Source organism: Panulirus ornatus, chromosome 68 (assembly GCF_036320965.1).
Source record: "Panulirus ornatus isolate Po-2019 chromosome 68, ASM3632096v1, whole genome shotgun sequence".
Taxonomy (NCBI): Eukaryota; Metazoa; Arthropoda; class Malacostraca; order Decapoda; family Palinuridae; genus Panulirus; species Panulirus ornatus.
This window is the reverse complement of record NC_092291.1, coordinates 23,964,271-24,036,359: the sequence shown is the minus strand read 5'-3', so window position 1 is coordinate 24,036,359 and position 72,089 is coordinate 23,964,271. Positions and strand designations below refer to the sequence as shown.

At 42.8% G+C, this 72,089-nt stretch overlaps 1 protein-coding gene across 2 annotated transcripts; it reads right to left on the bottom strand.

Moving 5' to 3' along the window:
• Positions 1 to 15,031: 15,031 nt before the first annotated feature.
• LOC139747237 (uncharacterized) lies at positions 15,032 to 52,444 on the bottom strand. 2 transcript variants are annotated; one of them, XM_071659282.1, is made up of 4 exons: positions 52,376 to 52,444; positions 26,286 to 26,954; positions 20,789 to 20,884; positions 15,032 to 20,173 (listed from the first exon to the last, which is right to left on the bottom strand). In XM_071659282.1, the coding sequence occupies exons 2-4, from the start codon at positions 26,544 to 26,546 to the stop codon at positions 19,061 to 19,063; spliced, it is 1,470 nt and encodes a 489-aa protein (XP_071515383.1). In that variant the 5' UTR covers positions 26,547 to 26,954; positions 52,376 to 52,444; the 3' UTR covers positions 15,032 to 19,060. The 2 variants fall into 2 exon arrangements, with proteins under 2 accessions (XP_071515383.1, XP_071515384.1); XM_071659283.1 differs by lacking the exon at positions 52,376 to 52,444 and adding an exon at positions 52,000 to 52,287.
• Positions 52,445 to 72,089: the final 19,645 nt, after the last annotated feature.

The following is a 72,089-nucleotide window of genomic DNA, read 5'->3' as shown; positions in this document are numbered from 1 at the left end:
TCATGTCCTTAATCCCTTTCCAATGCTAAGATAGAACAGCATTTTGCGTTACATGGACATAAAAGGTATAGTATCAGCACTATATGAAATGAAATAAATAAAACAGCAAGTCTAGATAAGTTTTAACCGAGGACAATGAAAAAGGCGAATAATGATAGCTAAACCCTTGACTACTGTTTTCAGAGTCACTTACTAGTTGGAACCTTCCAGAGGAATGGAAGCTTGCTAATGTACAACCCATTTTCAAGAAACGTAATAATGATAATTCATTGCCTGGAAGTAATCGTCCAATCAGCTTAACGCAAGTAGCAGGTAAATTTATGGAAACCATAATTCGGGACAAGATTGTAAGCTATTTAGAGGACCAACGAGTAGTACAGGACTCTGCAATCGTTCCTGTCTGACAAACTTTATTAAACATTTCAGCGAGTATGATAAAAGTAAAGCAGTTGTCATTCATCCAGATTTTCAAAAAGCATTCGATAAAGTTCCACATCAAATGTTAGTAATTAAAGTTGTCACATGGTATAAATGTGGTTGTACTTCAGTGATTAGGAAACTGATTAACTGACCGTAAACAAAGATTGGAGTTAATGTTCAAGCCTCAGTATGTTTAAACAAACAGTGTTACACAAGGATCAGTCTTGGAACCGGCTATGCTTCTTATATACATTGATGATATTGATAATGAGATACATTTTAAGATATCGAAATTTGCAGACGCTATTAAGGAAATAATATACAACAGAAATTGAGTGTCTCCAACTTTAAACGGACATAAACAGACTGATGATGGACTGGACTCACAGGTGGCAAATGAATTTTGATATCAGTAAGCGCAAAGTTTTACATGTCGGTGTAAAAATGAAAAGGCAAGCTGTCGTACAAATTTTACTTAACTGGAAAAAAAGGTGACATGAAAAAGACTTAGTTGTAACGATCTCTGTTGATCTAAAGTAAACAGTACACACAAGCGGTTAAAAAAGGCGAACTAGATTCTTGAATTTACAGGTAGGGTTAACGAATCTAAAGTTCAGGGAAATAATCCTTACTCTTTAAAAGTCACTCATACAGAATCCTCATCTTGAATATTGTGGTCCGTAGTGGTCACCCACTTTAGGAAAGACGGAGAGAGTTCAGAAACGAGACGAGCTACCAAGACAATTCCCGAACTGAGAAACAAATCATATGAAATCTGACTGAACGACTTCAATCAATTCTATTTAGGAAAGAGAATGTTAAGAGGTGATCTGATACAGATATTCAAAATTATAAAAGGCTTCAGTAGTCTCGCTCTAACGACTTGTATAAGGATATTTTCGTGTGATTTCACTCTTAGTAATGATTGAAAAACTCGTGGGCAAACGTTTAACCTCGAAGAAGCAAAGTACTTTTTGTTCATCCTTAGCAAGAGGAAAGTTTATAAAAATATTTTTCCAGTTTTTGATATGTACGTATTTCTACTCTTCCCACACTAATCTATGATTTTCATGTTTCTTATACTATCACAAACAGCCTCGAAGGGACCCAGTGGTCTGTTGCTTTTTGAATTCCTCTGTATTCTTTTTGTATTATGGCAAGTGCAAAGAGCGCGCGTGGTAGTATGCCCTCGTGGTTGGTGTTCTTTGTGGCTTTCTGTAAGTTGTTTCCAATCATTTATTTCGCTTCTATACTTCTTCCTTTTCTCTTCGTTTCTCTTGACCTGTTACTCTAGTCTTAGTTGAATATTCTCTTCTTGATTTTCCTGTATAAGGTTTGGTGGCATGTTCTTAAAGTGCGAGATGTGGCTCTCGACTTCATGTCAAGTTGTACTGGTCACCAGTATTGTCTTCTGCAAGTCTCAATTTGAGCTTGGTGTATGTAGCTCGTGTTCTAGATAGCGTTCATTCCTAGATGCCTCACCCGTGAATTCGTGTTAATGATACTAGAAAGTATGATTTTCTCTTATGGAGTTTGGATATTTTCACGAGTGTGTGGTCACTGATTTCCTGGGCTTTGTTTTAAGAGTAGTTTTTGCGCTGATACTGTTAACTGACAAGGGGATTGCTATAGGTGAGTGTGCAAGACTTCGTCAGGCCAGCCTTTTTGTACAATTTTGTTTATTCTCTTCATGGAATGGAGTGTTTTAATTGTACAAGTGACTTGTTTGCTGCATCCCGTCTTTGATACTGAAATTATCAAAATTTCTCAGTTAAGCGTTGTCACAACTGCAAAGATTATGCCATAGTTTATCATAAGTCAGCCTTTCCCACTGTAACCGCAAGTTAATTATAAAAAGATTAATTCTTTTCCTAAAGTGATAAGACAAATTGCCGGAATTGTTAATTCAGTGACTAGTCAGATTATCCAAATGTGATGATATATAAATGATTTTCAAAATATATTACATAAACAGTCGAAACAATCAGCCTCATAAGGCACCCTCCCAAACCATTGCTTACTAATCATTCCGAATCAATATTGGGTGAGAATATGTTTGATATCTATGGTACCTGGTGAAGAGGCACTTTTGGCGAAGCTGTATCATCGTCAGCTGACAAAACAAGAGCGTACGTATCTTTCCGCTTCAAAGGAGCCCATCCCGTCCCTGCCTCTTAAGTGTAGCGCTGCCTTGGGGCTGCGTGTTGCATAATGATGATAGTTGTGCAAGTTTTCATCGATTAATGCGATCAGTCTGCCGTAACGAGATTTCAAGCGTACGAAAAGCGCACGCGCGTTGACAAATGTCAAGGTCACATGATAGGTAAGAAAGCACTTAGCTACCTCATCATCGGTTCTGGCTTTCTTGCTGCTAATGGCATGACTTGGAATTTTTGCTGATTGATTTTAGTCGTCTGTTCTTTTTCCTAATTCTTTGCTTCTATCAATAGCGTGTTGTTTTTCTTCGCCCCGAAGTTTTGGTTTTTCCTTCGCATTTCATTATTGGTGTGGTGTCATCGGCGTACGATATGGAACCGTCTCCTTCAGCAGTTTATATATGCACGTCTGTGGTGGCAGGGGTGAGAGAGAGCTTCCCTGTGGGACGCCACACTTGCGTTGTAGTGTTTGCTCATCGTGATGATTCAATGATTCTTCGTTTAGTTTTGCCGTTCTTTATGTTCCATGGTGTTTGACAGGATCTTCACGAGGAGAATTGAAAGGTTGGGTCTGTTATGTTGTACATTTAATCCTCCATCCTTCATGCAGAACTTGTCAAACACATCGAACAGTCTCTTAGTATGATATTACATTGGTTTCAGTTTCCTATTGCCACCGCTATATCCTTCTTATCTGATGGTTGTTGCTGATGTGATTGATGCCTCTGTATTGCTTGACACTTAACTCCTTTGGATGGTATGAATTATTAACAAAGTTTTGTTGCAATATTTTCATTCCATGGCAAATTTTCTCCAAAGAAAATAGGTGAGATTCTTTTTTTTTTTTTTATATATATCGTCATTGATCTGAGGAGTGGATACTGATGGTGATGTTCTGTCTTAGTATGAGTGTGGTTATTGCATTCTTTAAAAATGTAAGAGAGAGAGACCAGCTGTAAAAGATTCATTGTCAATATGGCTGATGTTAGATCTTATATTGCCGGTTAGATTTTTATTATAGTAACAGCTCGTGTATTTTCTTGGCAACTTTCTTTATTTTGAGACTTGTGGACTTACTTTGCCGTGTTTGTCTTCATGATTGCATCGTTGTTGTTGAAGTTTGTCTATTCTCTGCTGAAGGAAGGTCTCAAGTTCTCCTATATTTCGTTCTGGTGGTTTGTAACTTTGCTGTTCTTAGAAAACTGAATCGCTCTTTACTGATTGTAAATTAATTTTTCTTTCTTCAAAACTGTCTTTGTACAGTTTCTTGTTCTGCTTTTTTAGTATTTCTGTTCATTGATCATCGTTCCCAGTGTCGTATGGTGTTTGTTTTTAGCATTTGTTCCTAGCGGCTTCGTTTTCCTATTCATTGTTGTTCGATTCTCTAGGTCAAATTGCATTGTGATGAGTTGGTTCCGTTTTCTTCGTTTCAAAAGAAGCCTCATTCAATTCGTTTTATATGTTCTTTGGTCTCGCTCTGTGTATATCAGGACATCCTCAGATATCTGCATCCTGTTAAGTCGTAATAGAATTTCAGTGATGTGGAGACGTGGAATAGTTACGAATATTTTCATTTGAACAACCTCTTTTTCTTTGCTTGCATGATCTGCTGCATCTGTTGCGTCTATCATTCTTTTTCGTTCAAGGTTAATCCAAGGGTCTGTTTCTGGAGCAGATTAATGTCTCCCAGTTTGCATTTCTGAAGTCTTCACATGGTGTGCCTGGGGGGATGAATGCTGCTAATGGTGGAGTGGACGAGTCCAGTTGATGTCTTAAGTGTCCGGGTCTGCCTGAGAAAATTATTTCTGTCATTTTCCATTAATCATATTTTTCGTTGATTGTTCATGACAATAATCCTCGCAGAGACCAGGCTTTAAATGAGATATAAAAGGGCTGAAAAGATAGAGAAGTCAAGAGAAAAAGGACAAACAATATGATGGTTATGTAATGACTGAAAACCTGCCTTGTTTATGTCTTAAAGTAGATTGCAGCTGTTAAGGAAAGTCACGAGAAGATAAAGAGTTCCAAAGCCTAGTTTTTGAAGTAGACTGCAGCTGTTAAGGAAAGTCACGAGAAGATAAAAGAGATCCAAAGCCTACTTCCAAAGCCTAGTTTTTAAAGTAGATTACAGCTGTTAAGTAAAGTCACGAAAAGATAGAGTTCCAAAGCCCAGTAACTTGGGGAGAGAAATAACCACAACCCTTCAATCTTGAGTTCTCAATGTATTTCACTATGTCATTGACGCAAGTCTTCCAGACCTGATTGTTGCTCCGATATCCAAGTTGTCCTGTGTCGTTCATGTAGGTCACTTGACAGGAGCGTTACCTTTCATGATTGAGGAATCGTGGGGTTTGGAAAGCATGGTTGACCGAGGGGGAACAGATATCTTGCTGCTATATAGTGACTGGGGGCGTGAATTTCTAGCACGGATTTCTAGCACCAGAAAGTAATAGACTATTCTCTCTTTTATGATTTGAGCTTGATTTTATGTTCTACAGCAGTGAGAATGCCGATGTTTGGTTATTTACCGACTGAAGGAGAATATATGGGTAAATCTTGACATACTTGCTTTCTTTTCTTTCACCAGTACGAATCGGAATCTTGTCTATTATGATCTGATTTATCGGGTGTTCACCATTTGATGCATCACGAGTACAATTTTATCTTCTTTTGGCTAATTTTGTTTTCCATGCGGCTGTATTTGTGGTATCCGAACCTGCATCGTCTGAAAACGTGAAGAGCTGTTTGTTGGTTTCGAGTCCTGTCGCGTATCTGGGGAACAGGTTAATCTTTAATCTTTGCTTTTGTCGTCGCCTTTTTTTTTTTTCCCCGATTTGAAATTCTTGAAATAGCAACAAACGATGTCGGACAATGCTCAGATCTGCATTCTTCCTTTAATCACTACTGGAAGTGTGAGCGATGATGCCTAACATGTACATCATCTGCTGAACGATTGTCAGAGCAGAACATATTACACTTATTTCATAAGAACTTCGATATAGTATGAAACTATATATGTACGATCGTCTGTTTTGCACGTTTGCCCACGCCGAACGTAGTGACGTCACGTTAGAACTTTTGCCAATATCTCAATTTAATGATGTTGAACTCAGGCAACTGATCCTGTGAACTGAAAGATAGAGTTCATACTAGATCTCAGGGACTTGAAATATCAGCTACGTTTTTCCCAGTATAATATCAGCGCCTTATCCACCAGCAGGCCCCACAGACCTTTCCATAGTTTACCCCGGGCGCTTCACATGCTCTGGTTCAGTCGATTGACAGCATATCGACCCCAGTATACCACATCCTTCCAATTCACTCTATATCGTGCACGCCTTTCATTCTCCTGCACTTTCAGGCCCCGACGCATGCGGGCACACACACACACACACACACACACACACATATATATATATATATATATATATATATATATATATATATATATATATATATATATATGCATAGTGCCATTGTACAAAGGCAAAGGGGATAAGAGTGAGTGCTCAAATTACAGAGGTATAAGTTTGTTGAGTATTCCTGGTAAATTATATGGGAGGGTATTAATTGAGAGGGTGAAGGCATGTACAGAGCATCAGATTGGGGAAGAGCAGTGTGGTTTCAGAAGTGGTAGAGGATGTGTGGATCAGGTGTTTGCTTTGAAGAATGTATGTGAGAAATACTTAGAAAAGCAAATGGATTTGTATGTAGCATTTATGGATCTGGAGAAGGCATATGATAGAGTTGATAGAGATGCTCTGTGGAAGGTATTAAGAATATATGGTGTGGGAGGAAAGTTGTTAGAAGCAGTGAAAAGTTTTTATCGAGGATGTAAGGCATGTGTACGTGTAGGAAGAGAGGAAAGTGATTGGTTCTCAGTGAATGTAGGTTTGCGGCAGGGGTGTGTGATGTCTCCATGGTTGTTTAATTTGTTTATGGATGGGGTTGTTAGGGAGGTAAATGCAAGAGTTTTGGAAAGAGGGGCAAGTATGAAGTCTGTTGGGGATGAGAGAGCTTGGGAAGTGAGTCAGTTGTTCGCTGATGACAGAGCGCTGGTGGCTGATTCATGTGTGAAACTGCAGAAGCTGGTGACTGAGTTTGGTAAAGTGTGTGGAAGAAGAAAGTTAAGAGTAAATGTGAATAAGAGCAAGGTTATTAGGTACAGTAGGGTTGAGGGTCAAGTCAATTGGGAGGTGAGTTTGAATGGAGAAAAACTGGAGGAAGTGAAGTGTTTTAGATATCTGGGAGTGGATCTGGCAGCGGATGGAACCATGGAAGCGGAAGTGGATCATAGGGTGGGGGAGGGGGCGAAAATTCTGGGGGCCTTGAAGAATGTGTGGAAGTCGAGAACATTATCTCGGAAAGCAAAAATGGGTATGTTTGAAGGAATAGTGGTTCCAACAATGTTGTATGGTTGCGAGGCGTGGGCTATGGATAGAGTTGTGCGCAGGAGGATGGATGTGCTGGAAATGAGATGTTTGAGGACAATATGTGGTGTGAGGTGGTTTGATCGAGTGAGTAACGTAAGGGTAAGAGAGATGTGTGGAAATAAAAAGAGCGTGGTTGAGAGAGCAGAAGAGGGTGTTTTGAAGTGGTTCGGGCACATGGAGAGATGAGTGAGGAAAGATTGACCAAGAGGAATATATGTGTCGGAGGTGGAGGGAACGAGGAGAAGAGGGAGACCAAATTGGAGGTGGAAAGATGGAGTGGAAAAGATTTTGTGTGATCGGGGCCTGAACATGCAGGAGGGTGAAAGGAGGGCAAGGAATAGAGTGATTTGGAGCGTTGTGGTATACCGGGGTTGACGTGCTGGCAGTGGATTGAATCAAGGCATGTGAAGCGTCTGGGGTAAACCATGGAAAGCTGTGTAGGTATGTATATTTGCGTGTGTGGACGTATGTAAATACACGTGTATGGGGGGTGGGGTTGGGCCATTTCTTTCGTCTGTTTCCTTGCGCTACCTCGCAAACGCGGGAGACAGCGACAAAAAAAAAAAATATATATATATATATATATATATATATATATATATATATATATATATATATATATATATATGTATGTATGTATTTCATGATCTCCGTGTCCTGCATTAAAGAGGTAGCGCCAGGAATAGACAAAGAAATGCATTCGCTCACATCCATTCTCTAGCTGTCTTGTGAAATGCACCGAAACCACAGCTCCCTGTTAACAGTCAGGCCCATTTATGGTTCCTACAGCACTCAGGATGCTGGCCACCTCTACCGGGCAGGACCATAGGTCATGAAGTATTCGATGTCTTCGTTGCGGTAGTTGCACTGTGGGCATAATGTGTCTAGGGATATGTTGAATCTGTGTTTATAATGTTGAAACGATGAGGAACGTCCTGAGCGTAGACGGGAGTGTGACCCGCCTAAGTTTGGGTAGCGAAAGATTTAGATAGGTGTATGTCTGGTGAGATAGTGTTTGAAACTGCCTTGGGAAAGCGGTTGTTTAGCACTTGCTGGGTCATTTCTGTTTGTGTGTTTTGTGTCAGGGTTGTTGGAGGGATCTGTGAAGAGGTTGCTGAAGTGTGAGGCGGTAAGGCAAGGTTTGGCTTGTTTTTACTAGGGAATTGCTGGTTTGTTATGGAGTGTTTTAGATGGGAGGGTTCTAATGCTGTTGTTCCCGAGAGCTGGCTGCTTGTGTGCCCACACCACTAGCTAGACCTGGCAATACTCTGCAAGCTGCTGCATCACGTGATTATTGTGTGGCCATCAGCAGTTCAAGGGTGGGCATGGGTCGTTTTCATCCCTGTTTCTTTTCCAACACGTCGAAGCTTTGGAACTCTATCTTTTCATGTCTTTCCCAATAGTTATGACCTGGCACATTTCAAAAGACGGGTTATTCACTTCCGCCAAAATTCGCAAATACTTTCCCTTGTCTTTTTTTTCCCCCGTTTCATGATTCTCTCTATATTTCAACTAAGGCCTGTCCTTGATGTGGACTTTGTGGAGCCTTCAACATAAAAGAACTGAGCGTCTTGTTTGGGAGTTGAGTTGTATAAGAAGGATTTTTCTATCACTGTTTTGTGTTCGTGGTTGCAAGGCAGACAGTGATTGTGCTGGATGTTTTGTTTTATGTGGTTTACAGCTTTACAGTAATGATAATGATAATAATGATAATGATAATAATAATAGTAATAAGAAGAAGAAGAAGGAAAAACAATTATGATAATAGCTAAAAACAATGATAATAATAATGATGATAACAGTAATAGATTATTGTTTCTCATTATCGTTACCATTATTACCAAAACTGATATTATTGGTGGAGAAGTTGACACACACAAGCAGGCAGTGATCCCGAGTAGATCGGTCACTTTATCTATCACCTGGGCTCTGCTACAGGCTCCATAAAAAAATATCTTTTACGGAACAAAGAATTTAAGAGAACATGTACAGTACTAGGAAGTAAACATACCAGGCAAAATGTGCAACAAAGACGGACGAAAAAAAAATATATGTCTGGGCTAGGATTTATACTGACCTTGGCAATACTCGACACGCTTGCTTGTACTGACTGGTTGGGAAGCTGAGTGGGTGGAGGTAGTGGAGCGTTGCCAATGTGGTTGCCTGGGAAACCTAACCTAACCACATCCAATCGCTGTAATTGCTGCAAATAGCAATGGGAGAGAATTACGTTTCTCTTATCATGTTCGTCAGATATGCTATGCTTCAAAAATAACCTACGGTAGTATAATACAAAACTGACAAAGCGTCGACAATAAAATAGAAAAAGTATGATAGCGAAGTGTTATGCGCACGACGGGTATTTCGGATAACAAGATGCATGTATACAACGAAACGTGACCAGTTTGTTTAAAAATCTTTACAGGTGACGCCTTGGCATGCTTGGCCAAATGGTGAAAACAAGCTTAAGCGCTTCAGGGGGATCCTTGCGCATGACAGTACGACCTACTTGAGTACGACGATACGACCTTCAGGTATGATGGCACGACCTTAGACCTGACCCTTGTGCCGAAGGATCATACCATCGTACTCAAGAGATAGAATCAGTGCAATACTGATAGGATGTGTATCAGTGGTAGAATCTCTTGCTAAAGTTACCCAGCTGCTGTCAGCGAAACTTCCGCAGAGATATATATGTGAATGAACATAACCAGAATTTTGGAAACAAAAAAAATCTATACTTAAAGGACGTGAGGTCTGTTGCAACCACCGGAGGGTCTACCACAAGAAAAAAATCATTCGAAGGAAATAATGCTGCTAATATTCCTGTACGATTTACATTTCATTCAATAATGATACTGTGAAGGATTTGGAGAACAATGCAATATGAAGTCAAGGACACTTGGAAATGTGATTAATTACCGTCGCCCAGTACCGGCATAAAGGTAGTCATTTGGTGATGGTAAACACCACCAACCTTACATAAGGGATGCGAATACATTCAGTCATCTTAACGTGACACTTAGTGACGCTAATCCAGAGAAAAACGAGAACTTCGTGCAGACGTCAGTAACACCACGTCATCAACAACTTTAATTCGATGTAGGACGAGCGTCCTTTTAGCTTGAACCCATCTACATATATCTATAGTTCCTACATCTATAAAGATTTTCGGAAATAGTTACATCTGTTGAAAATGATTGATTTTGGCTTTTGATGGTGTCACGTAGTACTTGTAGTCTTGGATTTCCCCTCTCCAGCCAGTATTACGTTACGATAGACAGGACTCGTTGTATATCATATATATAATATGTCGACCTCAATCTGTATTTTTGATGTGCACTCTCCAAACATGAATTACAAGTATAGTACGAACTCCCATGATTATGTATATTATCTATGTACATACTATTTGTTTAACTTTGACAAGGATTGTAGAAATTGATCAAGAATCGCTTAGCTTTGTAGCGCCAAATGAACAAGAAGTGAGCAGTTATTAACGTACTTTTCTGTGGTATCACCTAGTTTTCTCGTTTATTTAAAGAAACATCTTTGATGTCGAGTTCACACTTCCATCACTATTTATGAAAGTTTATTTTTGTTTTGAGTGACGAAGTTAGCAACACGTCAGTAAAGAGGTTTAGTTTTCATGTAGTCTGTTGTGGTACCATTTGTGCCTGTCTGGTACTTTCTATTTGTAGGATTTGATTGTTTATAAAACTGTGAATGGTAACCATGGTTGATGGTGGTGTCGGCAGGCCCTACTGGGTGACTGGCTAGGCACTGTGGCAGGAGGGTATGGAATGCATGCATCTTCTTTCCTCTCCCTCCCAGTTGTGACGTGGTTGATGACATTGATCTGTTGACTGTGGTATTTTGTAGATCTGAAAATAAAGCCAAACGAATGCTCTATCCCTAACGTAGGGGCACTGATCGATAAACGTTATTCGTTCAAAGAGGTTATAATTTTTCAACATAGCATACTTATCCTGATGGTTTGAAGGACAAAGAAGAGAAAGCCAATTTCCCACGTGCATGTAGACAATTCTCCGGTGGCCATAAAAATTCACGGTATGTTAGAAGACAGTGGTATGGTCTCCCAGTAAATGCAAGTGCAATTTCGATTCATGACATGGCAGAAGAGACGCACTGAGCTGTCCTCTATGCTGAATGTCACAACATTTGATACCGGTTGATCTTGTTGGTTAACAGGCGTTTCATGTACGTTATATGAAATGAAATATATTCATATGTAGTTTATCGCAATTGACTTGACAGGCACGCGTCATTCATGCAAAAACATCGCTCTGTAGTATTTGCCGGTGATGGTCACCCGTGACTTTCACTGTCTACTTTGTGATCGACAATTATATGGTTCTGACTGTAGTCTGTGTGCAGTTGCCAATTCCACCGAATTCCTAACAGAGGATGGGAACCCACTGGCCCAAAATGATACTGGCAAAACGAGTCTGCTTAAAAGAAATTTCCTAAATCCCCAAGATGCACAAGACAACTCCAATTAATTGAGGACAATGAGGACAAGAAACTTGAATTAATGAACAAACGTGGATGCAGACATGAAGATACTTTTGTAAGTTCTTCAGATTCACTGATTCCAGATATTAAGAAAGAGAAAAAAATGAGCTGAGCCTCAGTGATAAGTGTAGATTAACTGGGGTCGTTTTTTTATCAACAGTATTCATACATAGTCAGTAGGAGTGCACATTATATGTATAATGGTGACGGGGGGGTGCAAGTAATTCAAGGGGAGAATATACATGTAATCATAACTGTGAGAATACACATTATGCATATAAAAAAAAGACTGGGGAGTGGGAATTCTGTGGTGGTGCATATCAGACCGGCGGCATCAGGGGCTAATTCACTGTGCACTTCATCCTGTGAGCAGTAGCGTAAAACGAATGTATAGGTCATCCAGAGTGCAGAAAATCATGCCCTTATCAGTTAACAAAGTTCATTACATAAGCGTACAGTCTTTCATACAGTAAATCAATTTAAATATAGCTTAGAAAAGAGGGTTAATAGATTATCTAATGGTATTTTGAATGATAAAAGACTTTGATAATCTCGATTTAGCAGACTACTTAATGATATATTCGTGTTAACTAATTATAATAGAAACTCGTGGATAAACGTTTTACAACGAATGCGGCAGAGGAGTTTTTCGTCAGCATGTTTAGGATATGGAACAATATTTGCAAGTCGTTCCATAGATATGTTTAAGTAGAGACTTCATAAACCTTTCGCTTCAGATCCGCGACTAACATGACTTACATCACTGAAGTTTATGAAAAGTTGACACGCCTTTTTTTTTTTTTTTAAGAATCTGTATGTCATTCTGCTCTTACCACGGCAATCCACGAGTTCCTGGTCTCTTCCACTGCCTCGTTATGGCCCATTGATCTGTTGCTATTTGAATTCCTTTTTTTCTTTTCTTTTTTTTTTTTTTGCATTTACATGATGAGTATTCCCTGCTCGAATTTAGATCATAAATGAAAAGTCACCTTTGGCAAAATGGCATCATCGGGAGTACAGCCTCGTCATAGAACTCTCTACGAAGGAGTCCACTCTTTACTGGTACTCGAAGTAGCACAGCTTCGAAGCTCCTGGATAAGGGAGTCCTAATGTTCGAGATGCAAGATGTGGGTACAGTTTGAGAACCCTGTCTTACTATCAACTAACTGAAGACGTAACACTAAATAAGCAGATAAAAAAACCACCTAGTTCTGTATAAGTTTATATTTTTTTGGGTTACGTTTAATGAGAAAGCGGTGAACATCTTTACGAAGAAGCCTTATAGATATATGATCTCTCCACTGTTAAACGTACTTTAATTCTGTTGAAGTACTAGATGAGAAAAATGAATATGCAACGTATAGGGGAAAACGCTTCGTCCCTTCAACGCACTTCTTTAAGGGATATGAATGAAACTGTTCATATAACACCGCTGGGGTTAGTTTAAGGAACCAGCACGTTTGTGGATGTAGTAAGTTTGCTTTCAACAATATAATCATTTTCATAGAATATGCATTCGATTTTTTTTCTTTTAGAAAATCGTTAAACGAATCTTGAGAGGAATTCTAATTTATATATGAATAGCGTATGGCGACTCTTGGATATAGTAAGTATAGAAAACGGGACTTTCGTGTGTCTTTATCTTCAAAGTCTGCCGTTCTGATAACGAAAGAAAAAAAAAAAAAGCTGCAAGTCATCTCTTCCATGTTTGGCAGTGCAGAGGGTTTCTCTGCTGCAAGACATATCTGGCAGACAGAACGTTTATAGCCCGCATGCACGCTTGTCTGGCTTAGTGACAGCGTTGGCGTTTAGCTGAATCTATGATGACGTACCAGTTCGAAATAAGCCATAATTTAGTTTAGAATATTACGAGTTGACTTATACCGATGGCCATGTGCAGCAGTCACAACACCTTTGTTGGGACTTAAACATTACTTCTTTAAAAGTAATGCAAAAAATGACGTATTCCAAGACAGTGGAATTTCTCTAGTAGATCATACGCCTGTGTTTGTTCTCTAATGTGCAACATTCTGGCTAAAGGATGATTTTAAGATTAAACTAGAGGCAGTACTGTGCCCCTTGAGGAGGTAGAAGGTAAGAGGACCGCCAATCTATGGGTACCGGGTAGGGTACCACTCAGGGATAGAGCAGGGGTACCAACAGTGGATGAACACAAGACTTGGTTGCCGGGCATCTAGGCTAGGGTTACAGTCAACGGATAAAAAAACAGAGCACCACTGATCTAGACAAATGCGGTTGGTGTATCAACAGTATATGGGGGCAGAGGGCAGGAATACCTTTAATCAGTTGGTAGAGAGCAGGGGTACCAGTAGTTTAAGAATGAGAGGAGGAATTACTTGCGGCTTGGTAACTAAGGGCAAGGATACCACCAGTAGTCTGGAGGCAGCGGAACCGTCTGTCTGGGGGCAGAGGGCAGAAGTGCAAGCAGTCTGGGGGCACAGGGTAGGGATTGGAGTCGAAGGTGAGGGGGCCTGGAGCGTGGTGGATGTCTCAGGTGTTGGGGCAGTGGGGCAGTGGTGTAGTGAGTGCGGTAAGTACTGGGTAGGGATGCTAGCGGACGCCACGTGATCATGAGCCGCTCTCAGTATGATAATCAACACAGCGTAGACGAGGAACTTTTTGATTGTAGATAATTACTGGTTCTGAATTATCAGTTTTCACTCATACTTGCTTTTGTCCATAATCTTCACGCATTTGAATAGTCTCTTGTGTGGTATTGTAGAGAGGTGACTCATTGCAATCTTGTCCGAACTAAAAAGAAAAATTTTGTAGACGAGAGACAGGAAGGTGGACGTCCTTGCTGTGCCGGCGCGTGTGTAGCACCACGCCATGAGTTGCCACCGTTAATCATTGTTTTAGAACCTCTTTCGTCTTGAGCATTTATTCTTTTGTATTTGCAGCAGTCTTTTAAATTAACTGTTGTATAATTATTTCAGTGCAGCTGACGATAGCAGTCAAACTATCTTTGCATGCTTAAGGTTGTTTAAGACGACTCAAGGTTAACTTTACCAGTCAACTCTTGCAAGAATACTCTCGGAAACCAGAATTGTTTCCCACGGTGTCTGGTGCCCTTCAAGGAGCATAACGACGCGCACACCCGCCTTGCCAGGTATAATTCATTTGTAAGAGTGTCCTCAGCATGGCCACGTTATTTTTTTCGCAACGTCTAGATAAGAGGCCATTTTTTTACATGTGTGGTAGCGTGGGAAAATATTTGTGCTTCTCCACAGTCTTGTGTTGGCGGGCAGCTTGTGCGTAGTTGGATACAACCCTTGACAGTCCCGGAACTAAAGGTTGTACGGTGGTGGCTCTGCCTCTTGATAATATACCTTTTGTTTACTTCGAATGCCGTCTGAGAATAATGAACGCACTTTATCTCTAATATGATGCATGCATCCGTGGATTGCTGTTGAATGCGATAACGAATGTCTTGGAAATGAAAACACACATAATAAAACCCTTAATTTATTCTGTATTTTATTATATTAGATTCCATCACACTTAAATCACAGATTAATACACAAGTGGACCCGGGGCCCCTCGGCCGGTAATAAATTATTCAGAATACATATATTCAAATTAAGTAGAGTAGCCGAAATTTACCTTGGTGACTCCATATGTAATCAATATCAACATTAGGTTGAATTGTTTTGTGAATTTAACAGGGTGCAGTATCAAATATGTATAGAGACTACAGTTTGTACATATATAAATATAAATGTATATCCATATCAATAATATAAAGAAAATCTAACAAATCATAAATAATTTTTTAAGTAGTAGCTACAGAAGAGAGTCAGACCGGCTCTCTCTGGGTGACACATAACACAAACATGGAACATGCTGAAGCAAACTGTCTCTACAGGAGTAATTAGAGGATACATGTGAGAGCCCAACCCTACCCATCATCGCTCGTGTCCTCAGGGTCCCCATCCTCAATTGCGGGCGCCACACCCCAGCCGCGGCAAGCAGGAGAGCTAGGCTGTCAGACGTGGCGTGTGGTGGGGCGCGCGCCGCGGCCACGCCTTGTAAGTACCACTGCCCGGAGATCATTGTGGATATTTCAGGTCTGCATAGATCTTGGGCGCCGGTTACTAACTAAATGGGTGGACAATAGGTCGAACGGATGACCAGGGCGCGTTCCCATCTCTGACGCTTTTAAAAGCTTTCCTCCACAACCTCGCGGTTCGAAACGTTATTCGTATTCATGAATGTGCATGAAATTTAAGATATGGCATTATGAATGCGATTATCTTGTTCATAAGTGATAACTGTCTGCCATAACAAGATTAGTAATCCAAATTTGGCGATCTTTTCGCCCTCATTGTTCCTGCCTTGACAAAGCTGAACGCGTCGGCATGCGGGATTTTGTGAACAATAGTAAAGAAGGGGCTGTTTTTCGTTGATTGCCATCCGAGCCTCATTAAACTAGTAAACTAAGAGGATCTTGCTAATCGGACGCTATTAATCATGATCTTGATAACCCGAGTCTCAGTCAGGCAAGGATCTTACATTACTGGCCTTATCGAGTGACCAGGATCTTGTCGATCCGAGCCTCGTTCAGCCAGGAACTACAGCGTCCGGGAGGCATATAAAGTGTCGGCGGTGTGATTACTATGACGCGACGAAGCTTCGCTTCATGCTCGAAACTTTTCACGACAGTGCGTTTAAAAGTCGATATTAGATATTGTAACTCGTATGATATCAACTGATGGGTATTGCAAACCTCGGATGATACATTATTGTGGGTCGTAGATCGCTGAGACCCTGATATCAGCGAGACCATAATGACATCACTGGTAAGTTAATTGTGATGCCGGGCAGGTAAACTGACGCAAATTCTCGCCTTTTGGGATGGGCAACAGACGCTCCAGAACGCACAGTTGCCTTATGTAGGCAGCTATGATTATTTTCCTTTATACAAAGCAGGAGACGATTAGAATGAAGTGATCAAAGGATTATTTAATGATTGGGGTGACAGTTACTGCTGCGAATGGCGACTGGATTCGCCAGTCAGTTCTTGTGAACAAATATTCCATTATTTTAGTTTCTACATTTTTTTTTTTTTGTTAGGAATCAATTTGTCACCTACAAGTCGGAACGTCGTGAGGGCTAGAGAACATGAATATCCTAGAGATTTTCAGATTATAAACCTCCATGTCTGTTAAACGCCAAGCACAAGTGCAAACACTGAAACAGAGATCATACTCTAACGGTAAATCATCGAGACGGACTCAGTTTGACTCAGTATCGTCCGTTGGTACGGTAGGTAATGATCTTTTCCTGACCGCAAGACAAGGCGGGCCGCGGCTGGTGTTTGTGAGGCGCTTGGGGTCCAAGACAAGTTCTTCCTCTTCGTAGAAGGATAGAAATAAAAGGAAATATTACACAGGCAATGGTATCGTTTTAGGTTCTCGACAGTCCGCACATCATATGATATGACTGTTCTTTGAGCTGTCTCATATTTCAACCCTCAGCTCTCATACCCAAGTGAGGTATGACGGGGGTTTGTTACTCGTACGAAACATACACTCGAAAACAATGACTAGACGACGGGTCACTGAGATGAGTGACCACAGTGATGCGTGGGGGCGGGGCGGGTGTGCAGGACTAGCACCACCGAGTTGGATGTATGACCTTTTGATCCGTAGGTTGAGGATGGAGCAGGGACGCGTTCACCCTGTGAGACCAACAGCATTTTGTGAACATGACTCAAACGCCGCGCAGATTGGTGTGCCTTGCCTTAACTCTCTTACTTTTCCTCACTCACTGATTGGTGCTAATTGGTGCTAGAGGAAGAGGAAGAGAGATCACTACTCAAAATGATGCTTAATACGATGAAGGGCAACTGAAAATTGATACGTTTCCGAAGGAAACATTCGTGATGAAATACTGAGGGGTTTTCATGCACGAGACTCACTGACATGTGTTGAACAAGAGAAGGCACAATGGTGGGATGAATAAACCATGCTCAGTTTTTTCTTTGAAGCTCAAATGATATGCAACTCATTTAACCCAAAGTGCACTAGAATAAGAATATGAACGTCTTGGTTCAGTAAAAACCATGGACGATTAACTGAGCTTGGCTATACAGAGGAATCTGCGCGTGATCAGAGCCTGGGAGGTGAGTTGATGTGAGAGGAGAGGGTGGCGAGGGGGTGTCAGGTGGGATCACGGTATGGCACGGGGTCACGGCTCGAGGGTTCCGGTGGATCACAGTAAACACACCACCACGGTTTGGCGAGGGGGTCGGGCGAGGTGCTACCTCCCCGGGGCGCCTCCGCCTGCTGCGTCTGGTGGCGGTGTGGAGGTCTGCGGGTCACATGGCCTCGTTTGATTCTCGGGAAGTGATAGCTAGCTATTCGGGGTCGGACTGCTTAACTTTAAAGAATGCCTAGTTTAATGTCTTTTATATTCCAAGCTATACTAGGGTTGACGTGCGGCATGTGACCCTCCGGCCCTCAACTGGCCCCGTGGGCGGTGGTACCTCGCCCGAAGTCCTCTGTGAGGTAATGTGGTGCAGGTGCGGGGTGCAGGGGCGTGCAGGTACGAGTGCAAGGTACAGGTGCAATAAAAACACACACGGTGCAAGGTGCAAAGGTGCAGTGCAACACACACGTGCTCAGCGGTGCCTGTTAGTTGGCCCAGTGTGGTTAAGCGTAATAACAATAAAGGTGTCTTCATAGACAAAACAGGACGAAGCCTGAATCAGCGTTGGAGGCCTTGGATCAAAGGAATCGTGAAGTGAAATTTCGTTGTTGTGAACAAATGAAAACTAATAATATCCCTCCGTCGGTGATTCAGACATCGGATGATGTAACGACAACATGAGATCACGGGCTAGTTGGTTTCGCCCTTCACTTTGCGGGCATCTGCTCACGAGTTCGAGAGTTGAAGTGTTGTGCATCTGAGGTGTGTCTGTAGGTGCTGGGGTCGCCAGGGCAGTCAGTAAAAGCCTGGAGGACCACTGTAACAGGTGAAACCATCTGAACTCGTTCATATGAAGCAGATTTTTTTTTCTGTGTATCTTTGATGAATCAAAGAACCGTTTCCTCGTGATCTAAGTTCCAGTAGCTTGGGTTTGTTTGAAGTGGGACTTGATCACGTTTTTCTCTTGTAAACTAATATACATTGAGCATCACTCCAGCTGTCACAGCCTCGCAGCGTATCTTGCCAGTTGATGTTGTTCTCAGTTTTACTAACGTTTTACTCTTTTGAACAGGCTGCGTATTTTTGCTTCCCTCCAAGTAAGATTAAGTGATGCATTTGCGGTGTAAACTTTAAGAACGACGACGACTGGTAGGGCGGCGTCATTACTGCTCAGCCACAGGTCATGCACGTGTTATTTTACTCTTAACTTTGTCAATCACATTCTTCTCCCTTGGTATCGAATGAAGAGGTCACTGTTTTTCTGAGATTATGACCTGTGCTCTTAAGGGACGTGAGACTGGCAGATTGGTGATGGGATAGTGTTGGGGGCGCTTCTTGCTGATACTAGCGCCACGGCCTCCACATTGATTGAGGCTCAGCAGGTGGAGGAGGCGGACTCTTGTCTTTTTTTCTTCTCGAGGGTTGATCGGAAGGTGGAGAGCATGTGGACCAGGCGGGGTAGGTGGGTTTCGGAGCAAGTACAGGTTGACGGCGGGTGTTTCGATTTGGGCAAGACGATGATGCTAATTCTTCTCTGAACATGTTGCTGTTCCATACTTGACCCTTGAGCGTTGGAGACGATCTAGATGTGCCTGCTCTTTTAGGAGAGGTTTGCACAGCGTCCTCAGCAGGCGCAGGGGAACCTGCGCTACTCATGGACGATACTGGGGTGCTGACACCGGAGCGACTGATGTCACTGTCTGACATGTCCAAGGTCTCGGTGCCTAAAGCAGAGTCTTCGCTGCTGATGGACAGAGCTGGTGGTTGAACGACGGATGAAGGAGTGATGTGATTCCTGTCCGATGTGAGGATTGCACTGAGCACGGGCGCTGAGGCTTGCAGGGCGGAGCTTGGTGGCGATCTGACGTTGTTCTGAGTAACAACCTGGTGTGTGGCCGGGAGCACGACGGTCAAGTCACCGTTATTGAGCCGCGTCGGGAGTATCTGAAGTCCACCCTGTTGCTGCTGGCTGGAAGCAAGTCCTCCTGTGCTCTGCCGTGAAGTGGTCACAAGCGTCACCTGAGGCTGTGCCCCAAGTGAGTAACCGGCGCTCTCCTGGTAGGCGATGGGCTGCGTGGGAGGCTGTGGAGCCGGCGCCCCTGCAGAGGTATTGAGCACCAGGATGATGGGCGCCGGGTTGGGCACCACGTTAATACTGTTTTGCACGGAGGTGGCGTTGCTGTTGACGTTGGCGGTCACGGTGGTGGCGATGGCGTTTAGGTGGGTCAGAACCTTCTTGTGGAGGTCGTGGGGAAGGTCATCCAAGCTGGCTAGGTACTTGGAGATCTCCGTGGCACAGTGGGTGAAGCCAGCTCGGTACTTGGCCTCCTCGCCGCCCATCAACCGACCACCGCCGACCATCCTGCCACCCGCAGCTTCGTAGCGGTGCAGCGCCTGTACGTGCCTGACCGTCATCTCCAGGATGTCCGCCTTCTCCAGCTTGCTGTACCGCGACGGCTGAGGAGAGAAGACCAAGAGTTAGCAGGACAAAGACATCCCATAAAGACTTTATGTAACTCGTGGCATTCGTAGCAAGGGAGACATAATAACATCACTGAACCCACGGGCTGGACCGGAATGACGACATGCAAGACCACCACGTGCTGGACCAGAATGACGACATGCCACACCACCACGTGCTGAACCGGAATGACGACATGCAAGACTACCACGTGCTAAACCAGAATGACGACATACAAGACCACCACGTGCTGGACCGGAATGACGACATGCAAGACCACCACGTGCTGAACCAGAATGACGACATACAAGATAACCACGTGCTGAACCAGAATGACGACATACAAGATAACCACGTGCTGAACCAGAATGAGGACATGCAAGACCACCACGTGCTGGACCGGAATGACGACATACAAGACCATCACGTGCTGGACCAGATTGACGACATACAAGGCCTTCACGTGCTGGACAAGAATGACGACATGCAAGGCCTTCACCTGCTGGACTAGAACGACGACATGCAAGACCACCACGTACTGGACTGGAATGACGACACACGAGACCACCACGTGCTGGACCAGAATGAAGCATATGACGTGAGGTACTTACGTCTTTCTTCATGCCTTCCAACACCAGTTTCTTGAGTTCGTTGACGCAGCGGTTGATTCGCTGGCGACGCTTCTTCTCCATCAGCGGCTTGTTGCTCTGTTGGGTGAGGGAGAGGGAGGCGTCAGTGTTGTAGTTATGAAAGGTAAGGGAGGGAGAGGCTACAGTGCTGTAGTTGTGGAAGGTAAGGAAGGGAGAGACGCATCATTGTAGTTGTAAGAGGTAAAGGGTGTCAGTGTTGTAGTTGTATGAAGTGAGGGAAGTAGAAATGAATCAGTGTTGTAGTTAGAAGTGGTGAAAGGTGTCAATGTTGTAGCTGTGGGAGGTGAGGGAGGGAGAGGCGTATCAGTGTTGTAGTTGAGGGGTGAGGGTGTCAATGTTTTGTAGTTGTGGGAGGTGAGGAAGGGAGAGATGAATCAGTGTTGCAGTTTGGGGAGGTTAATGAGAAAGAGGCGTTAGTGTTGTAGTTGTGAGGGGTGAGGTAAGGAGAGAGAAGGGTATCGGTATTGTAGTTGTGAGGGCTGAGGGATAGAGGAGAGCATCTTAAAATAAGAGGGATGGATAGGCGGTTTCATATAAGGAGAATGTCTATCAAATTCTTCAAAAACTCAAGAGTCATGACTGTGTGGATTATGGTGACATATGATCTCATTAACTTCAGCCGTTCTAGAAATGTTCATCCACTCTAGGACGGCAACCAAATCTTGCAACAAGCACAGATAGTCATCTAGCCACAAGAACACACACATTACAGTTATACATTACACATTCTTCCATTCCGCTACCATGAGACAGCATAGGACGAGTTATCAGTAGCCACGAGCGAAGGCAGCAACAGCAGGACTTCTTACCAACCATGAAACTGTTAGATTTACTTCTTTTAGAGTGATCACGCCATCCACATACACAAACTTGAGCCTTATCTTACTATGAATATTGGTAGTTAAAGGCATCGAGCGCAGAGCTTTCTCGCTTCAGCCAGCCTTCCATGGACGGAGGAGGCAGTGTTAGCTCCAGAACTGACTCTGGTGAGGTTTGGCCTGTATGCATTATCCAGAATTCGTTGTTGCCATGAGTGAAGTCACCGGTCAAACGTCCCTCCTCCCCAATGGCGTCTAGACACCCACATTCGTGAACGAATTTAATAGGACTTGTGTCCATTAATAGATTGGAAATAAGATTATTCTCCATCTTATGCATCTCCCTTGACGCACTGACATATCGTGTTTAGGATGTTGGTAAAATTTCATCACGTCAAACCGAAGCTGGTTGTGCGTAGCCTCCAACACGCAGGAAAATCCCTGCCATGACCGCCAGTCTACCCGCCACCCCCACGTCTGCAACCTTTGGGTCAGCAAAAAAACAGCAACAAGCAGCCAGCCATGTTTATCGCAGAACTCGTCAGGGTAGAGCAGCTCACCGCTCTGGACGGTGTGGTCTGGTAACTCTGGGCCACGCCCCACGGCGAGCGTTGGCTAGGGAGGAACGGGGCGCCCGGCCCGGTACCCCCTCCCTATCACTGGATGCGCCAGGGCGTTGCCGCCACCCTTTTGGCTGTGGGAACCTCTTCCATCCGCTTGAGTGACTGCTTTTAACCTACCGCGCCACGGAACTGGTCAGACGAGACAAGAGCTCATGGAATGTTTAGTCTGTGATGGAAAAAAAAAAAAGGGATACCAGACGCATTCAGGTCCCTTCCTACAGGCGTCTTGATCATGAACAAAAACATATGGCACGCACAACTTCCGGTATAAGACTGGATGCTCCCTGCAAGAAATGCAGAGCCAGCGAGATATTATTCGAGGATTATAGATACTGACAACCAGACCTACTGTAACTGGTGGTGAAAGTGACACTACTGCTTTGAGTATGTCAAGGGATTCATATCAAATTGTTATGGATTCCCTCTCATATAGGCCTCCGTGAGCATGACAAAGTTGATGCTTTAGCCAAAATTGCACTTAGTAAAGGTGATGTTGAAAACAACGTTGGGTTGTCAGTTAGAAGCCTCAAAACTGCATTTAGAAAGGAACTAATTGACCTCTTTGAAGGACAAAGACGAGTTCAGATAAACATAAGTAGAAACATTTTCCATCACAGTGAAATGTGTAAACATGTATACGGATAAAGTAAATAAGATCAGCGGATTACATGATGATGTAACTGCCAGACTAAGGCTAGGCTATAGTTACTATTGGCGCTTTGGCCTAACTGGTGATGTTAACCGTGTGCATTCTAAAAATTGTGGTAAAAAAATTGGACACAAACTAGAACGCCGTCTTAGAATGTGACAAAAATAGAACCTTTTAGAGATACATCCCAACAAGCAATGCAAGAAATGTCACAACACCTTACTGTTAATAAGATACCTGAGATTTTAAGTTTGTATCCACTTTTTATATCTACGTAGTCGGTAGAACTTACCATATGAAACTATGTAATGTATGTATTGAAATACGAATTATAACGCTTAGTGTCATATCACCCCACTGGGGTCTTAGTAAGACCCTATTTGACCCCTGAGATCCTTTTGCGCTACCGCTCACAGGATGAGCATAGGGTGCACAATAAAATTCCCGGGGACACCGGCACAACTCAGATCAGTGGGAATAGAGGCACTGAGCGATGACATATTCATCCCGGGATGTCATTACACTAGGACGAACCACACACCTCGAGGGTAAAAGATCCAGGAATCAATTGCCTAGGGGCTACATTAATGGAAGAAAAGACAATCACTGAAGAAGCGACAGTGAGGCGTTTTATGCTCACGAGAAGCAAAGCTGTCAAGGCCGGGCGTGGACTGGCCTCCATGGCGGGCACCGGCCTGCCGTGAATGACACTCACTTTTCCTTAATAGGTTTTTACTTTTCCACCGAACAGAAGAGCCCTAAACATTAACTTCTGGCGTTGGGCAATCGTGCAAGGTGAACGCTAGCTCTTTCATTCATCTTGATGGCATGGCTGGTGGCAATTCTGCCTCATACGGACCTTTTGTTCCTATCGCGATTAAAGAAAAAAAACTAGGGACGAGGTGAATAGCAGTGTGTGTCCCACGACCACAGCTACTGTCTCTGCTGAAGTCAGGGGGACACTATCTCTTTTGCCCTCCCCCAGTGAGGAGTTACAGGCACTTTCTCTACACAGTCAGAACCAGTCTCTCGATCATGTATGCCCAGTGCGAACTCGTTTCTCATTTAAACAGCCAGGAACAAATTTCACTTCCACAATCAGAAGTACACTCTCGTAGTACCACAATCAGAGTTATTGTTTCTAGTCGTAGCATCGTCAGATGTGCCTTCCGATGTTGAAGCAAGGCAGAAGTACTGTCTGATGTTGAAGCACAAGCAGAAGTACTGTCTGTTGTCGGGGCACAGTCAGAAGTACTGTCTGTTGTCGGGGCACAGTCAGAAGTACTGTCTGTTGTCGGGGCACAGTCAGAAGTACTGTCTGTTGTCGGGGCACAGTCAGAAGTACTGTCTGTTGTCGGGGCACAGTCAGAAGTACTGTCTGTTGTCGGGGCACAGTCAGAAGTACTGTCTGTTGTCGGGGCACAGTCAGAAGTACTGTCTGTTGTCGGGGCACAGTCAGAAGTACTGTCTGTTGTCGGGGCACAGTCAGAAGTACTGTCTTGCCGTATCACAAGCAAAAGTGCCGTCTGTTGTCATAGGACAGAGAGAAGTAGTCATTGTCGTAGCACAGTGGGAAGTACTATCTGTTGCTGTAGCACAGTGAGAAGCACTATCTCTGGGAAGTACTGTCCATCGTAGAACGATAATTATCAGTGTCTGTTTTTTATCACAATCAGCAGTCTGTTGTCGTACCACAGCCAGAAGCACTGTGTTGTCATACCACAGCCAGAAGTACTGTCTGTTGTCGTAACACAGAGAGAAGTAATGTCTGTTGTAACACAGTAAGAAGTAATAGTTGTCGTAACACAGTGAGAAGTAATGTCAGTTGTCGTAACACAGTGAGAAGTAATGTCTGTTGTCGTAACATAGTGAGGAGTAATGTCTTGTCGTAACACAGTGAGGAGTAATGTCTGTTGTCTTTACACAGTGAGGAGTAATGTCTGTTGTCGTAACACAGTGAGGAGTAATGTCTGTTGTCGTAACACAGTGAGGAGTAATGTCTGTTGTCGTAACACAGTGAGGATTGATGTTTGTTGTCGTAACACAGTGAGGAGTAATGTCTGTTGTTACACAGAGGAGTAATGTCTGTTGTCGTAACACAGTGAGGAGTAATGTCTTGTCGTAACACAGTGAGGAGTAATGTCTGTTGTCGTAACACAGTGAGGAGTAATGTCTGTTGTTACACAGAGGAGTAATGTCTGTTGTCGTAACACAGTGAGGAGTAACGTCTGTTGTCGTAACACAGTGAGGAGTAACATCTGTTGTCGTAACACAGTGAGGAGTAATGTCTGTTGTCGTAACACAGTGAGGAGTAACGTCTGTTGTCGTAACACAGTAAGGAGTAACGTCTGTTGTCGTAACACAGTGAGGAGTAACGTCTGTTGTCGTAACACAGTGAGGAGTAACGTCTGTTGTCTTAACACAGTAAGGAGTAACGTCTGTTGTCGTAACACAGTGAGGAGTAACGTCTGTTGTCGTAACACAGTGAGGAGTAACGTCTGTTGTCGTAACACAGTGAGGAGTAACGTCTGTTGTCGTAACACAGTGAGGAGTAACGTCTGTTGTCGTAACACAGTGAGGAGTAATGCTTGTTGTAGCATAATCAGAAGGAGCGTCTGTTGTATGAAAGGCTGTTCTTTCCACTGTCAGAGGTACTGTCTGCTGGGAGGGTATTAATTAGAATCAGATGTCACCACTAACCACAGTCAGGAATTCTGTTTTTCTTGTAATCAAAAGCACTCTTCCTAAGCCGGTCAAAAACCATTGTCCTAATAGCAGTAAGCGATGTCGCTAAAATCAGTGGTAATGCTCACTCTGCTTTTATTAATGGTTGTTCTGTTGTTAAAATCAGAGGCAATGTTTCCACTAAAATCAAAAACATTATCTACTAAAAAAAAAGCTAAGTCTCCAGTGAAGTCAAAAGCACTATATCTCTTGTAAAGTAAAATCTCTCTTTTCAGTTAGAAATAATTAAGTTTCTCTTAAATCAAAATGTTCTGCTGTATATATTGTCAGCCACACTGCCACAGTCACAGATTAATATGTCTCTCACAATCATAGAACACATGTCTCCCTCAGAATCCTGTTCCTACCATAGACACAGACACCTTTTGTTATTTCTTTGGCGGGGTCTGTGCAACAGCAGTACTTACTGGTTATAATCAACGGGATTTTCTCTCTCACTCACAGGTACCATATTTACCACACTCAAGAGATGCTATCTCTGCTACAATCAGTGTTAGTGTACCACAGTCATTGGTAAGCTCCCTTTCAAACTACAGGCATTGTCACAGCCATAACCACAGGTACCCATCCACCCTAGACATTAGCCACTGTTCCTACAGTCTCAAACTGCGTGTGCGACTCACCTTCCTGTTCATCGTGCCGTCAGCCCGGGAGGCGGTGCGACGGTGGCCGTTCACGTTGTTGTCTGCCGTCATGCTATCGGCACACACATCGTCGTCGTCGTCGAGATAATCTTCGTCGTGTCCCAGGTGGTCCGCGTCCTGGTCCAAGTACTGTTGTCTACTGGACCCGAGCTGGTGCCTTTGGTGTCGGCCGTGGTGATGGTCCGACCCGACGTCTGAGCCCGGCTGGCTCCCGCACTCCACTGACGACTGTCCCTCCATGTTGCGGGCAGCGGGTAGCGCGGGGGAGGTCACCCAGACGCGGCAGACAGGGTGGGAGAAACAAAACGGAGGCTGCCTTTGGGGTTCGTTCCCGTTTTGCTGCTTCGTGTTCGTGTGTAATGACTCAGATGCTTGACAAGTTACAGTTACTCAAAGCTCGATTCGTGAAGCCGCTTGGTCTCGAGGGAATGCCTCGAAGTGGGAATCCGTATCTTGTAAATATATACGGCTAATCGTGTCGTTTGGGGCTTAGGTAGTGCAAGTGAGGTGAAGTGAAGAGGATGTCTTTTGTGATGAAGGAAATGGGCAGGTCAGCGAAGGAAGGGCCCAAGACTAGGAGGATTGTTGGACGGGGACAGTGGTCGTGTGGTCACTGGAGGCTGCATCTCTTCCACATCGGAAGAATCTCTGTGAAAGAGAACAGAGGAAATGTTTAACTTGCGAGAATGATCTTTAACATTGTATGCACCAGTCAAGAACAACTGCATATAAATATGACCAAAAAAACAATTATGAAAAGAGTGAAGCAAATGTAGCCACAGACATACCGAAGTAGCAGATGTACTGTGTCATTCACAAGTAATGTTACGTGACCAAAAAGTGATACTACGAGACACAAGTCCACACCACACTACAACCAGGCAACGTAAACACGAACACTACGTTTTTCACTCGCTATTTTCTTGGTCAACTTGAACACAAGTTCATCACAGTGTGTAGAAGTTATCAGTATAAGCAACTGTGTGTTCTTTTTAACAGTTGAAATTAGCACTGGTGCGTGGAGGGGTCAGAGCACCCGCCTCTACACGCTACACTCTGACAGCCTCAGCTCCAGGTGCTGTCCTTTATAGCTGACGCCTCGGGAGCGCAGCTGTCAACACCCGCATTTAAAGCGGTAGATTCAAGTTCAGTTCCTGGCGCAACCTTATATAATGCACGGCAAGGTCATCATCTGGATTACGGTTTAAAAAAAAAAGACACCATGGCACAGGGATAACGCTGTGTGCATTCACAACCCTAGGGCCCCGTTCGATTCCCAGCCAGGTGGGGTTAGCAGGCTGTTGTTATCTGCCGTGATATATACACAATTGGTCACTCTGTACAAGCTCTCTTGCCGAAGCTCAACTTTCCATTCTCGGGGCCTTTCATCCTAAAGCAGTGAAAGGATGACAGGACTTTTAGAAGGTCCCCCCTCTCCGTGCTGCAGCTTGGCTTGTCAAGAGGACCCTGAACAAACTCTTGTGACATTATCATCCACTCCACAGGTCAGACTTTCTTTTCGTCTCAGATTACCTTACACCCCAACTGAATTAGATGGCAAGATAGCCTGCAGGTGTGTGGCTACAGCAGTTGGACCTCTCGCGCAGGTAGTTACCAGGTGTTTAGCCGCTAAATATGGACCAATTGAATGTACAGTTGTAAGGCCACTGCACCTGGTTCTGGAGACTAGAATGCCTGAAAGGTATTTGGCCACTCCACCTAGTCCAAGCAACTTGTATGCCCAAAAGGTATTTGGACACTACATCTGGTTTAGGCAACTGCGACGCCTAGCAGGTGCGTGGCACATAACTGTGTTGACCGTAGGAAGACAAGACAGTAAACGAGAAAAAGCACATCTCAGACTGGTTAAGACGGGAGTGTGTTGATATTCTGTCCTCGTGAGTGTATATTCTTTTAGGCTAGATATATCATGTTGTCTTCCTGTGACAATGTGTGAAGGTGTCCTTTTAGCTTGAACGATTGAGGGTTCGTCTCCCATACAAGTGTGTGTGTGTGTGTTTCTTGTTCATTTTTTGCCTTAGAACGAAAGTGTGAGCAAAGTATTAGTACATGCCTGTTCATTGTCTTCTCGGCATATTACGCAATAAGTTTCACGACTTCAATTCCAGCCTTCCCTAAGCCTTCGAACTGAAAGTACCCACGCTTGTTCTCATGGGAGAGGATGATGTAGAGGAACACTTCAAAACTCCGTGTTTTGGTGGCGTTCGCACACGCCAAATGCAGCATTTTTTTACCCTTGTCATGTTATTCGTATCTTCTGTACATCATTTTTCAATGCACTTGAACTTTCCCAGCGAGTATTTTCTTTTTCTGGTGCGTGTGTGTGTGTGTAACTGTCCTGACGTCGAAAGACTTTCGATCGCTCTCTGCTGTGGTTCTAAGAGTGGAACCTTGACTGTTTGTACGTGTTTGTCCTCAAAAACGTACAGTTTTTAGACATCTTAAAGTCATTTCCCACTGGAATTTTGAGGACATGCTGCAATCTGCAGCTTGGATTAACTTGTTTCGTGTATGTTTATTTTTTCTTTTAGAGCGTTTGTTGTCAGAAGCCCAATCCAGACTCAGAATACACTATTTTTCCTTGTCTTCGAATAAAGAGAGAAAAACACTGAGGATAGTTTGAGAGAGAGAGAGAGAGAGAGAGAGAGAGAGAGAGAGAGAGAGAGAGAGAGAGAGAGAGACCCCTGTGTTGAAAACATCAGAAAACAGTACACTATGGGCTGTTAACACCTCATAACATAAACCATCGTGAGGTCTTCTCCTAAGAACCCACTTCCTCCAGGGATTCTCTGCAAGTCTGCGGTCCCACCAGTAGCAGAGAAAGGTAGGGCTCCTTTCGGAATGAGAAGTTCTTCGATGAGACTGTACTCTGTTGACATAACCACGCCGAAGGTGATTTCTCGCCCTCAACGTAACCACATAACAGGCCCGGTCCGACAACGCAGTTCTCCCTCACACAGTGACCCAGTAAACATACCACAGTTTCCCGTCACATTTCTGGAGCCGTGGGTTCATCGCCATCGCACGTCACACAGGTGGAGGATGCAACAATAAGTTTCTTGTTTTGCTCATCCTGCACTTGGCTGGTGTACTGAAAAGATACTGACCCACTATGTAGACCAGTGTGATTGCCAGTCTTGTACAAGCGCTCACCAGAAATGCCTCGGATCAATTGAGTCAGTTTAGTCAATCACACTACACTGAACTTGATTAAATCTTGGGTTTATTACATTATTCAACGCAGATACATACTGTGTGTCTAATTCGAGCTCTTCAACAATCATTGGCTTGAAAAGTTTCATGTTCCTTTCTTCTTACGATTGAAACCTTTACCACAACACACCGTCTGCACGGTATTACTGTGCCACCACTGATTCGTGTACCCCTAGTTGGAAACCACTGGTGGTACGTGTACCCCCAGTGGGAAACCATTAGTCATACGTGTAACCCTAGTGGGAAACTGCTAGTTATACATGTACCCCCAGTTGGAAACCACGGTGGTTTAGTCTACTTAAGCATCTTTATTGTGAATGGTCACTTCACATACATCAGAGAGAGAGAGAGAGAGAGAGAGAGAGAGAGAGAGAGAGAGATGATACGCATAAATCACCAAGTGAATCCGTTTTACCTTATATCAAAAACATCTCGGGATTTCTCGATCCATAGTAACATTGTCCTGCTTTCAAAGTTTTTTTTTTTTTTTCTGGACTCTTCTTAGTGCGAAAACAAATTCGTAAGCAAACGTTTTACTTCTTATGACGCGAAGAATAGTATTGTCGAAATATGGAATGATTTACCAGTTAGAGGGGTTGACAGCAACACCAGTAGATGCGTTTAAGAGCCGACTTGATCTAGAGCATCGCTTCAAGTCCACGATTGACGTTATTTGTGTTTCCTTTTTTCATGTGAACTTGACAAGTATTCCTGTATAAATCATATGTATGCTTTTCTCCTCTTGCCACACGAGTCTCTGAACTCTTCCATTGTCACAACAGCAACGATAGGGACCGATCGTCTGTTGCTATTTGAATTCCTCTGTATTAGTACTTTATGGTCGTTTTGTTTTTGAGATGGGTTCTTGCTGTGATATTTTGATATGATAGTTTTGCGTAATGTTAATCGTGATACCCTGTTAAGTGTCATCGGTAATCATTCTACTCGGTTTGTTTATCAATTTGGTTTACAAGCAGTCGGAAGGAATGTCTTGAGTGATGCTTTTGTTCATTTCTTATATTAGCTCTTATGGCCTGCTTGAACGTAGCCTGGATGATCTTCAGAGTCGGTTCAAAAGGCTATCCTCAGTGTCAGCCTCAACTACTCTTAAACTACATCTTCACTACTCACTCGTTCTCATCATACTATTATCTTTACAACAAGCTTATCATCACTACACCCTTGTGTTCTCTACAAACTTAGTTTCCTTACGTTTTTTGCTTCCCTACAATATCCTCATTTCTACAATTTCATCTTCCTCTTTACTACTTCCATAGGTCCACTGCATCCTTATCTTCAGTACACCCTACTCTCACAATACCCTTATCTTTAATACACGGTTTCACGATACCCATATTTCCGTTAAGCTAGGTTAAACCTAGGCTCACTCATTTTCATGTTCAGTCGCATTCATCTTTACAGTACCCTTATCTCCTTTAAACTGCCTAGCTTCATAATACCCTTATTTTTGATAAGCTAGGTTCAAGGCCTGTCTATCTTCACAATGCCCTTATCTTTATACTAGGTACTAAATCTAACAAGGACCATTTTGCCGTCACTGTACTCTTCTTCATTACACCCTCATCCTCAAAGCAAAGGCCATCGTCACTGTACTAAACCCTCGATACCACTGACAGTTTACCTAACTCTTACAAGGTCAAAGGTAAACTCTCTCTCTCTCTCTCTCTCTCTCTCTCTCTCTCTCTCTCTCTCACACACACACACACACACACACACACACACACACACACACACACACAAAACAACCTGACCAGCATAGTATCATCAGGATCATAATGATACAAATTCAAACCGCAACAGACCGTAGTGTTCTTTAGATACTTGGTAACGATAACAATAATGATAATGATAATAATGTTATTGTGACGTGGATGGACAAGCAAGATTTTCCCCACATTTCTAAATGTCAAAACCGGGGACAATGTTTCCTTAGATTTTCACTGGAGCTAGGCTTTATCCCACTGCCTGTCAGGAGATGCTGTCAATGTCGGCTTGTCAACAAAAGTCTCAGCTGGTATGGATTGAGTTGCAAAATCTGTCAAGAGGAATTGTATAGTCCATGGAAGAGTTTGCCTGTGAAGAGGTCTCGTTCTAAGAGCCGTAGCCTGTCCATAACACAGTCAGTGGAAGACAGTCAAAGAGGAGACGGCATGTCAAAGGGGTGACGACACCCTGTCAATGGATGACTCAGTTTCTCAAGGGTAGACTCAGCCCGTTGAGGGGAGACACCACCCTGTCAAAGGGAGTATCAGCTTGACAAGAGGAGTCTCAAACTGTCAAGATGATTGTATGTCAAAAGGAGTCGGTCCGTAAAGGAGGATCCCAATCTGTTTAGTGGATTCGCAGCCTGTCAGCAGTCATCATCCTGTCAAGATGAGTCTCTAACTGTCAGATGGAGTCAACAGGAGTCAGCTTATCCAAAGGCTTTTTAGCCTCTCAAGTGAAATATTAGCTTCCCAAAAGTTGTCTTAGGAGGAACCAGCTTGTCAAGTGGGGTTTCACCCTGTCATGTGGAGTATCAGCGTAAGAGGAGACTGTCTGTCAAGTGAAGTCTCATCCTGTCAAGAAAAGACTCGACTTGTACAGAGACATCTCGACCTGTCAAGAGGAGTTTCAGCCTGTCGAGAGTAGCTCACACCTGTTAAAAGAAAGCCTCGAGCCGTCCACAGGAACGTTCCATGCTGTCCTGAGGAGCCTCAGCGATCAGCAGGTGTCTAGGGAGCCTCATAGTGATCACCAGGTGTCTGAGCAGTCTCAGAGCGATCAGCAGGTGTTTGGGGGGCCTTGTAGTGTTCAACAGGTGTCGGGGGAGCCTTATAGCGATCAACAGGTGTCTAGGGAGCCATGTAGCGATCAACAGGTGTCTGGGAGCCTCATAGCGATCAACAGGTGTCTAGGGAGCCATGTAGCGACCAACAGGTGTCTGGGAGCCTCATAGCGATCAACAGGTGTCTAGGGAGCCTTATAGCGATAAGTAGATATCTGGAAGCCTCATGGCGATCAGCATTCGTCTGCCAGCGAGTCTCATAAACAGGTGTCTGGGAGGCTTACAGCGATCTGCTGGTGTCTGAAGAGAGTCTTTTGAAGAGGTGTTATAGACTGTTATAGCAGTGTCATAGACTTTTGAATGGGTGTTACACTTGAAAAGGCGTCATATATGTTGAAGTCTCACAGCCATTGTAAAGGTGTCACAGACTGTTGGAACTGGCGCCACGGACCGTTGATGATATAGACAGTTGAAGAGGTGTCATAGATGTTGAAGATGTGTCATACAGTTATAGAAGTGCTATGGACTGTTGAAGAGGTGTCATTTATCAGAGTATTGAGGTAGTGTCATACAGTAATGGAAGTGTTATGAACTGTTGAAGGGGTGTCATAGACTGTTAAATGTGTCATAAACTCTTACTGAAGAGGTGTCACAGATCGTTGAAGCGTCAAAATTATACACTTTCACTGTTCAGTAAATTCGTAAAGCGCGCTCGCGCGCGCGCACACACACACACACACACACACACACACACACACACACACACACACACACACACACACACACACACACACACCCTGCCCCTCCATGAAAAAGCCAATACAATTATATTACGCTTGGTCGTATGTAACGATTACTCTTTTTGATTGGTATAATTTGCCAGAGAGAGAGAGAGAAAAAAAAAATAATCACTGTAGGTGAGACATTACGAGTTCATTGTTGATCACCTGTATCCGCCCCTCATCACTGTGAAAATGATCATTAAAAGACTATCGGTGGCTTCAGGAAGTAAACATCGAAGGGCAAAAAGGAGATACCATTGGTGTGTTTTATAATTTCCGGGTTTGGGGAAAATACGACCAAGACAACTTTGTTCATTTAAAAAAAAAAAAAAAGGGCGCCTCATGGCAAGTCAAGGTGAACAAGTGTCTGACATGTTTGGCTGGCTAGAAATAAACATGAACTGATCTGAAAAAATGATGCATTTGCTAATGAGAACTAAGATATTGTGAAGAGAAAGTGTAAGAGAACGATAGATAGATAGTTGGTGCGGTTATATATATATATATATATATATATATATATATATATATATATGTGTGTGTGTGTGTGTGTTTGTGTGTAAACATATGGGTGACTTCTAAACCATAGGAAGCTCTTTCTACGTGTAACTTACATCATAGCTTTTGACAGACGTCTTGAAAGATATTTCAGAAAGTTTTAACTTAATTCTTGAGAGACGAACATTTCGAAAACATCAAAATTAAACTGTCACCAAAAGAAATATATGCATTAAAGAGGTTCCAAATATTTCGTTCGTCAATTATTCGTCTGCTTATGTAGGTATTTGGGACAGTATGATAAGCTATGAATACCGTCTAGGGTTATGTAAGTATGACTGCATGACCTATGACCTTACCCTACGCCGTAATACCACTTAGAACTCGAGGGTCATATAGTAATGCTCGAAGGGTGAGGTCAATCGTACGTCTCTTATGATTCTCACAATATAGCCAGTTCTCAAGGAATTAGCCTTCAAATCCTAACATTGAAAACATGAGAACTACAAGCGTACGTTAAAGTTATAAAACAAAAAAAGAGTTAAATGAAAACTTGTCTTCCGTGTGGTAACTAGAAAACGAAGGAAAACTTCCAGACGTAGGGCAAACCAAAGAAAAACGGTGGATCTCCAAACAGCCAAATATCATAAGCAAAGAAACTGTTCTGTCCATGTTTATTGACGTTACATGTGTGCAGAGAGAGAGAGAGAGAGAGAGAGAGAGAGAGAGAGAGAGAGAGAGAGTGTTTGTGTGTACTTAGCGACCTTCTTGGGTAAATAATCACATGCAGTTACCGACTTGCTACCCTTGATACCAGTCAACACACACATAATAATTAGGAGTTATTATGCCTCGGAAGGAGCCAAGATTCCCACGGTAACTGGACGCTGTCGCACCTCCCACCAAGCTAGAACCTGTACATTTTTTGTGCCTTTTTCTTTTTGTGCTGGAGTTTACCTGCTCCAAGACTTTTATGCTCTCTTTTTAGTTGAGTTACCCACTTCGTGTCCCCCGTGTAGTGTGAGTTACATCGCTGTGGAAGAACTAATGAGAGAGAAATGTGAGGTTGCTGTACTTTTGGCATTGTTATTAGTATTTCTCCCTCATTCGTATGGGCTTCCTGGCAATCTAAGATAACGGTTGGAACTAAAGAACCAACTTAACGTTTTCTGTGCATAGTATTAACGTTTTCTGTGCATATTATTACAAAACTGTCCCTCACGCAAGGGCCACATGCGACAGCGTGTACATCGTCAATCAGAGGCAGGTGTTGAGGGTCATCGATTGTTATTTATAACGACGTTAACGGCCTTATGACCCTGACAGGTGCTAGGACGAAAGCCTATGTTATCCATCAGCCATCCATCTTCAACTTTGGTTGGAAGGTAATATTGCACTTCATTATTAACTGCTCGCTGATAGATATGAGACTGATCTTTTGGCAACTCTACTAAGCATTTCTTTTTCGTAAGTGAATGAAGGCGGTTGTAGTTAACTTTGCTGAATCTTTGAAGGGTCATTGTAGCTAATTTCATTCTAGATTTACCCTTACCCCTAACTTAGGATAGAACGATCTATGCTCACTGGTGTGTTCACCGAGGCCTCTGTGTTCACTTGTGTGTTCACCATAGATCATGCTCACTTGTATGTTCACCACAGATCATGCTCACTAGTATATCTACTATAGCTCCTCATGCTCACTGGTACGTTCAATATAGCTTTTCATGCTCACTGGTATATTCAACATAGCTTCTCATGTTCACTGGTATGTTAACTATTACTTTAGGTGTTCATGCTCATTGATACGTTTACCATTGCTTCGTAATCCTGCAAACCTGTTGGAAAACTTTGTTGATAGTTGTAATGCCAATGACTTGTTCGCTGTTCATTTATCAATATAAACTAACATGGGTGACTACCGAATTTCTAGAGAGAGCTATTTGATTTTCGAGACGAAGAGATTTTTTCCTTTTTCGCCAGGTTTGACAAACTTGTGATGAAATGGGAATAGAAAAATGGCTGGCTTAAAACCTCAGGAGGCCTTTGTGACGAAACCAAAGTCGATGCTTAAACCTGTTTTAAAGGTCGTCTGGACCAGCTGCAAGTGCTACTTTGGTTTAAACCCCCAGCGATGCTTATGGATGGAGTTCGCAGTAACATCTTTCAAACCCGTTGACGAGGGATTTATACACACGTTCGTTCTAGAAAAAGACGTTTGTGTTGCTGTTGGACTTGCTGGTGGTGAGGCTACGTCAACCCAGCATCTAGCTTTGAGCTCGTGTTTCAGTTTTACCACATTGAGAACCAGAATATATATATATATATATATATATATATATATATATATATATATATATATATATATATATATATATATATATATATGCAGCAGTCTAGAATGAGTAGCTTTTATCAAACTATTATGGCCACGAACGAAAGGAAAGGATTTCATTATGGCCCCAAGAGAAATCATCCCTGTGTAGCATAAAAGACCTCTTTCAACACGTTACAATAATACCAGGTGCGGATCCAGGTGGCTGGAGGGACGGGTTTTGAGAGTTGATTTTGTTTTTCCCCCTTTTCGGTGGATTTGACGAAAGGTTCTTCATGGAAGTGTGGCAGTTATGAGAAGGGTAAAAGGCGAAAAAGAAAGTAGGAAACTTGTAGAGAGCTTGGGATGCAGTGTGTTGGTGCAACTCTTTTTATCTATGCATACCTGACCAGGCTTCAACCTAACACGACCCCACGTCTTAAAATGGGTTCTTCCCTTTCCTTTACTCTAAAGTTATGGTTAGTTTGTTATCAGATAAGGCGTATCGAATGCCAGGATCAAGAAGGCCGTCAACGAAAAATTTGCAACGACCTGTCGTAAAGTCTTGAACACCTTCGCGTGTTCAAGATAACCGTAAGAGTGAACACTCGCCCATTTCGTGAGGGCACAATACAAAGTCGCAAGTCTTGCTGCGGTAACAAGTTTACAAATTTTCTGGTTCCTCCACTGTGGAATGGAGATTTCTGTGAAATATCCATCCTTTTGGATTTACCTTCGAAAATATTCAGGTGGTTTATGTAAATACGATTTTATAAAACCAAAATGTTGTTAACGACTCTTTATACTTAATTGTAATAGGGTGAGTTAACGGGCAAGACAATATATCAACGGGAGTACTTATTTTCAGGTAATTTCTTCATATTACATTTGTTTCGCTTGGAACTTGCTACTGGATTACAATGAACTATCTTTGCCCTATATTTTTTTAATCTTATAAAAGCTTATCTGGAGAAGCTGAGTAACTAATTGATAAAATGCGAATATATGTAATGGAGAAACTTTTTGATGCTTGGATGTAGCAATTTCATTTAGATTTCACTATCATTAAAACTCGTTAACCTTTCCATCCTCAGAATACGCTTCAGGGTACACCCCTTTCTCTAAATATATGAATAGGTGTTACCGGATTCCACCTGCCCGTGGTTACATCGAGAGTGGAAAGTTACGACGAGGCTGTATTGTCCTTAGCTGACGAAAGGGAATACAGTCTCTTCCAAGAACTTCCGTGCCACTGGAAGCTCCTCACAAGAAAATACTGTTCATCATACTGTTGAAGTTATCATTTAATGTATTACCATTATGCGCATTTGTCTTGAGGCTAGGAATCTCAAAAAGCAGTGTAGCCAGTATTGGCCCGTGGAGAAGTTTATTGGTCGCGTTCTAACGCTTCGAAGGTGCTGAATCCGCATTCCATCAAGGGCAATAAACATGCCTAGGGTGTATTAATTAGGAGAGACCAGCAATTTCTACAAATGTATAGATGATGATATGGGTTTGTTCCCAGGTTTCCAGCGCGGCGTGAGACTTGCATCACATATCTGGTCGACGACAGTGTAAAAATGATAGGGAACAAAGAGATTCATTTCCTACCGAAGGCTCTGGTTTACAACGTCGAGACTTTAATAAAGAAAATGTATTTAAGAAAACCCGAAGGGATATCGGGAGGATTGAGCACAGTTGATAATAGCGTCGCATTATATAAAGAATGTAAAAAGACAAAGTATCAACCACTTTACAAATATTGATATAGCAAAAGTAATGAAAAACTTTGTTATTTACGTGACATCCAGTCTACAAACAATTGGTTAAGCAAAAGTAAAAAGATAGTTTATTTATATATCCCATTTACAATAACGTTAGCAAAAGTAATAGGGCAAAACTTGCCAAACATAAACGCAACACTCAGTTCGTTCACAGTAACATTAGCGAAATTGATAAAAAAAAAAAAAATCTTTCCACCAATTACATAACATCCCGTTACAATAACGTGAGCAAAAATTATCAAATACTTGTCAGTTATTTATGTAACATCCAATTTATAGTACCATAAACAAAAGTAATGAAAAAAAATCCCAGCAATTTACACAATATCCTGTTGACAATAACGTAATGAAAAATAACGACCTGCCACTTATGTACTTCAGCTGCAATTTACAATAACGTAAGCTAATGTAATGAAAAATTCGTGATTTACATAACATCCAATTTACAGTAACTGAAGCAAAAGTGATGCAAAAAAAATATCGTTTACATGCTCAACAGTTACCAGTTTGCAAAACGCAGGCAAAAGTAATAGTTATGAATTATATGTTTAATATTTACAAGGCAAGCGAATGTAGTAATAAAAAATTGATGGGTATGTACAAAAACCAGAAAGCTTTCCAGTTAGGAGAGAGTTGGTGGCTTGAGCTGGGAGGGGGGAAAATGGACTGCTTTCACCTCCCCAGAGAGAGAGAGAGAGAGAGAGAGAGAGAGAGAGAGAGAGAGAGAGAGAGAGAGAGAGAGATTACTCCAAGCTTGACATGGATGACAGCCACTCATGTCAACCGAACGAAGAATTCTAGCTGGACCATTTTCCCCGAGATCGTTGCTCTAGTTTCGTTTAGAATGAGCCAGATCACTTGCACTGTCCAGCTCAGGATGAACTGGATCGTCACTCTTGCTTGCTTTGGCATAAAATATATATTTTTTTTTGTGAAAGAGATAAAGAAACGGACCAGAACTTCTGGCACCTTAGCATAACTCTGACCTAGTTCCATCAGAAACAATTTAGCGAAAGCCTATCTCCATCTGATCGGATTGTATCATCGTTCTCAAAGGTCGCACCGTCACGCTCAAGGGTCGTACTGTCGTGCTCGAGGGTCGCATCCTCGTGCTCAAAGGTCGTAGCGTCGTGCTCGAGGGTCGCATCGTCGTGCTCAAGGATCGTATCGTCGTGCTCAAGCGTTCAAACATTACTCCCGTCTATTGTGGCCTGGACATTACAAATGCTACGCTTGTCTCGCGCGCGACCGACCGCGATCCTGGTCTGTTGTCGCCCGGAATAAAGACGTTATAAAAAACGGGGCGACGTTATTATCATCATGTTGTCACTGTAGTCACAGTCTTGTCCGCAGCGTTGTTGTGGTGGAAGTGATGTCAGCAGCTGTATTGTTATGTGAGGCAGTTGGTGTTGTCAAGAATATTTTCTCTTATAGTTTTATCATCCGAGAAGGTATCAGTCCGAGGCTTGCTATGCTGATGATGTCAGCAAGGTTCTCTGTTGACATTGCTGTGTTGTCAGTAGGATTTAGCAGAGCTATTCTGAGTTCCTGGCAACGGTGAACTGCCAAGAGCGTTATTGTTTTTTGGTAGAATTATGATGTTAACTGTCGTGCTGTCCACAGAATTATTGTGTTATCAGCAGAATTTTTTCGTTTTCCGTGCCGTCATGAGAATATCTGCTTAATCCGTTTAATCTTTATTTAATCTTAGCTGTTGCGTTTCTCGCACAATTACTGCATTGTTGGAGGAGTAAGTGTGTTGTCTGCGACAATCATTCTGACAGATCTGGTGTTGATTCAGTGACACGTCTTTTCCAGCGGGATGGTAGGCTGTCAGTGTCGTGTTGTCAGTGTTGCAGTCGTCTTGGTAGTAGTAGTGTCCTGGTGTTGGTAGAACTGCTCTGTTTCCAGAAGACATTTCGTGCTTGTCATGTATGATTCGTATTAGAATCAGTATGTTCGTTGCAGATTATTAATATTCGCATCACCAAGACTTTCAAGTTGTCACATTTTAGTAAATACTAAGGCTTTAAGTTAAGGATGTTAACGCCAGTGTAGCGTAGCCAAGCCTGTACAAAAAGAAAAAAAATAATATTTACTAGTACTAGGCTTTGTTCGGGTGATGCAACATAGCAGAACAGGAGACCTTCTACGACAAACCCAGAGAAATTGAAAGAAAACGGCATTTACCGCGGCGAACAAGCAGAAAAGGAGACGATACCGGCAAATCAAGGACAGTGGTTCGACTCCCGTTATCTTTAAATACCCGGTTAGTGTTTTGTTACCAGAAAGAGACAAGCAATATCTTTTTTATATGGTCAGCATGCGATTAGCGGTTTGAAGATGCTATTTTTCTTGGCTAAAATGAAAAAAATATTGGAGAGAGAGAGAGAGAGAGAGAGAGAGAGAGAGAGAGAGAGAGAGAGAGAGAGAGAGGCAGGTGTAGCTAACAGATCCAGACCGGGAGGTATGTGGGTGAGGAAATGGGTGTCAACAGATAATATCGGTAAAAACACCTGTGCGAGGATGTAGTGTCAATTATTTCATACACCTGTATTTAGCATACCTCGGTCTATCTACGTATATACCTCTATGCCGCATATATATATATATATATATATATATATATATATATATATATATATATATATATATATATATATATATGTATATATATATATATATATATATATATATATATATATATATATATATATATATATATATATATATATTTTTTTTTTTTTTTTTTTTTTTTCATACTATTCGCCATTTCCCGCGATAGCGAGGTAGCGTTAAGAACAGAGGACTGGGCCTTTGAGGGAATATCCTCACCTGGCCCTCTTCTCTGTTCCTTCTTTTGGAAAATTAAAAGAAAAAACGAGAGGGGAGGATTTCCAGCCCCCCGCTCCCTTCCCTTTTAGTCGCCTCCTACGACACGCAGGGAATACGTGGGAAGTATTCTTTCTCCCCTATCCCCAGGGAAATATATATATATATATATATATATATATATATATATATATATATATATATATATATATATATATATATAAATTTGTTTGCAGCGTATATATATCTACATGTAGTGTTGATAATCGTTCACATTATATATATAATTATACAGCTTATATTTGCAATGTATATACCTGTATGCAGCATATGTGAGCGATACATATGTCTGTATATACCGTACATCTCTGTAAGCTGCGTATATACATTCATGTGGCGTTTATATCCTTATGTAGCATATACTTGTTTGCTGCTTACATATGTTCAAATAGCCTATATAGCTATACCATTATGCACCGTATACATACCTATGTGAAGTATATCCATGTAAGATGTATACCTGTATGCAGCCTAGGTTTCTACAAATGACCCTACATACCTATATGTAGCGTTCTTGTTTAGAACACTCTCAAGACGTGTTCTTTGTAAACTATGGAAATCATCTGGTTGTTGGTATCAAACTCGTCTGATCAAGTTTCTGTACTCTTATGTCCACCGTCGTCATTGTAGGTGAAAGCCATACTGAAGATTATGAATAATGCTTTTAATGCTTTACCTCCATCAGTTGATAATCTGTTGAATACGCCCTTCATTATGCTTGATAAACGATGCCCTCCACCTGCCCCCCAAATTTGGCTTAATGGCGTACTTGAATTGGGATATTTTTTCAATTTCTGTCATAATATGAGTCTCTACGATTTGCGAGTTTCCAAATACTTTCGTTCCGCATTAAACGTGGCAATACATTACGTTTTCCCGTCTGTTCTTCATGACGAATAGAGTGCTGTTGGTGTTTGATTTTCCTTTTGGTCTGTTCTTAGAAGTGTTGTCAGTGTTGGCACTGGCACATCGGTTATACCAGACACACACACACACACACACACACACCTCCTGTCTCTCGGGCACACACACACACACACACTGTAACCTCCTGTCTCTCGGGGCACAGTCGCAGGGTGAGGGTCGAGGTGACTTGAGCAGAGGCAGGGTAGAGCTAGGTTGAGCAACACTCGAGCATGGGGCACGTGTGTCCTGAACACGTCTGGAGTCAGGAGGGATACAACATGAAGCCCCTCTAGCCGTCGCAGTTTCCCTCACCGCGCACAGCCCACGATCTTCCTCGCACTGTATGACTCCTTCACCTTCACATATCATAGAGTATCAGTGAGGCTTTTTTTGCACACTATCCTTCGACGGTTTCACAGTTCGCTGACTGGCAGTGCTTTTGTGACATCTTTCTCTCCACCTTCGTTCTCTTTCACCCTCTGGTACCGTCACGCTTTTCCTTCACATTACCCGCGCACTTCGTAGCGTATAAGTGATATCCTTTTACGTTCTCCGCTCCTCCTCATTACCCGTGCACCGCACCCTCTGGTGGGGGAGCTGCACAAGACCCACTCCTCTACCTCACTCTCCTTTTGAGAGACATCACACAGTATTCCTTGGGCCTCCCTTTCTAAGGTTCTTCAGTAAGGTCAGGGTTCCACCAAGGCAAAGTCTTGTGCGGCTACGGAAGATAAGTTATCTGTGCCTGGGACACAGATATCGAGGACCAACACCTTTACAGACTTCGGTTCTCCGCTGACGTATGCACTCCGGAATGCACCACCAAATGATCCCACCCCAGCTGATTTGTTCGTCAGTATAACAGACATCGTGAGGTACAAGACATGTGCTCGGCAACAGTCTTAAAACAGGATACAAAAAGCCATCAGACATGGGATTCCCACCAGTGAAGCACACGAAACCGGAGGGCCCTAAGGTTAACTCATTACATGTTGAAATCAAACCGCATACGATACTTATACGAACGTGCTCACGAGAAGATACACACACACACACGCACCCACACCCACACACACACCCACACCCACACACCCACCCACACACACACACACACACACACACACACACACACACACACACACACACACACACTCACTCCCACCCCCCCAAACACACAAACTCCCACCCACCCACCCACACACACACACACACACACACACACACACACACACACACACACACACACACACACACACAAATCTGCATTTAAACACCTGGAATAACATTAAAAACAGAGAGTCGGACAAACATATAAATATGACACCACTCGGTCAGCCTAGGGACAAAAGCAGGATTATCTTTTATCACTTCACATGTTGCGACGTTCATGTCATTTGCATGTGCAGCAGATCTCTCGGATTACACAATTAAACAATCTCCTGTTCACACCTGGATTCCTTTTTCTATTATTTTCTTATCAGAGACATAATCATCTGTGTGTATCGTAATTAATGCACTGTGGATAAATAAATTGTACTGCAACGGTGAACAATTCATAGGGGAGATAACCGAGGCTCCGTTTGAGGGAAGCAGTTGCAGTTTTTCTATGCTACGACAAAAAACAAACAAACAAACAAACAAAACGTAAACTTTTAAGCATAACGGTACTGTCCTTGAGCACGACGGTGCGATCCGAAAGCAAGACGGTGCGACCCTCGCGTACCGTCTTGCTTAAGGATCGTGCAGTCGTGTTTACAGATGGACATACCTCCCCCTCCCCTTACCCCCTTCCACAACTGGTAGTCATTGCAAGAGGTAATCCCCTCCTTACACTCCGCTACCCACCAACGTCTCCGTCGCCTGGCAGTCTCCTCAGCCGACCAACAAAGACGTGTGACTCTCGTGACCTCTACTAGGCTGACAGGTTCCTCAGAATGAGGCACACGTACGATTACCCACCTCTCCCCAGCCCATCCAATAATCGCCAGCACAGCACCACACTCACCACTTGATCTCTCCTGCAACACTTATAGCTTTTGGGCGCCCGTGTGCCCTCGCTCTGCCAATACGATCACCGTTTCCATGGGAATACTATGTAAGCTAAAGATATTTGTAAGTGTTCGTTTGAATACCTAATATTCTGTTCTCATAACTGCTGGTGGGACTAGTAGTACCACTGCTCTTCTTGTTACCGCCGCTGATAGTGTTATAGTGTTACACCCTTTGCTGCCACTTTTGGTTGGTTCGGCTTTTTAGTTCTATCAGCTGAGAGTCTTTTAAGCCGTCAGCGTCAAGTTATAACCACCAATCGAACATTTTTAACACCGTCTTCAGGACTTTAAGATTTTTTTTAGGACGATAGAGTCTCATTGTAAATATATATATATATATATATATATATATATATATATATATATATATATATATATATATATATATATATATACAATGAGACTTCACTAACACTGCTTCCGCCAGTGATAATAGATGATAATCATAATAGTTATAATAACGATAAACATTTCTACTTCTATCCACGCATGTTATGAAAACGGGCAAATCTCTTTAAATGAAACGAAAAATCTAATGCGTTTAATATGAATTAACACAAAACTCATTATAAACAAGTCTGTTTGGAAGATTGTAAACTTTCAATAATCATATTACATAAATATCCTGAGAATGTTACAAAGTGTTCTTAGGTAAAATTGACCTTTAACTGTTGATAACCATTAATGGGGTAACATAGATATTATATAAATTCATATTACAGGGAGGTGTGATCTTCGAAGACAGTGAAACATATTTTGTTGGACCTCTGACCCTTTTTATTTGGGTGCCAGGCTAGCTTCAAATACGTTTTAGGATACAATATGAAAGAGAAAAAAATATAAACATTTTCGTTAAACAGTGTACCTCCTTGTTTTCTATGATTATCAATGACGACGCTGACGCTGGTATAAACAAGAGGGCTGTTATCTCTAACCTACTACCACACACATCACTTCTTTAAGCAACATTGGTTTTGTAATGTGATAACTAGTCAGAGTGAATAGGTCCAACTAATCGAGGCGATAAAATCACCTGATCACAAGGCAGGGAGGTACAAAAAACAGAAGACAGATATAGCATCTCATGCAGCCTGGAGGGGTGATTAACTCAAAACGTCCAAGTCACAAACTGTTCCACAGGTCCTCATTGATTGTTATGACCGTCAGAACATTTCACAACAAACGTAATTACTTGTATTTAGTTATCCATTAGTTTTATTTCGTTTCCTGTCAGTTTTCATGGGGATTTTTCTATTATATGCTTATTGTGCGCTGAGAAGTTAGGTAAAATAATAGTTAATGCAGAGAGAAAAACACACTATGGACATAGAATAACTCGCACGAATATATTTACTAGAACCAGTGCCAGTAATTGTCAAACGAAAACATTGTAATATCGTCTCTACAGCAACAACAATGCGTTGTGAAACTACTCCTGAACGATATATCACTTGGGAACAGATGTTTGATCCTTAGCATGACGGTTCGATTCTTGAGCACGACGGTACGACTATAATTAACGACGATAATAACCCCTGTGTATGTTTAGTTCGAACCCTTGAGCAATCAGATGCAACACTGACACGATTGCAGTTCGCTGTTGCCAGTACAAAATTCCTCTACACTATCAAGATAACTATCACTATATTCAGCAACTGGTATGATTATTTTGTAACCAACATTAATTTAACTACTGTTCCGCATGTTCGTTATACACCATATCATGTCATCACTATTGGCTGGCTTGGTATCCGTGGTACGCATGCGGACAGACACCAATTTACTCTGGGTAACAGCAGCTCGAGTGGGAGTCTACCTGTAGGACGTAGGACGCAATGGCATCTCTGGTTAGTTTTTTTGGCTTGGCCTATCCATTACCACGGTCATCAAAGCCCTCAACGTAATTTTGTAACCATCAGTCGGGGGAAAAAATGAATTCCTTTTACGGATGTCTGACATAATCTTAAAACCATAAACCTTCATTAACTTGGACTAACGCAGTTGGTATCGTGCGCCCGGCAGAGCAGTCGGTTGTCGGAGCCGCAGTGAGTTGTACGATGATCTGTTGAATTACCAAACGAGAAGAAAAAAACTTTGTTGGTTGTTGGTTGGTTTGCACGATCTAGGAGCACTTTCCGTTTTGATCCCTATTATCAAAAATTCCTCCTTCATGCAGCTGTGCTGGTGTGATGTTTAAGGCGCATTCGCTTTAATGGCTACCGAGTCCAACAGTTTAACATATATGTCCGCAGCAGGTTCGATGCCATCAAGTAACAAGACAGTGCATTAAGGCAAACTGTAGTCAGATAAGTTAATTCATCTATCAACGCTAGTCCCGAGGCTATCGTCTTTCTTAGCCATCATTACCATAATAATTCTGCGCTGTAAATCATTAAAACCTTAATTCGTTCCATTACAGACAGTTCAACATTGCTCTCCAAGTGCAATTACAAGCCCTTGATAATTTATGTTTCATGTTTCTTCATCCAACTGCAAAGACTATGTGAGAGTTAAGAGATGAGTGTAGTTTCATATCTCTTAGACCAACAGCAAAGATTCTGTGAGTGAAGAATGATAGACAAAAGAAACAGTGGCGAGGCCTGTGTGACCCATATTATAAATGCTTCTTGTCTTTATAGTGGCATCTTGGATTCTCTCTCTCTCTCTCTCTCTCTCTCTCTCTCTCTCTCTCTCTCATATATATATATATATATATATATATATATATATGAATAATGGAAAACTGGGTTGGCTGTGAGGCGATTGCCCTCACCAGAATTCGTTCCCGGTGGGCCCTCGCGTGATTCATCGTCAGCAACGCTAACTACTTCCCCACAGGAGTTTTTCCTGGAGAAACTATATCCCTACGTCACACACCATGAAAGACACCGATCTCGCTTTACTGCTTTTATTTTGACCCTCAGTGTTACGAAAGAATGGTTGAGGATTGTCCAAAAATTCTTCCTGCATGAAGTGATGGACGAAAGCTGTAGTCAGATATGAATATTGGGCTCTATTGTTCATGCCCTTTTGTTGTATGCTCTCAGTTGCATAACTTCCTTATCAATCTCTCTCGATGCATCAGGAACATCTGATATCTTCAAATTGCTTTTCTCTGGTATTGCATTCGATTGCATTATTAGAAGAGGCATATTCTTCAGGTTTATCTTTCATGATGGTCCGCACATCTATAGCGTGGCTGAGAAATCCAGCAACACGGGTAGGAATTCATTATCAACCTTTCACACAACACATTATCAAATTTCATGTCATAAACTTGCGTAAAGATAGCCATGAGTACCCCGTGCTTATAGGCGAATGTTTTTGCTATATATTGATGTGAAATTTGAGGATTTCTTAAACTAAAGGTTGAGTCCGAACTTTTGAGCCACTCTGTCTTCTCTGCCTACGTCGCCTCCTGATTGGTTCAGCCTTGTAGGAGGAAGACCTGAAGCCGGATACCTGAGCCGGGGATCAGATGGCCACAGGTGGCCGCCTCCTGGTTGGCTGGGCCTCAGGCGTGTCTTTAATACGGGTCACTGATTGGCTATGACTGGCCAGGGTCTGCCTATCCCTGGTGTCACTGCCCTTCACCCCTGCCCACCAATCCCCACATCTCTCCTTCTGCTCTCCCGTCCACTAGCTCATTCACTCTGTCCTCCCATCCACAAGCTCTCTCCCTCACCCCTTCTCACGAGCCCCTAACCCTCTCCCTCAGTCCTCCCTCCCACAGGCCTTCATGGTCTGACCTTCGCCTCCTACCTTGACTATCCCCGCAATGCCCTGCTCTCCGACTCATCACATTTCAACCCTTTATTGCTCCACTGCCCTACCCAGCACTGAATCTATCCCCCTATCCTTGCTCATGATAAAGACTTTCTCTACAGCAAATGATACCATGGAACACTTGGTAGCAGAGAATAGATGAACAACGAACGCTGTTACCAAACTGCTGTCATCATATATAATAACTGACCTAGCCTGTGAAGAATTTTACATGTAACGTATAGGTGGAGGCCATAACCCAACCCCTGCAACTTGCCAAACAATATTTACCGTCCACATACATGGCGAGTGACCAACTCTGTAAGTGTGCGATAATATACTACATGTGCGTTCAAATTCTTCGTAACTTTTCCTATTCCCTTGTATTTGCATAACTCCAGTCACTCAGCTCGTAACGTTTTGACCACGTAATATGGGCATGATAGCCTAGCGCTGTTCCCTACCTTTATGGATCAGTTGAAGGGCCAGGCGATCATATCCGAGGCTCGTGCCTTAGTGCTAAAGGAGGGTTAAAGGGTTAACCGGAACTATTGGATCTAAGCTCTAATTAGTTTTATGACCTCTAGATCCCTTGGGGGACGTGGGACAAGAGTCGTACCGTCGGGTTCAAGGGTAAGACCACCGTAACGTCGTGCTCAAGGGTCGTAACCACGTTCAAAGGCCTCGCCGGCATGCTTTGGGTTGTATCGCCGTGCTTAGGGGTTTGTCTTGCTCAAGAGTCGCTTCGCCACGGCCAGGAGCAGTATCGTCGTGCTCAGGGATAGTACTGAAGTGCTCAGTGATCGTACTACCGTGCGAAGAGTTCGTATCGTGTTCAAAGATCGTACCGCCGTGCTCAAGGATCGTACTGACGTGCTCAAGGATCGTACCGACGTGCTCAAGGGTCGTACTGACGCGCTTAAGGATCGTGCCATCGCATGCAAGCTGTTGAATTACTACAGGAACTAATGCAACTTTGGCGAATAATAGGTACACGACAACCATACTCTAGTAGCATATTATAGTTCTCGTTGTGATCACAACTAGTGATTATAGCTGTCATTGTAATCATAATATAGCTTCTTGAATGTATTTGATTGCTACTAATGTAAATGAAGTGTTGATGCAAGAAATGGTGACTGATAATAATTGTTGAGACTGTTGCACTGATGTGTTGAAAAACAAGATGTTGATGGTGGCTGTGGAAGTCATGAGTGATATGGTGGTGGTGGAGGTGGGGAGTGTATTGGTGGTGGTGTGTTCGGCTTCACCATCCACCACTATCATACTACACTCCCCATTAATGATTGCTCATCCCCAGTGCAACGTTCTTGACCGCCCTTTAACCCGCTACAGGGTTGTCACTATTCCAAACGGCGCACTCGCCACCTCTCTCTATATTCTTCATCTCTTCGTTGCCTTTGATACCCATCCCTCTGCGTAACCTAGTGACCGGACATGCTCGTCCCGCTCGACCAGTGTGGATGCTAATGCGCTGCATCGAACCTCTTCTCTCCTCCAAGCAAGAAGCATTGGCTTATATTCATAAGGGACACGGCGGCAAAAACTAGATCCTCTGTGGTGGTGTGGCACAGCAGTGAAGATGTGCTTAGCTGTAGGAAGGCCATCAAGAGCGAGTGGAGGTAGAGGCAACTATCTCCCGTCTTGCCTAGCATGTCTGGCAACTGCAAGGGGCAACGCGCGCGCGCCGCCCTCACTCAACAGGCTGGCAAAGGTATAGATGAAGCGAAGGACAAAAAACAAACTTTTATCTCTAAACTTTACTCCTTAAAAGGTCTGTGTTTTCATTAGGTCAGTATACTGAACGTTCGCGATATGAAATGGAATAAGGATGCTTCCGGGATCGTTTTGTTTTGCTTATTAAGTCAGTGGTTGAGATTAAGATGCGCTGTCGGGTGCGCAGTTGGATTAACTGCGTGTTACGTCAGTTCGCGCTGAATTTGAATTCACTTCTGTCCTTGCAGTACGAATTTATCCTCACTCCTTACAAGTACTCCAACTGTGGCCATAGATTAACACGAGTATTCACGTATGATGAAGAATTTTGCCGATGTTTCTCATCGGATTTCGGAGCATGTAATGTGTGAAACGTTTGCGCTCCCCACTGTGCATCTGATTTCAAATCACTTCTTGATTTACCCATCATTAATACATCTATTAGTACTAACACGATCATGATTGTTACTGCTGAGTATGGTTAATTTCATTTCATTATCAGTCAACGCTGTCACTGTAATCATTACTGGACTTCGTTACACTACTAGACCTGGAATAGTCAGGCGAACGTGTTCCCTCTGACAACTCAAGAGCGACGACATTTTTGACGTAATTCACTCTACCCTCTGTCTGTGCCTCACCCTCAGCTGATCCTGTAAGGTACACAGTCAGGAATCCAAACATTATCCGAGGTCAGCTGGCACCCTAGCAGGCATGATCACTCTCATCTGTTTCCTTGATTGAAATCAGAACAGAATCGTCTTACTTTCAATTACGGATCTCGTTGCATACCGTTGCCTCCGCGCTTGTCCTTGTTTTCTAAATACAATAAAACTCTTTTGCTTAGGTGACCCATTTCACTGAGGAGGACAACGATCAGATCCGCCTCTTAGATGTTAAGGTATATAAGTAATACTCACTCTTCAAAAACAACCTTCAGCTGCTCAGGTATCTAATAGCTTGCTCACAGTCACAAATTTCTGTCTTGTAAAGTTCACTTGAATAGATCAACTGTTTCGTACTCCACTGTCCAGCTGTCCCGGTACAACTGCAGGAGGAGCGGCCACATTGTACAAGGGCACTAACGGCAGGTGGTGGTGTACGGGCTCAGTGGGCTTCAGGACCTGACGTGGACGAAGGACGCAGCTGGCCGTCCAGCTGGTAGCTCGGTGGTTGCAGCTGCTGGTTGGGTGCAGCTGCCCGTCTCGTCCCGTGTGTCCCCAATTATCATTACTTTCAAGTCACTTCTTAAAGTTTCCACACACTAAACCTTTTTTCTAATATTTCACGTTTCTGGCCCTGCAGAGGTATAGAGCGAAGACCTAGCAACACAAACAACATAGCATGACCGCCTCGTGGTGCCACAACAGAAGTCCATGGGTAAGGAAAAAAAAAAAGAAGATTGAGGCTAACCGTTGCACCCCTTACGTTATCCCCTCCACATGGAGTAATGTTAAGGGTGTCCTAAATCCTGCATTATGGGATACCTAGGACCTCAGAAAGGACCACTTTGCTGGACCTTCTTCCCATGAACACTCCAAAAACACATGTTTTACTCTACGAACGGTGTTCCTTGACACCATCAAGATCGAAGTGCACTTCACACAGCACCTCCCTAACCTTTGCCGCACATATGCGAGTCATCCGCGTTGGTGAGAGAGTCAATGACATTTTGACATGTCGCGCATCCTGTTACCAATCCCAACCCCTCCCCTCCTACCATCGAAGAGAATCGCATCCACTTTCACTGGACGACTTGACGACTAGTGTGGATCATTTGAAGCCGATACATAGTCATGGTACTTCACAGGGGATATAAGTTGGTCTTTAGAGATCTAGGTGGTAGATGGGAAAAGGAAACCAAAGTTTGAGAGGCAGTCTCTCTCTCTCTCTCTCTCTCTCTCTCTCTCTCTCTCTCTCTCTCTCTCTCTCTGTATGTGTGTGTGTGTGTGTGTGTGTGTGTGTGTGTGTGTGTGTGTGTGTGGCAGTGTAGGTGACTTGCCCTGGAACCAAATATTCACATTATAGTTCGGCACGTGTCAATTTTTTTTTTTTTTTTTATCCTAGTCGAACGTTTGGTACTAGATCTGAACTAAAGTAGACTCTTGGGTGAATAAAGAAAAAGTCTGAATCTGTGGCAGTCTATGGCATCACGTGGTTGTGGGATGTAGACCACATAATTGTCCAAAAGTTCAAACTTGGGTGAGTTTTGTTCTTCAACTGAAGGAAATGCCTTGAAAATATAAATGCACGACAGCTATTAGAACAAGGATCCAAGATGTTGATATGAAAATTGATGCTTTCTGATTACGAGGGAGCACAGTACAAGAAGGGCAGTAGTAGCAACAATGGCTAGGTCCTCTCCCTAGGAGATTACTAAAGGTCTTGTCTCTGTGGGATTACAAAAGGCACTCTTCATGAGAGATTACAAAAGGTTTTTCTCGGTGGGGTTGGGGGGAGGTTACAAAAGGTCCTCTCGTTAGGGATTACAAAATTTCCTCTAGCTGGGGGGTTACAAAAGGTCCTCTCGCTGGGGGTTACAAACTGTCCTCTCGCTGGGGGGGTTAGAAAAATCTTTTCACTGGGGGATTACAAGACACTGCCATAACTAGTCGATTAAAGCTGTGTCATCACAATGAAGTTATCACGGACGCGACCACAAATGTCAGCTTTGTCACATATTCATAAACACTGTCAACAGACACAGAGATTGCTGCCTTCTTCGCATTCTGCACGCAAACGCAAAAAACATAATATAAAAAAGAAGGTGAATCAGCTGTTCGTGAAATCAACGACTGACATCGTAACTAATCTTCCTCTTTTCTACCCGACTCAAATGCCGACGAAGCTCTAATGGCTGGGTGGAGTATACTAGCCTGGACTGGAGAGGGAACTCAGACCGATGTGTATGTATGTTAAGAGGCTCGTGCTTCTCTCCACAGTACCTTAAGAGCAACTGACCACTGGAGCGGTAGCGCTGTGGCCAAGGTATCGCCCAGGCACAGCAAGCAGGTGACATGAGGGATCAGCCAGTCAGCCAGCGAGCACCTGCCTCCACGACCGTTCCACTGCGCACAGCCACTCTCGCCCAAGGTGAAACGTCTCAGCGCCTTAGCGCTGTCTGCGGGGTCCTCATGACACAGGGTCATGAGGCTTCAGGAGGACTCTCCCCATGGCTTGCAACACTGTGTCAAGGTGGTAGGGAGGATGAGGATGACTTCCTCCGACCGACCGCCTGAGCGACACGGTGGGGGAGGGGGTGGGAGGGGGAAGGAAGAGCAAGAATGACCGAGGAAAGAGTTAGAGGAAGGAGTAACTAACCGTGATGTGCGGCAGTGCTCCACCACACCTTCCCCGCCCGCGTCCCAAGTTACACTGTTGGCCTGGCGCATCGACACCCCGGGAGGTTACCAGCTGCCTGGCCCGTCCCTAACTCACCTTCCCAAGGCGTGCCTCGACCCGCTCCTGCCCTTACCTGACTCTGCCCTCACCTGCCCTCACTGCCTCTCTTCTGACCTACTTTTACCTTCTCCTGTTGTCGTACCCTCCCCTGGTCGTGCCCTGTTTTGGTCATGCCCTACCTGGTCGTGCCCTCTCCTGGTCATATCCTTCCTTGGTCGCGCCCTCTCCTGGTCGTGCCCTCTGCAGGTCGTGCCCTCTCCTTTTCATGCCCTCTCTTGGTCGTGCCCTCCCTTGGTCGTGCCCTACCCTGGTCGTGCCCTCCCCTGGTCGTGCCCTCCCCCGGTCATGCCCTCTCCTTGTCATATTCTCTCCATGTAACTCCTGGTCGAGTCGCCCCCTGGTCACGCCGCCTCCTGGTCACATCCTTTCTTGGTCATAACTTCTTAAGTCACACAATCACCTGCTCATAATTTCTTCTGGTCACGCCCTCTCCTGGTCACACCTGCTCCTGGTCACACCTCCATCCTGGTCATGCCTGCCTCTGGTCACACCTGCTCCTGGTCACACCTCCCTTGCTATGCTAATGGTTAATCTCAGTCAGGTGGTGGCCTGCCTCATGACGCCTATTAACATGTCCACACTAACTTACCTTCCCCGCCACCAGCCCTTACAGCGGTACACCAGCCTTGCCATCTCTTCTCGCCTCCCCTGCTGTCTTCTGCTTTTCCCCTACTCTGCTGTTCCCAGTTACCTTTTTCCTTTTTCCAGCTGTTTTCTATCTTGCTCTTCCTTCCTATGCCTCCTCTAATATCTCATGCTCCCTTACTTTACACTTCCATGTTATCTTTCTCGTCCCTTGCTTTACCTGCTATCATGGTCTTTCTGTGTTTTTCCTGCTGTCCTTCGCCTATGCCAATCTGCTTTTTTTTTTTTTCACTGCCAACCCCTTCCTATTTCCTGCTTGTCTTTTAAGTTTCTTGCTAGATTGCGATATATTTTTCCTAATTCTTTTCTGTTCGTTGTCTATCAGCTATTTCGGCTGTCTGTCTGTTCATTATTCATTACCTTTAACATTTCACTTTTGCACTGCCATTGTTTATTTGAACATCATTAGCTTGACACTGTTTACCTTCGTCATCCATTCGACACACCATACGAAACTGCACCTAACATTTGTCTCAGCTACTCAACGCCACACCTCTTCGCTTTACCCCATGACTTCTTCAGTCATCTCTTTCCTTTGTCGTGTCTTCCTCAGACGTCTTCACTGTCTGTCTCAAATGTCCTCATGCCTATCTCAGGCACCTAAAAATACGCTTCGTCAATTTCCTATCACCCGCAAGTCTATTCACCTGTCAACTCTCAAGTACCTAAGTCGTTAGGTTCATTACTGCTGCCTCTCCCAGACATATCCATGTCTTACTTAACCTAACTAGGTCTTGCCTCATGCCTGACTTGGTCATCTCCATCTTCTGCCTCAAGCCTTCCCTCATGTCCACCTTGTTCTCGTCTGCCTCGTACATTTATGTCTGTCTTCATCGTCCATCAAATATTTGCCTCATTCGTTGTTCAAGCCTATCTTGCTTAGCAACTCCCCCGTCTTCCTCAGCCATCATGCCTTTGTTTTACTTGCCAATTTTTTTTCCATATCTTCCACAAGCAACCCCCTAATATCATCTCAACCATCCTCCATATTTTCAAGGCCTTTAACCTCCCCCCCCCACACACACACGCACACACACACACGTCCATCTGTCATTCTTAATATCTACCTCAGCCATACCATCTACGTAAGCGTTTGTTTATTTGTAAGTGTGCGTTCTTTCGTATCAGACTTCTTGACTTGTCAGCGATTTTCCTCTCGTCTTCTCACTCGCTTCTTTATTCTTTGGATTTCTTCGGCTCTCGTCTTCCTGCTGGATTCTTCTTTGAAGGCTTTGTTTTTTAAAACTCATCAGTTTACCTATCTCTCAGCTTTCCCAATTCTTGCTTATTACTTTGTCATCGTCAATGATTCTCTTGTTTGTTCTCCTCTCTCTCTCTCTCTCTCTCTCTCTCTCTCTCTCTCTCTCTCTCTCTCTCTCTCTCTCTCTCTCTCTCGCTCTGGTAGCTTTTACGAAATCTGTGACTACTTATAACACGTAGCATTTCTTCCACCCCCTCCCCCTTCGCGAAACGTTTTTGTGCCCATACGAAGAGTTTCTATACCTCCCAAGAAGCGTTTCTGGCACCAAACATCTGTTTTCCCCATGAGTCTTTTGTTTCCTCAAATGACTCTCTTTCCTGGTGTTCGACTCGTCCTTCATTGCAGAGTGTTGCTTTAAACACCCACGAGGGTCTGTTGCCACTCCATGAGCGTTAGGCTTCCCACTACGAGGTGTATGCTGTCACATCTTCGAGCATCTTATTACACAAGAGTGACTATGTAGCAATTGCTACAGTCTCGAGTGTCTGTTATTACCCCGTCGAGTATCCGTTGCTCCATCGAGTATCTGTTCCCTCACCCTTTAAAGGTGTCCTTTGCCATGCTTTGTTTCTGTTATGCTGCGGGCGTCTGTTGCTACACTTTTGTTTGTTGTCATACCACACGCCTGTGTTACCTTGGTTATATATCCGTAGCGACATTTCCGAGATGTGCGTCGTCGCCTCATGTCTTATTACGTCAGTTAACAAACAAACCTGATCCTGTGAAGAGGTTCACTTTGTTCCGAAACATCATAGATGCAAATTATCGTTATTCCGAGAAAAGAAATTGGTAATGAGTAGCATAAAACTGGGGAAACGTACCCACACGTGCTTCCGGTTTGAAATGTACCCAAGGAACTAATCATCTCAGTTATCAAAAAACTCCTTGTACTTTTTAGGTTAGGTTGGTGCCAAAGGTTTCGATTAATGATATTTTGGAATATAAATGCCTCCGAATGTCTTAGGACGTTCCTTCGGCATTACAAGCAGTACCTCATTTGTTTGTGGCTACGTTGTAACCCCAGTGTCGAATGCCATTCTAGGTATCCGTTGCCACAATCTCCACATCTGATAAGTATACTGGTACCATAAAGTAGTACACCAGCTGGAGAGATCATTTCCGTTATTCGTGTCATTTCCTTGGTTGTCTAATTCTTTGTTAAAGGCAGATTCCCCGTCCGGTTGCAGGTGAATATCTAGTTCGTTGTGGTTAATGAAAGGTAATGACGTAATGCCCACGGCTATTATACTGTTACAGGTACCCATTACTTTATCACAGCCAATCTGATCGGAACAACGCAAACCCCTTATGTGGAATCATTGTCATATTTCTATTGAGCATTTCACCCTTGTTTAATTCCTTTCTGTGTGTGTGATATAAGAACTTAAAATAACCAATAACACGTATCTTTAGGGCAGAATTTACCCGTCAGATCTAGCAATACTTGGTCATGCGCCACGCAAGAGAAATATATGATTGAGGGAGCAAAAACCTGTTTGGCAACACACTGTCGCATGCCGGCCTCACTCAGGAGAGTTACCATCGATGATATTACTTGCGTATTTTACCTGTAGAGCTGACGCAGAGACCTGAACAGTATTCATTGAATACCTAATTAAGTGTTATGATTTGCGTCACTGAATTCGAATATATAACCACTTATGTCTTGAAGGAAATTTTTAGACATTGAGTTTTATACTGGAAGTTGTTGGCAAGCTTTGTAAGCGTGCCCCAGCGGCCAATCACGTGGTCTCATTGAGCGCTGTGCAGCCGACCATCAGCTTACTCTTCCGAGATTTTTAAAGTAAGGAGTCGAGAGGATGTGGAAGTGGGTTTCTGATGCTTGGTCTTGGGAGAGAGTTGGTATTTTTTTTTTTTCTATCTACTTAAGGAACACGAAACACATCTGCCATTAACCAGGATGGTGATATATGCAGCATGTATTTCATACGTCTTGTTGAAGGACAAGTTCGTATATACAGACATCTCGCACCTACTACCACACTAACTCCCGCTCTTCGCTGTTGGTCTGCCGTACACTTACGTATGCGAACGCCTAAGGTGCCACATTCCCTACACCTCACTTATGAGCAGTTTATTTGTGATCCTTTTACATATGCCCACACCGCCTTTGAGTATATATATATATATATATATATATATATATAATCTTTTTCTTTTAAACTATTCGCCATTTCCCGCGTTAGCGAGGTAGCGTTAAGAACAGAGGACTGGGCCTTTTTTGGAATATCCTCACCTGGCCCCCTCTGTTCCTTCTTTTGGAAAATTAAAAAAAAAAAACGAGAGGGGAGGATTTCCAGCCCCCTGCTCCCTCCCCCTGTAGTCGCCTTCTGCGACACGCAGGGAATACGTGGGAAGTATTCTTAATCCTCTATCCCCAGGGATAGGAGATGGAGTGAGTATTTTGAAGGTTTGTTGAATGTGTTTGATGATAGAGTGGCAGATATAGGGTGTTTTGGTCGAGGTGGTGTGCAAAGTGAGAGGGTTAGGGAAAATGATTTGGTAAACAGAGAAGAGGTAGTAAAAGCTTTGCGGAAGATGAAAGCCGGCAAGGCAGCAGGTTTGGATGGTATTGCAGTGGAATTTATTAAAAAAGGGGGTGACTGTATTGTTGACTGGTTGGTAAGGTTATTTAATGTATGTATGACTCACGGTGAGGTGCCTGAGGATTGGCGGAATGCGTGCATAGTGCCATTTTATAAAGGCAAAGGGGATAAGAGTGAGTGCTCAAATTACAGAGGTATAAGTTTGTTGAGTATTCCTGGTAAATCATATGGGAGGGTATTGATTGAGAGGGTGAAGGCATGTACAGAGCATCAGATTGGGGAAGAGCAGTGTGGTTTCAGAAGTGGTAGAGGATGTGTGGATCAGGTGTTTGCTTTGAAGAATGTATGTGAGAAATACTTAGAAAAGCAAATGGATTTGTATGTAGCATTTATGGATCTGGAGAAGGCATATGATAGAGTTGATAGAGATGCTCTGTGGAAGGTATTAAGAATATATGGTGTGGGAGGCAAGTTGTTAGAAGCAGTGAAAAGTTTTTATCGAGGATGTAAGGCATGTGTACGTTTAGGAAGAGAGGAAAGTGATTGGTTCTCAGTGAATGTAGGTTTGCGGCAGGGGTGTGTGATGTCTCCATGGTTGTTTAATTTGTTTATGGATGGGGTTGTTAGGGAGGTGAATGCAAGAGTTTTGGAAAGAGGGGCAAGTATGAAGTCTGTTGGGGATGAGAGAGCTTGGGAAGTGAGTCAGTTGTTGTTCGCTGATGATACAACGCTGGTGGCTGATTCATGTGAGAAACTGCAGAAGCTGGTGACTGAGTTTGGTAAAGTGTGTGAAAGAAGAAAGTTAAGAGTAAATGTGAATAAGAGCAAGGTTATTAGGTACAGTAGGGTTGAGGGTCAAGTCAATTGGGAGGTGAGTTTGAATGGAGAAAAACTGGAGGAAGTGAAGTGTTTTAGATATCTGGGAGTGGATCTGGCAGCGGATGGAACCATGGAAGCGGAAGTGGATCATAGGGTGGGGGAGGGGGCGAAAATTCTGGGAGCCTTGAAGAATGTGTGGAAGTCGAGAACATTATCTCGGAAAGCAAAAATGGGTATGTTTGAAGGAAGAGTGGTTCCAGCAATGTTGTATGGTTGCGAGGCGTGGGCTATGGATAGAGTTGTGCGCAGGAGGATGGATGTGCTGGAAATGAGATGTTTGAGGACAATGTGTGGTGTGAGGTGGTTTGATCGAGTAAGTAACGTAAGGGTAAGAGAGATGTGTGGAAATAAAAAGAGCGTGGTTGAGAGAGCAGAAGAGGGTGTTTTGAAATGGTTTGGGCACATGGAGAGAATGAGTGAGGAAAGATTGACCAAGAGGATATATGTGTCGGAGGTGGAGGGAACGAGGAGAAGAGGGAGACCAAATTGGAGGTGGAAAGATGGAGTGTAAAAGATTTTGTGTGATCGGGGCCTGAACATGCAGGAGGGTGAAAGGAGGGCAAGGAATAGAGTGAATTGGAGCGATGTGGTATACCGGGGTTGACGTGCTGTCAGTGGATTGAATCGGGGCATGTGAAGCGTCTGGGGTAAACTAGGGAAAGCTGTGTAGGTATGTATATTTGCGTGTGTGGACGTATGTATATACATGTGTATGGGGGTGGGTTGGGCCATTTCTTTCGTCTGTTTCCTTGCGCTACCTCGCAAACGCGGGAGACAGCGACAAAGCAAAAAAAAAATAAAGAAAATATATATATATATATATATATATATATATATATATATATATATATATATATATATATATATAATTTTTATAAGTTCACCCAGTTTTGTTCCATACCTCCTCACTTTGTTTAGCACATATTAGGCAAAAACTAAGAATGCTGTACATTTACATTCAGACGTCGCACTCCTTACCGGGCTTGAGCCACATGCATAGTGAGAGTGTATGTGGTTTTCGAATTATCATTAATCCCAGGTGTTAAAGATTTTTTCGGTTGGTGGGTGTAGCTTACATTGACAGCTTTAATGATCCTGGCAGTTGATGGGCCTAGAGCCCAAACAACCAACCAACCAACCTATCCGGGATTTCACCGCCATATACAAGGGAAAGCAGTACTGTTCCCTATGACAAGGTCGTTCACGCTTGAAAACTCATCTGCCAACATTTCATGACCTTAAAGTTTCAGCTTTTTCGTGCCTTTCAGCTCATCAAGATCAACTTTGTCAGCATTGACACCCAACACCACTTTACCATCTAGGTTTCTGGTCACATCTTCCCACTGCACAGTGTTGTTAGTGCTGATATTACTTATATATATTCATGTCATGGATGGAAGGGAATGCAAGCAGCAACAGACCAGTGGGTCTTCGCATGGGTGTTTGTTGTAATGGAAGACATCAAAAGCACAGCGGTTAATGTCGTAAGGAAAAAAAAAAACATACATATGACTGAAGGAGAAATAGTTGTGAACTTCATCGTTACTAAAGATACGCAACAGACTGACAGTCATGGACCTGAAGCGAAGTATTAACTACACTAATTGGTATGACACACCATATGTTGACAGCCCTCTTGGTAAATGTATTTTGTTTCGTTCGAGGTAAAACGTTGGCCCACGCGTTTGTTATTATACTCATTGCTACGAATGAAATTCACAAATCTAACTTAGACAGCTGCTTTGAAAGAGGTATCCAAAGCCTTCGATTGTTTTGAATACTTATTTGAAATCATGTTAACCTTTATTTTTTTTTTCAAAATAGATAATTTTAAATCGTCTGGCGGGCTGTAGATCGCCGCTGATCTATTTCCATTTTTTCTCCTCAAGCAGGGTGACCAAACTGAATGCAGGTGTTGTACTCAGGGTAGGGATGCACCACTTAGCTGTACGGACTTCAGTTCGAAAGTTCTACTCATGTTTGGCTCTTTTACTGCTTTAGTGCATTGCCATCCTGGCTGCAGGTCACTAGAAGTTGCTCCATCAGCTTTCTTTTACATTTTGTAGCTTAACGATATTGTTACTGTGGCTTGTTTGTTCATATATCTTTATTATTTGCCACGTGGCAGTCCAGTTCGTAAATTTACCTCCGTCAGCCGGCAGGTGTCGATGGCGCTCAGTTTCTCTTGTAGCTTATTTGTAAGCTTAGTAAATTTATATATATATATATATATATATATATATATATATATATATATATATATATACATATATATATGAGAGAGAGAGAGAGAGAGAGAGAGAGAGAGAGAGAGAGAGAGAGAGAGAGAGAGACGGACCCAAGGCTGATCCCTACGGTACACCACTACTCGTGTCTGACTTATTTGAGGCTTGACTGCTTTTTGTTTGAGGTTAGTCAGCCAGTTTTCTAACTATAACCCCATCTGTACTGCATGATTGAACTTTTACTAGTAAACTTTTATATGGTTCTCAGTGAGCTGCTTCCTGATAATGTAGATAGTTGACATGAACTATACATGTGGATTATGTCATGAAAGAAAACGTGCATATTTCTCAGACAGGATTTACAATCTCGTCTGGAGTGATGGTTTCAAGAAGTCTAATAACTACGTACGTTAAGTTATTTGGACAGTAATTTCCAGGTAGGCACTTGTTAAATTTTTTGAATCTCGGTGAAGCAAGCGACCAATTGAAAAAGGGAGTCAAGGGCTTAATTTAAATTTCATTGGTCTGAGGTATAAAATTATCAGGGCCTTCCGTTTTCTTTAATGTTGATAGTATATTTTGATCATGTTTGCCGATATTTTAAAGAATGCTCTTCTCTCCCAGCGATGGGAATGGATCTGGAAAATGACCTGTGTCTTCGCGGGTAAATACAGAAAAAAAAGGAAAGTATTTAACATCGCCTTATTGTCTTGAAAAAGGTTATCGCTTTCTGTAATCTATGGACCAGTTGACGGGTGGTGACAATTGTTCCACATACATAAAAAAAAAAAGGGGGGGGGGGGTTCATTTGCTGTTTTCAACAATATACGCTCGGTATTTGACTCGTAATTGGACGGACGGATTCATTCGCTTTTCTCTGCAAATTTGTGTAACTCACTTTGGTCATTGTACTCTTTGAACTTCCTCTGTGTGTGTGTGTGTGTGTGTGTGTGTGTGTGTGTGTGTGTCCATACAACATGTAGCTCTTTATTTTACTGGTCCACCGTCTTGGCTTAAATCCAAGGAAATGACTGCTACGCATTGGCACGTTTACCGAAGCTTCTCCAAGTTACATCCACACCATTTTCGTTGACATCACGTTAGCTTTTCGTGTCGACGACAATTTGAAGATGATCATGAAAATTTCTTGTGTAGTCATGTATTTTTACGAGATTTTAGGTTTGACGAACATTGTGAACACTGATGGGGATCTCTCGTACCAAACCCCCCCCCCCCCCTCTCTCTCTCTCTCTCTCTCTACAATACTATAGTCAGTCATCTTCGCTTGTAGTTGGAACCAAGTCTGTTATGTCCAAGCTGCATGTAGTAAACGTTTAGGAAGAGTCCACGCCCGGGGCTACTGGAACGGGATTCAACCCCACTTAGATAGCACTATGATAAGACCTCTCATTATAATCGAATTGTTTTCACTATAAATCTGTGGCAACCGGTTATTCAGTCTTTCGTCAGCCGCTGGTGTCTGGGGATTGTTAACTGAGCACATCATTTTCTTATATGAACCTCACCGCACGCGTATTAATGTGAAAGAAAAGCGGTTGGTCCTATCTTATTTATGTTTTTAGAAAGCGTTTGCCAAAGTCCTGCATGAGCGATAACTTGCAAAAGTTAATTCACATGGTATCGATGGAGTTGTACTTTGGTGATTAGAAAATTGGCTGAGTGGCTTCGAATAATGAGGTGAAATCAAAAGTCAAGCCTGAAGATGATTAGACGTAACAGGTGGTGTGCTGTAGGGATCAGTCTTGGGTCCGGTTCTCTTTCTCAAGTATATTAACGATAGTGATAATGGGTTGCAGTGTAAGAAGGCTATATCCGGAGACGATTCTTAGCTCTGTTACTAAGTTACAACAGTTGTAAAGCGTATACAGCTACAAACCCATGGACAGTCTGATAGACGTGTCTCATAAGTTGCCAGGAAAATGTAATACTGATAATTACAGTTTTGCACATGGATAGTTGAAACGAAAGGACAAGTTTGTATCAGTTATGTTGAGGTACAAAGGGCAAAAGAAGTAAGACTTCGGTGTGATCAAAATCTCTGACTTAAAACCAAGCAGGCAATGCATGGACATTTTGCTGGTGAGTCCCTACCTTGAATACTGATTTCCGTTTTGGCCAACCTAGTTGAAAAGAAGAGATTGAGAATGGAGAGAGTACAGCGACAAGCTACCAAAATGATTGCATGATTAAGATCTTTCTTTTTTAAAAACATCAGAACTGGTTAAACGACTTAACTTTCTTTAACACAGAATAAAGAAGGTTAAGAGGTGATCTGATACATATATTGAGAACTATGAAAGACTTCGATAATTTCGATATAAGTATCTAAGGCAAGATTTGTCTGACTTCACTTGAAGAAATGGATACTATGATCGTGGACGAGGATGTTATTTTTGAGTCAAATGCCTTATCTAGAACGAGTTTGCAAATATGTGAACTGATATGAACACCATAGACAGGTTTTGGAACAGACTCGACATGCCTACGATTGGCATAATTTATGCTTCCTTAGTTGTAAGTGAGGTGTATTCATTTCTCATTTAGTTCTCTTGTTTGCTTTTCCTCTACCACACTCACTGCTTTACCCCCACCATACTCATCTCCATGAACCTTATCTCTTCCACCGTGAGAAACAGCCTCGAAATGGCCCCGTGAGGTCTGTTGCAATTTGTAATGTATGGCATTTCAACTAAAAGCTTAGTCTAACTGACGGAGTTCCCCGAAATGTTCTGAAATGCGTCTGGGGATTTGGAAGGGATGAGCTAATAAAACCTAAGAGTACTTACGTGTCAAATGGAGGGAAGACACCTTGAAGAGGATCGAAGAATAAAGTGAACAAAGCTTCAAGGTGTCGTGGCCTGAACTGTAGGACGACGAGAGGCAGGCATGGAATAGAATGAATTAGAACAACATTGATGTATGGGGAGAAAAGAGGTGGTGACAATTATTGTTCGTTTATTCCTGATGCTGCCTTACTAAGGCTGGAAAGACAATTAGGTATAACACACACACACACACACACACACACACACACACACACACACACATACAGTAACCTTCTCGAGGTTACTCTACAAGTGAACATTTTCCATTGGCAAGGCAGTATCACTGAGAGTACAGTCTTGTCAAAGAACTTCTTACTCCAAATGAGTTTACATTTTCCTGGTACTGCATGTAGCGCAGCCTTCGACTACAGGAGACTTTAGTGCGAGATTCTGGGCAACGCCAGATATTTATCATAGAATTTGGACCTGAGGTAATTATATATTTATAGGTGTACCAAACTCTGCCTGCATGAGGAGTGGATCTTAGTGAGGTACCTGAGAATTAACAGAATACCTGTGTCCGCAAAAACCTTTTCCACTCTGTATATTTTTTAAAGGCGATACACGGCTGAGGTTTATTGCGGGAACAAGCAGCAAACGCTCTCAGGGTGAAATCACCGTACATCTGGTCACTGAGACTCATGTGTATAACGGTGTGAACACCAACAACCCGCCACACTGTGCCTCAGGCTATTATTTTTGGGGAAGGCTTTTCTTTGTTCCTCATGGCTGCCACTCTGTTTTAGGAATTTTGCTTCTGGATACTGTATATCATCAGCAGAAACTCTGAATTTTTTGCATCAAAGAGAGAAAATGTAGGTACAAGTGAGATTTATAGGCACACTTGGCGCTCAGAACGCATGAGCAGGCGGCTTGTGGTCGCCTTAACAAAGTCATCCCGCCATCAAAGCATACCCCTGGATCTACGAACAACCTCCTACAACGAGAAGTATATAGCAGTTCCGTATATCAGCCGCCGAACTTCAGAAAAGCCATCCAAAACTTCCAGGACACGTTTCAAAGAACTGCAAATAGAGCTTCACATTCCCTGCTTAGGCAAGAAAAGAAACGCCAACGACCCAAATTTGCGAAGAAACGCTAGGGTCCGTTTGAGCAACAAAGGAGTAAGGTGATACTTTTCGATGAAAGGTCCCTCAAGTGTGTGCAGTCGAGGCAGGGGAGGAAGAGGAATACGGAGGGTACCAGCCAGTATATCTTACCGTGAAGACTGTGAAACACCCAGATAGTGTGATGATTGCTTTACCGGTGTAATGGGTATGTAAGGTTGTACTTCGTCCCTAAAAACGATACAGTGAATGGGGATTAGTGAATTAAAGTGCTAGAGTACCATTTGCATCCTTTTTGAGGTTCACGGGTGTGATCACTATATGCAGGATAGTGCACCTTGCCGTATGGCGAGAAGGTGATGAACTGGTCATCACAGAAGAATATTCAACTGCTAGAGTGGCCTGGGAACTACCAAGACCGTAACCCGGTAGAGCACTGATGTAACCAGATAAAAATCAAGCTTGCTTCCTGCAACACTTCATCTCCGTGCCTCACCTCATTCAGGAGATCAAGACCCTGTGGACCCAAGACATGGACCTAGAATACTTTAGGAACCTGATTTCCATGCCCAGACGTCTGCAGATGGCAGTCAAGGCCAAAGGAAACTTAACATTGTACCAAAATATAAGTATGACGTTTTATTTCCTATTTTTGTGGTACTCTTAGGGAGGGGGAGGCACGTTTTTGTGGTAGATGAGAATTTTGTGGACACGGTGTATAAAGTCAAGACAAAGGTGAATGTTCGAACTACAAATATAAGATTGTTGATTGCATCTGGTAAGGTGTGTATTAGAGTGGTGATTGAGAGGGTGGCGGCGTGCACAGAACATCACACTGGAGAAAACAAGTTGTCTTGAGAAGTGGTAAAGAATGTGTGGATTTGGTGTTTGCCTTCAGGTGTGTGTGTGTGTGTGTGCGACAGATATTTCGAGAAACAAAGGATCTGTATGTGACATTTATGGAGAAAACATATGAAAAGGTTGATGGGGATGATCTGTGGAAGGTGTTACGAGTATATAGTGTGTAGGAAGCTATTAGAAGCAGTGATGAGTTCTTATCAAGAGAGTAAGGCTTATGTGAGAGGAGGTAGCGAGGAGAGTGAGCGGTTCAAGGTAAAGGTGGGTCTGCGATGGGTGTGTGATGTCACCACTGCTGTTTAATGTGTTTATGGATGGAGTGGTGAGGCAAGTGCAAAGGTCTTGGCGAGAGGTGCAGGTATGCAATCTGCTGAAGGTAGGGGTGGAGAGACTGTAAGGTTAGTCAACTGTTGTTTGCTAACGACATGACGCGCCGCTGAAGGCTGATATGAGCGAGAAACTAGTAGAGAAGCTCGTATCTGAGTCCGGGAGAGTTTGTGGAGGGAGAGAGTTGAGACCGAATGTGATTAAACACAGAGTTATTTAGGTTTATCTGTGAGAAGAGACAGGTTAATTGGAGTGTAAGTTTGAGTGGAGAGAACTTTGAAGAAATGGAGTGTCTTAGATACCTAAGATTGGATTTGGCAGCAAATGAAACCATGAGAGCAGAAGTGAGCCATTGGGTGGATGAGGGGACAGAGGTCTTCGGCACATTGTGTGGAGAGAGAGGTCAATGTCTTTAAGGGTAAAGGTTGGTATGTTTGCTGGTATAGTCGTCTCGTCGGTGTTGTATGGATGCTTCGACAAAGAAGGAAAGGATAAGGTGAAGATGTTGGAAATTAAATGTTATGAGAACAATGTGTGATGTGAGGAGGGTTGATGGAATAAGAAATGATAGGGCAAGAGAGAGGTGTGAAAGTTAAGAGGAGTGTGTACGAGCGAGCTGAAGAGGATATGCTGAAATGGTTACGAGAGGATGAGTGAGGGAAGGATGAACAAGAGCGTAAACATGATCGAAGGGAAAGGAACAAGGAAAAAGGGGAAGCCAAGGATAAGATCGAAGGATGACTAAGGCGCTTTGAAGGCTCGTGCCCAGAACATGCAGGGGGGTGCGAGGCGTGCAAAGGATAGAACGAAGATGTAGTTTTACGTGGGACGACGCACTGTCTACTGGCTAAACCACGGCATAGAAAGCGGTCAGGTGAGACCACGGAAAGGTCTGTGGGGCCTGACTGTGGACAGCGGGCACTGGTTTCCGCGCATTATATATGACGACTTGAGAGTGGATGTAAGCATATATATATATATATATATATATATATATATATATATATATATATATATATATATATATATATATGGTTTTAGTATCTATGTAGACTTTCAAGTTTAATTTGAGGACGTCTGGCTTCGCTTTGGGTGATTTGAACGCTGGATTGGAGACTTGAACATTTTCGAAACGTCTCGGTTTAGATGTGATGAACTGCCGCTGATGCTTAGCTGACACCTTATCATTAATTTATCTATTTGTCATCGTCTCAGGACCAGTCTCTATGAGTCGTAATATTACCCACGACCATTCTAAAGACTCCAGCAGCCCAAGGATGTTCAAGTTTTGTAGCAGGAAAATGTAGACTCCTTTGGAGTGATAAGTTCTCTGACGAGACTGTACTTCTAGTGATGCAGTCTCGCCAAAGGTGACTTTTCAGTTAGATTGTCAGCTTACAACTAGTTCATCTATGATGGTTATTTTCAATAAGCAATTTTCTAGATAAAACGATAGACAATGTAAGTATTGTGTCAACACTTGTAATGAGGTTTCATAAGGTCCATATACTTTAAATCTTTGGGCACTGGAATCTGTTAACATTACATAAAACATATGAAAAATGTATACTAAACCCAGGCTACGGGTCAGCATTATGCTACCGCATCCAGCATAATGAATGAAAGAGGCATATATACAGGGAGATCACGTATGGTCTTTGAATTATCTCGAACATCTGAGGAAGGTGTTAGGATTTTTTTCGGTTGGTGGTTACGATATGACGTTTACGGCCCTAATGACCTTGGCAGTCGATAGGCCTAGAACCCATATCACCAGCCGACCCGCCTGGTGGGTACAGCTGTAGCTGAGCAAGGCTTTAGTGGTTGCCACTCGTGGATCTCTGAAAGTCAGCTCTACGCGGCAATCTCGCTCTGATCCTGACGTTCATAGACTCATGCAGGATTGTTTTACATTTACGATGAAGGTTATCGAATTTATTGATTTTCAGTTTGCATTTTCCCATTAATGAGGTCAAGAGTACATTCTCCACCACCAGGCATATTGCCACACACTCGCCAGCCAGCGCACGTCGCCTCACGAAACTTCGGCAGGAGGAAACTCAGTTCGTCTCCTCCATGGTAGGTCATATACTCCCCATTCTAACGAGTTTCAGAAATCTCGCGTATCATCCCCCTGTCGTCACTTGACATGTGAACTTGCTAACTGAACACCTTCCCTTCCTCGCAACGGAGGCGAGCCGTACGCCTCACCGCGCGGGATAATCCTCCAGTCTTATCTGCCAGTCTTGCAGCGAGTGAGTGCCCCAGATAAAGTCCTTCTCACAGTGATAAACCCTGATAACGCTTAAGACAAGATCACCGAGGCGTGAGAGCCTGGACAACTTAGGGACAGGATGGTGCTAACAAACAGGCGAGTTTAAGAACGAAGACCGTATGACATAAAGGAGGAAATACTTAGGCTAGGTACAGTAAGTATTCCTGTCGTGTAGGCCCTTACCTCGTCCGAGGTGCGACAAGGTACTCAGTCCACGACATGCGTGGCAGTTGTCGTCGTATTTGAGCAAGTGCTTTACACAGGTACTCATTTGACTTTGTAATGTTGAGGCCGATTAAAGTCGGACATTGTGTGATGTGTCGCTCATTTCTAACTCCTGACGTGTGCCAGGCTTTATTACTTCTTGGCAAATATACTCAGACTATATATATATATATATATATATATATATATATATATATATATATATATATATATATATTGGAAAGGATCACAATTTTGCGCGTGATCAAGTATATTCCTATGAGTCCACGGGGAAAATGAAACACGATAAGCTCCCAAGTGCCCTTTCGTGTAATTATCACGTCATCAGGGGAGACACAAGAGAGAAATATAACAGTCAGTTGATATACAACGAAGAGACGTGTTGCTAGGGTGCATCTATAAAGTGCCATGTAGAAATTATGATAAGTTTTATATTGGGCAAACTGGTAAGGTTCTTTCTGTTAGACTTAAGGAACATAAATATAGTATAAGAACAGGACAAGAATCAAATGCCTTGTTTAATCTAGGTGCACACACAAGCAAAGGTCAAGGTGCACACACAAGCAAAGCCAAAACAAGTACAGAAAGAAAATGAAGGCGAAGCAGAAAACATTGGAAACAACATTTCGGACGAGGCAGCAGATACACCAAATGGGTTCCATAAATTTTGGGTTAAAGATAGCTTATCTGGCGAGGAATTCAAATAGGAGACTTTTTTTTTCTTTTTTTGGAGAAGGTTGGAGGTTCCCGTCACGTACTAAAGCACATCAAGGTCGGGCCTAAATCCCAATATAGAGAGGATTATGAATGGGAAAAAGAAGAGACAAGAAAAAGTACTTACAAATTTTGGAGGAAATGAATTTGTAGAGGATGATGTATACAGGTGCAAAAGAACTCAATTACAAGTTCAAAAGTACGTTCACGTTTGAAGGCATTGTGGCTCCTACATCAGCCAGATGGAGAGGGAAGGAGGTCTCTGAAAACCCTGAAATTATTGGAAACAAAATAAGCAGACTAGTAAAGTGCAGTGACCCATATAAGGTTTATGGTCCTGATAAAGCTACTCCGTATGAGCTGAAGAGGCGTGGAGGCACCTTTGAAATGATGTTCATTACGTTGCTAGAGGATGGAATAGTGCTAAAGGGAGTGGAAGAGGGCGTAGTCGTCCCTTCCTAAATGAAAAGCTAACGGGAAATTGCGCTGATCTCCAAACCAGTCTCTGATGAGTGTGTTCTGGAAACCATACAAAGGAGAAAATGCCGAAATAAGAGAGGACATAGATGTAGGGAAAGGTTATGCATAACTCTTAGACTTAGTGGGAGTGGGTTGTGTTTACGCTTAAGGGACCAACGTGTGGACTTTGTGTTCCTGAACTGCCGGAAAGCATTTGACTCTATGCCATATAGAGCGTTGTTAAAGAAACTCGAGCTTCAAACAGCAATATGAAGGAGAACCCTTCAGCGAATAGAACATCACCATAGTGGAAGGGAACAATAGAGGTATGTCGGAGGAGCCTTTTAGAAAGAGGTTGAGGTCACTAGTAGCCTGCTGATGAAATTCATCATAAGTAATAAAGAAGGGACACAACGAAAGAATGCCTTGAAAGAAGGTATTGATAGGAAAACTGTCGAACAGGAAAAGAGATGCAGAGATCTGTGTGTGAGGAGGAGCTGGGGGTTGATATTTTATACAATCTAAGGCTCAGTTCTGCTCTTCTCATGTCCCATAGAATGTCTTCCTCATTCCCACTCTCCATCCGTTCTCTGAGCCTGATATATCAACAGCATATATATATATATATATATATATATATATATATATATATATATATATATATATATATATATATATATATATTTCATACCATTCGCCATTTCCCGCGTTAGCGAGGTAGCGCTAAGAACAGAGGACTGGGCCTTTGAGGGAATATCTTAGCCTGGCCCCCTTCTCTGTTCCTTCATTTGGAAAATTAAAAAAAAAAAAAAAAAACGAGAGGGGAGGAGTTCCAGCCACCCGCTCCCTCCCCTTTTAGTCGAAATCTACGACACGCAGGGAATACGTGGGAAGTATTCTTTCTCCCCTATCCCCAGGGATATATATATATATATATATATATATATATATATATATATATATATATATATATATATATATATATATATATATACAGGGTGTCCCAAAAATGTACTCACTTTTTGACTCCCTATATCTCGCTGAATTTTTTCTTTTTCAGATCCAATTGACTCTGAAAAAAGAAAGAAATTCAGTATTATAGGTTGTCAAAAAGTGAGTACATTTTTTGGGGACACCCTGTATATATATATATATATATATATATATATATATATATATATATATATATATCACATACTCCTAGGACACCATTTGGTAAACATGTTTACCAAAGAGCGTCCTAGCTTCGTCTCTTCGATTTATATCAACTGACTTATATTTCTCTCTTGTGTCTCCCCTGATGATGTGATTATTAAACGAAAGTGCACTTGGGAACTTATCGTGTTTCATTTTCCCCGTGGACTCATAGGAATATATATATATATATATATATATATATATATATATATATATATATATATATATATATATATATATATGGATTTGTATGTAGCATTTATGGATCTGGAGAAGGCATATGATAGAGTTGATAGAGATGCTCTGTGGAAGGTATTAAGAATATATGGTGTGGGAGGCAAGTTATTAGAAGCAGTGAAAAGTTTTTATCGAGGATGTATGGCATGTGTCCGTGTAGGAGGAGAGGAAAGTGATTGGTTCTCAGTGAATGTAGGTTTGCGGCAGGGGTGTGTGATGTCTCCATGGTTGTTTAATTTGTTTATGGTTGGGGTTGTTAGGGAGGTGAATGCAAGAGTTTTGGAAAGAGGGGCAAGTATGAAGTCTGTTGGGGATGAGAGAGCTTGGGAAGTGAGTCAGTTGTTGTTCGCTGATGATACAGCGCTGGTGGCTGATTCATGTGAGAAACTGCAGAAGCTGGTGACTGAGTTTGGTAAAGTGTGTGAAAGAAGAAAGTTAAGAGTAAATGTGAATAAGAGCAAGGTTATTAGGTACAGTAGAGTTGAGGGTCAAGTCAGTTGGGAGGTGAGTTTGAATGGAGAAAAACTGGAGGAAGTGAAGTGTTTTAGATATCTGGGAGTGGATCTGGCAGCGGATGGAACCATGGAAGCGGAAGTGGATCATAGGGTGGGGGAGGGGGCGAAAATTCTGGGAGCCTTGAAGAATGTGTGGAAGTCGAGAACATTATCTCGGAAAGCAAAAATGGGTATGTTTGAAGGAATAGTGGTTCCAACAATGTTGTATGGTTGCGAGGCGTGGGCTATGGATAGAGTTGTGCGCAGGAGGATGGATGTGCTGGAAATGAGATGTTTGAGGACAATGTGTGGTGTGAGGTGGTTTGATCGAGTGAGTAACGTAAGGGTAAGAGAGATGTGTGGAAATAAAAAGAGCGTGGTTGAGAGAGCAGAAGAGGGTGTTTTGAAGTGGTTTGGGCACATGGAGAGAATGAGTGAGGAAAGATTGACCAAGAGGATATATGTGTCGGAGGTGGAGGGAACGAGGAGAAGAGGGAGACCAAATTGGAGGTGGAAAGATGGAGTGAAAAAGATTTTGTGTGATCGGGGCCTGAATATGCAGGAGGGTGAAAGGAGGGCAAGGAATAGAGTGAATTGGATCGATGTGGTATACCGGGGTTGACGTGCTGTCAGTGGATTGAATCAAGGCATGTGAAGCGTCTGGGGTAAACCATGGAAAGCTGTGTAGGTATGTATATTTGCGTGTGTGGATGTATGTATATACATGTGTATGGGGGGGGGGTTGGGCCATTTCTTTCGTCTGTTTCCTTGCGCTACCTCGCAAACGCGGGAGACAGCGACAAAGTATAATAAATAAAAAAAAAAAATAATATATATATATATATGTATATATATATATATATATATATATATATATATATATATATATATATATATATATATATATATATATGTGTGTGTTTGTGTGTGTGTGTGTGTGTGTGTGGTTCCACCAACTGGATCAGTAGGTATCTTGATGATGATGTAGCTTGACTTGGGTTATATTCATGAGAATTTGCTACTCCTGTTGATGATAATCCGACCAAATATGAACTATGCAAACACAGTCATTCCAACAGCCTGTAACATTATGCATTTGAATGTTGTAAAATCGGTGAGCTCAGAGATGATTCCTACCAAACATTACAAATTATATGCAAACATTTCATCCACAACATTGTTCCACTTTGGATACGTGTCATAACTTTGCATATTGTATAATGGTTTTGTTATTCATCTTGATACGTAATCCAATGATTGTTGTTCAATTGATGTGAAATCCACTTACTGTGTAAAT

What these genes read in the sequence shown, in the direction of transcription:
- LOC139747237 (XM_071659282.1), bottom strand. Translation starts at nt 26,546, where the DNA reads ATGGAGGGACAGTCGTCAGTGGAGTGCGGGAGCCAGCCGGGCTCAGAC. An exon ending in ACGGCACGATGAACAGGAAG is followed by an intron (nt 20,885 to 26,285) that starts GTGAGTCGCACA and finishes CTCACCCAACAG; the next exon opens with AGCAACAAGCCGCTGATGGA. An exon ending in TGGAAGGCATGAAGAAAGAC is followed by an intron (nt 20,174 to 20,788) that starts GTAAGTACCTCA and finishes TTCTCTCCTCAG; the next exon opens with CCGTCGCGGTACAGCAAGCT.